Genomic DNA, 72,089 nt, shown 5'->3' on the forward strand with positions numbered 1-72,089 from the left:
CCAGTTGCGTAGATCCATGCTCATACTGCTGATCACTGCATTGTCTGGTCCAGACTCGATTGTTTACAGACAGCCGCCATATAGCTGGAATATTGCTGAGTGCGACTTAAAACTAAAACTCACTCATTCACTCATCCGTATAGTCCATTTTTCAAATACATCTGACTTTGTGACACATAGCTGTAGGCGTGACACACAGCAAAGAAAGTCCCTGTCTGTCCTTTCAAAGGAAATATATCATCAATAAAAAAAACCCTATTCGTCAAAAACTCACTACCCTTGAAGATTCAGGTTAGAACTGACACATGCTGAGGAGATGAAGGGATCGCGTGGTCAGGCTTGTCATCGTATCCCAGACCTGTAGATCAATGATCATAATGTCAATCACTGGATTGTCCGAACTCGATCATTTATCGAACGTTCTCATCAAACTACACAACATACAGCTCAAGGGTAAATTGAAGACAGACAGGTCTCCCTTCCTTTTGCAGTGGGTAAACTGAAGATAGGCAAGTTCCCCTATTGACTGCAAGGGTAAACTGAAGACAGGCAGATAACCATTCTGCCTGCAAGGGTCAACTGAGGGTTTCCCTTCTTTCCGCAAGGGTAAACTGAAGACACACAGGTCTCCCTTCTGTCCGCAAGGGTAAACTGAAGACAGGCAGGTTTCCTTTCTGCCTGCAAAGGGTAAACTGAAGACAGAGATGTCTCCCTTCTGTATGCAAGGGTAAACTGAAGACAGGCAGGTTTCCCTTCTGTCCGCAAGGGTAAACTGAAGATAGACAGGTTTCCCTTCTGTCTGCAAGGGTAAACTGAAGACAGCCAGGTTTCCCTTCTGTCCGCAAGGGTAAATTGAAGACAGGCATGTTTCCCTATTGACTGCAAGGGTTAACTGAAGACAGAGAGGTCTCCAGGCAGGTTTCCCTCTGTCTGCAAGGGTAAGAAGATCAACTGAAGACAGGCAGGTTTCCCTATTGACTGCAAGGGTAAACTGAAGACAGACAGGTCTCCCTTCTGTGTGCAAGGGTAAGCTGAAGACAGGCAGGTTTCCCTTCTGTCCTCGCAAACTAAGGGATGCAAACTGAAGTTTTCAACTGAAGATAGGCAGGTTTCCCTTCTGAAGATAAACTGAAGACAGGCAGGTTTCCCTTCTGTCTGCAAGGGTAAACTGAAGACAGGCATATTTCCCTTCTGTCTGCAAGGGTAAACTGAAGACAGACAGGTTTCCCTTCTGTCTGCAAGGGTAAACTGAAGACAGACAGGTCTCCCTTCTGTCCGCAAGCAGAAGACAGGCAGGTTTCCCTTCTGTCTGCAAGGGTAAGCTGAAGACAGGCAGGTTTCCCTTCTGTCTGCAAGGGTAAACTGAAGACAGGCAGGTTTCCCTTCTGTCCGCAAGGGTAAACTGAAGACAGGCAGGTTTCCCTTCTGTCTGCAAGGGTAAACTGAAGACAGGCAGGTTTCCCTATTGACTGCAAGGGTAAACTGAAGACAGACAGGTTTCCCTTCTGTCTGCAAGGGTAAACTGAAGACAGACAGGTTTCCTTCTGTCTGCAAGGGTCCCCTAACTGAAGACAGACAGGTTTCCCTTCTATTGACTGCAAGGTAAACTGAAGACAGGCAGGTGTCTGACAGGTTTCCCCTAATGGGCTGCAAAGGGTTAAGACAGGTTAACTGAAGACAGATCTCTGAGTCAACTGAAGACAGGCATATTTCCTATTGACTGCAAGGTTAACTGAAGACAGACAGGTCTTCTGTATGCAAGGGTCAAAAAGGGTCAGCTGAAGACAGGCTTGACTGCAAGGGGTAAGCCTGAATACAGACAGGTCTCCATTCTGTGTCTGCAAGGGTCAACAGGCAGGTTTCCCTTTGTGTCTGCACGGGTAAACTGAAGACAGGGCGGTTTCCTTTCTGTCTGCAAGGGTAAACTGAAGACAGACAGGTCTCCCTATTGACTGCAAGGGTAAACTGAAGACAGACAGGTCTCCCTTCTGTCTGCAAGGGTAAACTGAAGACAGGCCGGTTTCTTTTCTGTCTGCAAGGGTAACTTGAAGACAGGCTAGTTTCGCTTCTGCATGCAAGGGTAAACTGAAGACAGGCATGTTTCCCTATTAGACAGACTGGTTTCTCTATTGACTGCAAGGGTAAACTGAAGACAGACAGGTCTTCCTTCTGTCTGCAAGGGTAAACTGAAGACAGACAGGTTTCCTTTCTGTCTGCAAGGGTAAACTGAAGACAGACAGGTCTCCCTTCTGTGTGCAACGGTCAACTGAAGACAGGCCGGTGTCTTTTCTGTCTGCAAGGGTAAGCTGAAGACAGGCAGGTTTCCCTTCTGTCTGCAAGGGTCAACTGAAGACAGGCAGGTTTCCCTATTGACCGCAGGCTGCAAGGGTCAAGTGAAGACAGGCATGTTTCCCTATTGACCGCAAGGGTAAACTGGAGGCAGGCAGGTTTCCCCATTGACTACACGGGTAAACTGTAGACAGGCAGGTTAATTTCTGTACTGTCTACAAGGGTAAACTGAAGACAGGGAGGTTTTATTTCTGTCAGATTTTTCTACTATATGCAAGGGTAGACTTGAGACAGGCAAGAGGAAGTATGCATGATTTCAAATTAAGTGTCTTTAGCTTTCAAATGGGGAATAGATCTCGTGACATTGTACCAAATTGAGTTTTGTAATGTTCTCTTCTTTAGTAGATTTGGAGTGAAATGGGAAATATACTCAACGCTGTTATTGAAGGGTCGTCTATATGAATGACTGATAGAAATTAAAGCTGCTTTAATCAAATTTAGAGTTGACAGTAACACAAACTTTACTTGTTAGAGGTTACAATCATGATTAATGATTATGGCTTTAGTACTGGGAACAACATTAATCCACAGAAAATAATGAAAAAAAGTAAACAATCAGTGGTAATTATTCCAACAATTGACGATTTCCATGCATGAACACAGATCGTTACAATCGAACATGCGTCACTACAACGTCCCCCAATCCTCCAGGATGATAACGCTCGACCGCACCGTGGACACGTGGTCAACGACTTCATTCAGCAACACTGCATTAGGAGAATATACTGGCCTTCTTGCTCCCCCCGACTTTAATCCCATTGAATATCTATGGGATGAGCTGGGGCGCCGCTTTTTACCGAAGACACCCTGTGCCACATGATCTGGGGACACTGCAGAGAGCTCTGCTCCAAGAGTGGGATGCTATACCCTAAGCCTTCATAATCAATGAACCTGGTAAGGAGTATGAGGTCAAGGTGCACAGCAGGGATCAACAGCAAGGGCCGTTACACCAGATACTGACTGTGTACTGCAACCAGTACTTTTTATTACTGTGTGTGAGACTTGCTTATGAAGGGTACCCTTTAAGCTGTGTTAGTATTAACGCCCTTTACTTGCGCTGAGTATATTAAACTTCAAACAGGCAATTATTATCATTTGCCGCAGACTTGAAGCTACTGGTCTTGATTAAAGGAGAATCCGGACGAAAACAAAACGTCATTAAAACTACTCACTTCGATCTTGAATCAACTTAAATCGACCATTTTGACAACAGTGCACAATTCTCACCCGCGAACGAAATTTCAACCAATCAGAGCGGGGCGTCTCTGTGACGTCATATGAGGAATAGCTATGAGGGCCGATGTAGAATTCATCTACATTTTAGGGGGGTAAATTATCTTGTTTACACGTTTTTATAAACCTGAAATCGTGACAACTGTTGTGGAAAATGAAAGCTATATGTTCTCACAATCTATACAGTCATATAATTTTGTCTCCTGCTTTGCCTAGTTTCCGAGTTACAACTTGTTTTCATAGACGATTCTGTTAAAATCGTGTGGTGTCGCGCGGCCTTATTTGTATAATGACTGATCCAAATTGATCCCATTTCTGTGTTTTTTTACCTCGATATTTAATCATGTCACGTAAAACTATGACGTCTATTACGTATGATATAAAAAATTGACATTTGATTTATTTGAATCGGTAAACTAAACAACCCTATTTTGCCATTGCTAGAAGAATCTGAAATTTTACTTAGGTAAATAGGTACATACAGTTTTAGCACACAGCAAATGCTTATATGTATTTCTTATGCAACAATGAAGTTCTGTTTGTATTCTCAAAACAGTGTCAGCCCATAAGTTTTCACATGCAATTAAAATTGCATGCAATACAGCAATTAATACTCCCTCGTTGTAACCCGTGTTAGGTGGTATAAACCTACACATGTTATTTGTCATCATTCACTTGATGGTCAGTTAATGAATTTATAACAGGTATAATTAGGGGTAACACCACTTATAGATTACCCGACAAATGTTCCCATTTGGCATTTCTTGTGTCTGGAGTAAATATTCAACATTATAAACATCGATCAAAGGATTAACCGATAAGACGCTGATTGATTAATTATTTTTATCTTACACAGCGGATTTGTCAAAAGGTAGTGTTTATGTATGTAGATTTACTAATCTATACTGAATACACTCTGTCGTGTCTGTGTCTGCGTAAAAACAACGTCCTTCCTTCAAAGGATTAACCGCCAATACAGTGATTGATTGCTCATTATTGGCTGACTAAATTACCGTTTTTAAAGAATGGCGGACATTATGCAATCAGTTGCCAGGTGTGCTATCTTGGGTGACCAGTGAGACTATACACCAATGTGACATACCTGAAACGATATATATACTAGACTGTTAAAAGGCACATTACTTGGAACAGCTGCAGATGAATGGCATATCACTCGTTTTTGTGGATATTGATGGATACATTCCTCGAACAAGGTAATAGCCTGACATTGTTCCTATAAATTTAATCTGTTTTAATTTTAATATTTGCATTTTGTTTTTATTCATTTTCGTAGCATTCAACAGAATCGTTGTTTTCGCCGTGAAGTGTAATGAGACATACACTAGGGCGTGTGTGCGAATTGAGACGTACATGATTCACATTGGCAAACTATAAAATGTCTAGATATTACAGTCCTGTTATAAATGCACTATAAGTATCAGCAGATCGTCTGCTTTTTATTTAGTTTCAAAATGCATACAAGTATGATAATAAACTAATTAGGATTATAAGACCAATATAAAGTCGTACATTGACTAGTATCTACATACTGGTGAGTGCACGTTAACCACGTGAATGTAGCAAGAAATTTATCACGCAGTATTGTCACTTCGACCCCCCACCTCGCTTCCGTGGAAGAAATCGTTATGTTATAAGTTGTGTCATGCAAAATGCTTTTGGTTATGATTCAAATACATATTTAACTACGAGTAGAAAGTAGTTTTGATTTTCTAACTTGATGAAAACAAACCATAATCTCATTAATTCTAACAGACTTTAGCCCGTGACTTCACGATTTTCAAAAATGGCGGCGCCCTGTCTCGAACATCCGCCAGTCTCAGTATAAATGCTATTTAGGTTTGTTTTCACCGAGTTACAAAATCAAAACTACTTTCTACTGGTAGTAAAATATGTATTTGATTGATGGTCAATAGGATTTTGCATGATATAGCGTATAACATAACAATTTCTCTCGTGGAAGCGAGGTGGGTGTCAATATAATACTACTTATAATTACAGTATTATTGTTACTTCGACCACAACCTCGCTTCCGAGGAAGAAATCGTTATGTTACAAGTTGTGTCATGGAAAATCTTTATGTCATCAATCATATACATATTTTACACGACCCATTTTGCACGAACTTCGTGGTCCTGTGGAAATCTGTGCATGGCGACACCATCGCCCGACCTCTAGGAGCAATTGACGACAACGCAACGATTTGGCATGTCTTCGATGATGTCGAGAAATCATCAAAATGACGAACTTGCTACACACTTTCTATACTATGGTGGCTGATTAGGGCCATCGCTTTCTCGCCTTAAAATTCGGAGGCGAGAAAGCGAGAAAGCGATATCACGAGACGAGAAAGCGATATCACGAGACGAGAAAGCGATAACACGAGACGAGAAAGCGATAGCACGAGACGAGAAAGCGATAACACGAGACGAGAAAGCGATAGCGCGAGACGAGAAAGCGATAACGCGAGACGAGAAAGCGATAACACGAGACGAGAAAGCGATAGCACGAGACGAGAAAGCGATATCATTGCGCGAGAAAGCGATATCATTGCGCGAGAAAGCGATAGAGCGATAAAGCGAGAAAGCGATAGAGCGAGAAAGCGATATTACCCACAATTCAGTGCTGTCTGCGCATGATCGACTACAAACGGGAGCTCAGTCGCCATCGTAATTTCTGGATAGTATTAAATGGTTTTCAGTAATGTTCTTGCCCACGAATGGCGGTGTATGACTTGACGTTTAGAAAATATCTAACAGAGATGTAGACTTTCCTTTGACATGCAATTTGCACGTATGCAATAGTCATATCGTGAAATAACGGAAACGTTCATTTTGTGATGTGACTGAAGGAATTACATATTTTTTTACATAAGTAACTGGATTCGGGTTGTCTTAACCAACTTAATCCACCAACCAATTGAATTGTTTCTTTGATGGGCATTTTAGATGTTGAGTTGATGAAGAATAATGACAATTATATTGGATATACAACTTCTTTTATTCTGTGGAGGCGACGTTTCGACATAGATTCTAATGTCGTTGTCAAGCAAGTGATACATGAGTAACAAATTGAGAGAATATATTCATGAGTTTTTATTACAGTAGATAGGGAATGAGTTGTTTATATATTAAATGAGGTTGATGTACAACGCTTGTAGAAGAGATTGAGTAAGTTGATTGGAAGCCAGAAGGGTGATATACAAGGTCTGAATTAGAATTTATAGGAGGCCAGGTGGATGTATATACAAAAGATGGGTTTGATGTACATAGTTGAATTAGAACAGATAATGTACACAAAAATATTATTGATTACTTTATCAAGTGATGGTAGGCATTGGGAATGTACTATCCTTCATCTCTGTTGAGAAACGGATCGTATCTTCTTGATGTGTACTGCTTCCAAAAGTTTCCGAATTTTCTAGTCTGACTGGTTCTTTTCTATGGTTTTCTTTGAATTATGATGTTGTGTGAGAAATGTGTCGGAAGTGCCAGATGAACGGGATGGACCTATGACAAATAAAGCATTGTGACGAGTATATTTTCACGGCGATTTCCACCATGAGTGGCCAGCACTAAGACAATCAACCACATCCAAACCATCATCCTAAAATAAAATCACTGAGTGAGTGTGTGAATTGAAATATATGTCGCATAAGAGCAATATTCATGTTTTAGGTTCATTGTTGATGGTTTTGTGACGCTATATTGTACGCCATCAGTTCAATTCCAACTTAATGGAATGGTGAGTTACACTTACATTTCAAACAAATTGGAGCTTGCGTTTCTTTTGCAGCTCAGTTTATTACATATACATCACATTCAGAGAGTTTTGAAGTATGTGACACTATAAATGAGCCGTATGTAGACAATTCAAAAATAATTATCAGTTCTCACTGTTTGGTTATAGGTGGAGGAATTAGAAATGAGGCATGGGAACTTAACCGTTTATGTTTATGTCACTTTATTGTATTTCAGGGTGATCAAAAAATACAGCTGTAGTTTCTCTGAATTAATAAAGACGATGAAATTTATTAACTGAAAGAACTTCACCTACATGAACCCAATTCGCTCCTACCCAAAGATAGAGGAGATGCACGTGACAGCAAAGCACCTCGGTACCTCAATGTAGTAACAGAACCATTCCACAGTCAATGGTGTAATCAAAGCAAATAAAAGGATGCAGTCAAACGTTCGTCTAATCAAAGCTGAAAATAGTACGCAGTTAAACGCTGGTCTAGCCATATATAGTGAACTTCTTTGGATGGCATTTAGAAGTTGGTGCTTACCCAACAACGGGGGAAAGTTATATGGATATACAACTCTTTTATTATAATGTAAGCGACATTTTGGTCCGCCAATTTCAAACCTGTTCTGCTATCAAAACCCATCTTTTTCCGCCATGTTTTCTTCTGACAAAAGTTAGATAATATGTTATACCAACAACTGGTTTCTACAATATATTGTTACCCTCCGCCGCCATTTTGACTGTATGTAATAATTGATGTGTGTGATATGTACTCTTATACCACCACTGGTGGTCTATTGAGAATAAAAAGTAAAGTAAAGGCTACAGCTGGACGTGGTCGCATAGGTTTTGAAAAAGTGATTGGTTACGCGTGTATCCAATTCACCTTTCGTAACATTTTCGTTTCCAGAGGAGGACTTGAAACTCGTTCAATACATGGAACTATCTACCTGTATCATCTTGTTTATAATTTGGTCAGCTCATGTCAAAACGATTCAAATCGAATGAGAGCAATAGGTGACATTCACTTGGATGCAGTCAAATGAGAAAAGGGCGTCAAATCTGCCTGATTTTACGATATATAAATGAACAGATTCAAGAATCTGCATATTTACAGGTGCAGTTGCATGGGCATTTCCGAATAGTACTGAGTCTAATGTATATCCTTTTGGTAAAAGTACATGTTATTTCGAGTTACAGTATATGTTGGACAAGTAAAGAAAAAGTGAAAACTATCCTCATTTTGCTAGTCCACATGAGCATATCGGACTTTCTAAAATGTATCTTTCATATTGTGAGCATTGAGGTCACTGCAGCCAAATAAACCCTCCTCCACATCTACAAAACACTTATCATGTACACACTGGAGTGAGTGGTTCCCGTCCTTCTCTATCCCCAACTAAACTCCTTACAATATATAAAAAATGCCATAGGTGCAAAGACTAGTACCTACTAGATAGAAGTTACTAGAAGAAACCAAATTACTCAATAACTACCAGACTGGGTCTGAAAACAAAATATCAAAACACCAAACAAAAATGGGCACCCTTAAATTCAGAATAAACCCTTTAAAACATCCCTATCCAGCCACACATTACAGTGTAAACTCGATTATCCAGACTAACTCACAATGTCAAGGCCACACACCGCACGTTTCACAACCAAAACATAAACACCGTACTCTGCCTCCCCAGCCCTACTTTTTAACATTTAACCCCTTTTCATCTATTTAGTACACTCCTTATTAGCTTATCAGCAACAGTTGAACTGTTCTGCACAATAAGTCACAATATACTTTACACTACTTACTTAGTTGAACTTATATGCAATCAAGTTCCCAACCCTCTTACGTCCAACTTCTCAACTCCCCATCTAAACTAAATTATCTTCAATATGCAGGTGTTTTATGATATAGTGCTTTATTCCCCAAGTGATAATTATATTACGTTTTTGTTAAACACACCTATCACGTCGGTCGATGACTTGTGGCACTGTCTCAAGTAGAGAGTTGGGATATGGGGACAGACATATAAGTATGTAGACAAGCCATTCTTGTAGAAGTATGGGAGACGATGGCACATACATTTAGAACAATACCTTTTTCATATAATAGTGGAAATATATATGTGTGAAATAGGCACACATAAAAAGACCAGACGAAAGGCACAGGGTGTATGAAATTCCATCACTGATACAATAAAGCCCGACTGGGAGTTCGTTTGGTTGGTTTGTTGTTTAACACCGGACTGAAACACGATGTTACGGGTATATTCTTATCCTTCATCAGGTGAATGAAGAGACTAGAAACTAGGAAGAGAAAGCTAAAGACGTACATTTGAAACAACAGTGCTAAGATAACAAGGGAAGCCAGTACCCAATTAACGCTAAATTGGTAGGGTGGATGGACAAATGGAAGCCAGGGATTGTTAATCCCGGCATGAATAATGAGATAACAATGGTAGCATTTAACAAGGGAAATGACAATAAAGAAATGCAAGCCAGGAATTAATCCAAGCCTAATTAGTGATTAGTGATAAATTAAATGATTGTTATCCTTTATATACAACTAACTGAAAATCCTTCCTCATTTGACGTCACTGCAGTGCTCTGGCGACAGAGTTACGTAACCTGTCTGTGGTTTCGTTGGCGGGCGAGAGTGAAGCAGGCGACTTTTTGGCAACCTTTAAATCGCTCGGTACTAATTAACCGCAAGTTTTTAAAGAATGAATTTGGTGTTCCGCATAAGACTGACAACAAATCTTTCATATGTAATAGTTAAAAGAGTAAAAAAACCAAAGTATATTTGTTCTTTAACTGATTACGGACCGGTTTTCCTCCTAATCGCATGGGTTAACAGAAGATAGTGCGATTTCACTACTGCCTGCAAGGAGAAACTGAACACAGCTAACAGGAATTTGCAAATTCTGGAGAATGTGGGAAATTTTAAAATTCAAGCAGGCAATTGTTATCATTTGCCGTATACTTGGAGCCACTGAACAGGTCTTGATTATTCCCTGGTCAAGCTTGTGTGGACGTGCAGGACATCCTGCAGCGGCACGTGCAGCTCTCTCTCAACGTGCTTGGCAGCGTTCATGTTTGTCTCCTCCGAGTCTGAAGTGACGACCATGACGACATCCTCTACTGGCGTATGTATCGTTCCAAGGCTGTCAGAGCGTTGACGGGAGAACTTTGTTTTCCACAAATAGTCTGAAACAGTTGGAAGATAACAGTTGGAAAATACATTATATCAATCGATTAGTATAGAGAGGCGAGAACTGAGTGAGTGAGTGAGTGAGTTTAGTTTTACGCCGCACTCAGCAATATTCCAGCTATATGGCGGCGGTCTGTAAATAATCTGTAAACATTCCAGGGATCAACAGCATGAGCATCGATCTGCGCAATTGGGAACCGATGACATGTGTCAACCAAGTCAGCGAGCCTGACCACCCGATCCCGTTAGTCGCCTCTTACGACAAGCATAGTCGCCTTTTATGACAAGCATGGGTTGCTGAAGACCGATTCTAACCCGGGACCTTCACAGGTGAGGCGAGAACTGGCGCGACATTGAAAGGCTGGTTGGTTTGTTGTTTAACGCCACACTCAGCAATATTCCAGTTATATGGCGGCGGTCTGTATATAATCGACTCTGGACCAGTCAATCCAGTGATCAACAGCATGAGCATCGATCTACGCAATTGGGATACGATGACATGTATTAACCAAGTCAGCGAGGCTGACCTCCCGATCCCGTTAGTCGCCTTCTTGGTTGTCCAATTCTAACCCGGATCTTGAAGGGTAACATCGAAAACTTAAGTAGCCACAATTGGAACTATTCAGAAACGAGGACCTACCAGCTAGGCTGTTGGTCACATCTGGAGGCTTCTGTACGATGCCATGTTGTGCTATCCGAGTTACTAAATCGATGTAGCAGTTGGTATCGGAAACGGCGATTGTCAGCACATACACACAAGAAAGACGATGTAAGGCAGAAACAATGGCGGCGGATGTTAGATCGGGTGAGATGATGTCTGAAGTACAAGGAAAAGGTTAAGAAACAACAAATTATGTTGATCGAAGATATCGACGGATCAGAAGTTATTGATTTAACGTCATGATACCTTTAGGTGCTAGCGGTACAGTCACATGGTACCACTCCTTCTCAGCCGCTCGAAGTAACCCTTTCCGCAATCCCGTAACCATTGTGGCCTCGCTATCGCCACAACAGTCCACACGAATACATGTTTTGTGTGCAGTGACAGTACCACCCGTCACAGGTCTCGGGTCTGGAAATCAAAATTGGAACCATGAGTCAGTCAAGCTCTACGCCGGTTTTGGTAATATTCTAGCAATATCACGGGGGTCTGAACAATGGCGTCTGATCAGTGATAGTCTAATATTATTCTTCACGTTTGAACTGAATTATGGACACATTATTGTGGGCCACACAATGAGTTGAAGGTGGAGTTCTGTCAGGACATCCTTGTGACTTCAGAGCCGTCGATTTTGGCAGCAATGTCCGAAGTTTCAAAGGGATATTCCGGCACAAGTACTTGTTAATTTCGCGTTTGAAGCCTGCGTTTGAAAATCATTGTTGCTGAGATTAAATGCCAGGCAGTAACATTTCACTTTCTAAAAATACATTTTCCGTTAACTAGTTTCGTAGCTTGGACTTAAAATCCTGGTCAGGATGAATCTTGCGAAACAGATGCGTGTCGTGAGTGAGTATGGTGTTACGTCGTGTTCAGCAATATTTCAGTGATCACGGCGGGGACACCAGAAACGGGTTTCACACATTGAACTTATGTGCGGACTCTTTAACCACAAACCTGCCCAGCGTGTCATAAGAAGCAAATAACGGGATCTGATTACTTTTCAAGCTCGGTATGTCATTGTATGCCAAAATGTATGTTTCTTCTCAGCAGTTAACTGTGCCCCGAACTCGAACATTAATCTTATCTTGACAGGAGTTTGCTAAGGCAGGTCCAGTCCTTCGAAATGAACGTACAGCAATTCAATGACTTTCAGACATTCCAGCATGAAGTGAATAAAGACCATGCTGTTCCAAATTGCTTATGACCTGCGCTTTTGAGCAACATTTGGATTTTTGGCGCCGTACAAAATTGAACTTTATCATTAAATATTATTGTTGTTGATCCCTAATCCCTTTCATGAATACTTTCTGTGTTGTAAATCTCTAATAGATGTATGTAATTCATTGCTAACACACGCTTGGTAGCGGCATAAGAATGTGGGTAGCCTCGTGGTCAAAGCGTTCGCTTGTCACGTCGAAGGCAAGAGTTCGATTCCTGACAAGGATACTATGCGTAAAGTCAATTTCTGGTGTCCCCCGCGGTGATATTGCTGGATTGGTGCTAAAGGCGGTGTGAAACAAAACTCACTAACTCACTGAATAATGAAGTATTCATAAAGCATTTCGTGTGTATTACTTCGCTGAATATGGAAAGGTCTACATACTCCATTTGTCCGTAACTCTCCACAGTAGTAGTCCAGTCTGTGTGGCGTTACATACTTCATTGATGCCCCCATTAATAATCTGGACGAGCGTGTATCCAATCATGACCCTCAACTCGCACATGGTCTGGCCAGGTCTCCGAACCTCTAATACAAATGAATGTCCCAAGTTAGTAGGAATAAGAGGGACCATTGGATGTTTTCATATTGGTACTTGGGTTTTGCACATATACAAATATGTTCCAAGAACGTGTGAATAAAGTCAAATATAATGTTAATAAATATACAATGTAATGACATTACAAACTTATACCACGGATTACAATATGTGTCCGCCTGAGAACCAGAGTGTTCTAAGTCCCCAAACCGTGTTTCGAGATAAATGGCCCTAAATATTTGCATTTAATACTGTACAAACTTACTTCGGTGCATAAATCATCAAAACCTGCATTCAAGTAGAACAATACTACATTTGCTACTTAATAGAGCTTCATCTATTCACACAGAGAGAGAGATAATATAAGAGAGAGTGACAATTTAAAGTGTGACATCCGAGTGTGTGTGTGAGAGAGAGAGAGAGAGAGAGAGAGAGAGAGAGAGAGAGAGAGAGAGACGCACACAGATATATATATAAAGGGGATTTGGCAAGAAGAAATATCTGGACTCATATTTTATATATACATACTCTCCCAAAGAAGAAACGCATCATGAATATAGCAATTTCATGTAGCAATGAATTAAAACGTGTTTCATTTTACAAAAGGTTTTGCTCTGTTTATGAGTCGTATGGTGTTTATGTTTTGAAACATCACAACAAAACGCACCAGCCATAAAATACCCGTTTTTAACAGCATGATTTTCAATTTCGGCGTGTAGGGTCACAGAATACACAATTCACATGCTATGCACGTAAAAGTTGGGGATCAGATAGTTTCAATGATGGGTATAAAAGGTTGATTGCTGTCTGTCGATTATTCACTATATTTGGAATATTGTTGAGGAACGCAAAATGCCACGTCTAAGTGAAGCCAACCGTCATATCGCCTTTGGTTTGCTTGAAGCTGGCCAGTCTCAACGTGCAGTTGCCCGACGCATGAATGTTCACCAAAGCACCATTTCACGGCTCTGGGAGAGATATCGCTGGCAGAATGCGGTAGCAGATGCCCCTCGTAGTGGGCGACCTCGAGCGACCACTGCGGCGCAGGATCGCTACATCCGGGTACATCACCTGCGTCATCGAACAGCTACGGCGACCAGTACCGCTCGACAAATACCCGAATTGAGGAGGCCGTCTGCACAGACCGTCAGGAACAGGTTGAGAGAGGCTGGTTTACGTGCCAGAAGACCTTATTTTGGCCCTGTTCTTCGACAACAACATCGTCGACATCGAGTTCAATGGTGCACCAACGTTCAGGCCTGGAACCTACCGAATTGGCGTAGAATCTGGTTCAGTGATGAATCACGATTTCTATTGGAACGACGCGATGGAAGAATGCGGGTGTACAGACGTCGACGTGAACGTTTCGCCGACGCTTGCGTTCCCCAGATGGACAGATTCGGCCGGGTCAGTGTTATGATGTGGGGAGCGATCACCTGCCGTAGGTGAAGTGATTTGGTGATGATCCAGGGCAACCTGACAGCTCAACGGTACTGTGACGAAATCCTACGCCCACACCTCCTTCCAACCATTGATCGCCAGAGGGAGTTGTTTCAACAGGACAATGCCAGGCCCCACACAGCACGTCACACTAGAGACTTCCTCCAGAACCACAACATCAATGTGCTCCCCTGGCCCTCAAGATCACCGGACTTAAACCCGATCGAACATCTGTGGGATGCCCTGGACAGACGGGTGCGACGCCGTAACCCTCAGCCCCAGACACTTCAGCAACTCGCACAGGCACTACAGGCAGAGTGGGCTGCGATTGGGCAACACGAGATTCTGAGACTTATTCGGCCGATGCCGAGGCGATGCCGTGCAGTTCTGGATGCCCACGGTGGTCACACGAGGTATTGACTTCAGCGCCACCACACGTCTCCATGTGACGCTCAAACTGACTTTCCTCGAGTTGGTGCCAAAGACGGATAAGTCTGCATTCCCAGTGTGCAATTTCGCTATATTTCATTGACTCATAAAGCCTACAAGATGTTTCAAAATAAAAATAAAAGTACAGTTTAAATTCCTATATGCGTTTCTGTTTTGGGAGATATATATATACTGAAATAATATTGAATCAGAACAAGTGTGGATACGTATTTATTATAATGTCAAATACCATACCTCTTTCAAAGAATTCAGCTATAATGGCATCTGTTCTCGGCCAAAAGAAGCGGTAGAAATATGCACGTTGGTCTGAAAATAGTACATACAAATTTCCAGACCATACAATAATCAGTCTCGATTATCTGGACATACTTGGGAAAATAGTGGTAAATAATATATGAATGAAGCACTGACATCAGGGTTTGTTTTGAAAATGGGTAGCATGTCCTTCTCAACCAGTAGTTTGCAGGAAAATTGACATAAAAGAGTTTGTTGCCTAAAGCCATAGCTAAACTCTACTTGGACAAATGCTGCGCCTCCGGTGTCACGTTTAATCAGACAATCTATTACGCACCTTCTGGGGGTGCTTCAAGCCATCTCGTCTTGAGCTTGTGGGTGATTCCATGAGCTAGAAACTGCTACGGGAAAAATGAAACACAAACGATTGAACTATTTCAAGCAGAGTATCTAACTATGAACCTACGCAACCACACGTTTCTCAGAGACATAATGGTTCTATAGATTATCTTTATGTGCAACAAATATACACTCTCTGATCATGAGAACCTTTAATAAATGTACTTTGTAAATGGTCTCTGTACCTGTTTGACATCTAGCCTTGACTCAAGGCTGGTAACTATGAAAATCTCCTTCAAGGATGTCTGTTTGTTATCTTGAGTGAAAAGATCAATGGCATGATGCATAAGTTGTATAACGTCCTTGGCAGGATACTGTAGGGCCCCTGTACCGAACGCTGGCAGTGCAATTGTCTCAAACCCATCCTTGCTTGCCTGGATGAGGCATCGGAAAACCAGAGACACAAGACACTGTGGATAAAGATCTCCATACCAACAAAATCAATTATAACATGGTTCTGTTTAAGTTCGTCTAGATAATCTAGAAGATCTAGAAGGTTCTCTGAAGCAGTAAAATGAACGTCCCCATATCTATTCCATTAAGTGAGTGAATTTGTTTTGGTTCAATTCGCTTGGAATTCCAGCTTTTTGTGGGTGGAAAGCTCGAAGTGATGTTTGTGACTTTTGTAAAATTGGTTGGTTGGTTGTTGTTTAACGCGGCACTGAGCAATATTCCAGCTATATGGGGGTGGTCTGGAAATAATCGAGTCTGGACCAGACAATCCAGTGAGCAACAGTATGGAAAGAAATAACATTTTATACAAAATTGGACATTACATAAATGGAGTTATTTTACCTTCAGAAAGCAGGAAATTGCATCTGAGAACATATAATTTTAAAACATTCACGGGGAGCATGCCAGAGGACCCCTTTAGATCCTTGGCCGCTTCGAGACCTCGAACGTGAATAGTGCCTCTCCTATGAGGTGACATTACTCTGAAAATGTTTTACATTTAAACACTTTGAATGGGTTACCTCGTAACACTTTGAAAGATTGAACGTTTCCATGTGCCCTGTGTAGAATGGAAGACATCCGTGGTAGATCTTTTTACAAGTGTCAAGATTCCCAGAACTAGTGACTGCCAAATCCCCGTACTCTATTCCGTCAGGGTAGATGCGTCTTATGGCCTCCTGTACGTCAGAACCAGCCGCCGCCATCAGGCTCATGGACACACCAAATCCCGAACTCAGATTCAGTTGTCTGTTGGTTGTATTTACTACCACGTCAGCCTACAAGAGTAGAACAGATTTTTCCAGATACAATCTTCGAAAACGACCACACACCTCCCACTTACACCCCCCCTCTCTCTCTCTCTCTCTCTCTCTCTCTCTCTCTCTCTCTCTCTCTCTCTCTCTCTCTCTCTCTCTCTCTCTCTCTCTCTCTCTCTCTCTCTCTCTCTCTCTCTCTCTCTCTCTCTCTCTCTCTCTCTCTCTCACACACACACACACACATATGTAGGCACAAACACATTAGCTGTTCATAACATTCTGTTCCAAGGTAAAAATACAGCCTCTTACCTTTTGGTTTTCTATCCTATTGAAGACGACTGTCACGTTAACTCCTTGCTCTTCTGGAATAAAAATGGACGGATGCAAATTTTGTCTCTCACTAACATCAAAGTCAACTGGTCAGCCTATTATTCCGAGGGGCGGTGGGGTAGTCTAGTAGATAAAGCGTTTGCTCGTCACGCCGAAGACCGGGTTCGATTCCCCATATTGGTACAATGTGTGAAGCCCATTTCTGGTGTCACCCGCCGTGATATTGCTGGAATATTGCTGAAAGCAGCGTAAAACTATACTCACTCACCCTATTACCCCAAGTCTATCTGCTTTAATATATGTTTAAATATACATTAAACTCCGTTTATTATCCGTCAAGGGTATTTGTCACTAGAGCTCAGGGTGGTCAGGCTAGCTGACTTCGTTGACACATGTCATCGTATACCAATTGCGTAGATCGATGCTCATGACATTACTGGATTGTCTGGTCCAGTCTCGATTATTAACAGACCGTCGCCATACAGCTGGAAAAAAAGCTAAGTGGGGCGTTACACAATAAACATAAACTCATATAACGACCTGGGCCCTTATTCTCGAAACGTTCGTAGCCCTAAGAATTCTTAACTTTGATCGTAGCCAATGTGTTAAGAATGGGCTTAAGAAGTTCGTAGGGCTTAAGAAGTTTCGAGAATAGCTAGCCAGTTTCTTGGGTCCCCGCCACTTGCTGTTACTCTTTTAGTCGAAATACGTATAACGAACTACGGTTATAACGAATTAAAATCACTGGTCAGTTTGAGTTCGTTATAACCGTTGTTTATTGCTCTTTTTATTGTGTGTTGTTGTGTAGTAAGGACCAGTTCTCTGCTGACCGGTATCTACATTTTCATTTGGTACCACTGACCTTGGGTGAATTGAATTGCAGATTGTGCTCGTTGACGCCATATTGGTTTCGTAGACAACTGATGCCCGATATGACACCGATACCTTTGTCCAATGGTTTCAGCAGTTTCAGCAAATTTCCTTACATCGACCCCAGTCTCAAAACTGAATGTGGAGCACTTCACTTCATCAACTAGACCACCCATTTTGTTTGCTGCCCACGTAACATCAATCGTATGGCCCTTCACGTCGTAGCCATTTACACGGCCAGATATCGTCACATTCTCGTCCTTTTGAATTTTCTGGATCTCATCCTCTTTGTATAAAGATAGATATCTCAGGCATTCCACATCAACAGGTACAAAGATACTAGTCATATCAACTGCTGAATCTTCCTTCCTTGGAACATCAGCAACTCTTTGGTGTGGTGATGGCTGTTGGGTTTCGTGTGCCATTATTGTTGTATTGGTGAACGAGACATAGGGTGACTGCGTTGTACTAAGGCGTAGGGTGACTGCGTTGTGCTAACTAAAGGCATATAGTGACTGCATTATATGCTGTAGTTTCTCTTAGTTTGCGACAGAGTCATAGTTGAATTTCTTCATTTGGTATTCATCGAAGCCCTATCAACAGGTAAGGGTTGTTCTGAAAAGAATTTATAGGCTTTCACATTTTAAAAAATGGAAATGAATGAAGTGAAATGTCAGTCGGGGTTCACATTACTCTGACGATTATCCAATTACAAAATTGAAAAATACGTTGTTGTACACAGAGATTAGGTACGATTTACAGAGACTGGGTACGATTGACAGAGACTGGGTTCGATTTACAGAGACTGGGTACGATTACTTCTCAATGTTCAACGCAGCGCTCGGCAATTTTGCAGCTATGAAAGGGGCCGTAAAATATCGATGATTTTAAGGTGGGGGTTCACCCATTTTGTTCTGGGGAGGCAGGGGGGTAATCAATTTTGTACATATAACTATTTTAAAAATATGCTACAAAATTATGGGGAGGGAGGGGGGTCATTCATTTTGTACATGACATGCAGGGTGGGGTCACTTTGTACATGCTTCTTCATAAAAAATCATCATCTGCCCCTAAGCCATAAATTATGAACGGTCCCTAACGGGATCGGGTGGTCAGGCTCGCTGACTTGGCTGACACATGTCATCGTATCCCAGTTACGTAGATCGATGCTCATGCTGTTGATCACTGGGTTGTCTGGTCCATTATCGAATATTTACAGACCGCCGCCATATAGCTTGAATATTGCTGAGTGCTGCGTTAAAAACAAACCACCAATCCATACTCCTGTTAGGCGTCAGCCACCAAACACATACTTTTCTATGCAAATTGTGTAAATGGACATGCTTCTACTTTTCGCACATAATGTCATCAAGGATTTTCAAGGGTCCTTATGTCACAGTTATGTCCCCTTGTAGCAAATTTAATCTGTTTCGCCCTATAATAAATCTGTTTCGGCCTATAATCTAGACTGAATATCTCTTGTAACATGATTTATATATACTCTCCCAAAAAGAAACGCATCATGAAAATAGCAATTTCATGTAGCAATGAATTAAAACGTGATTCATTTTACAAAAGGTTTTGCTCTGTTTATGAGTCGTATGGTGTTTATGTTTTGAAACATCACAACAAAACGCACCAGCCATAAAATACCCGTATTTAACAGCATGATTTTCAATTTCGGCGTGTAGTGTCACAGAATACACAATTCACATGCAATGCACGTAAAAGTTGGGGATCAGATAGTCTCAATGATGGGTATAAAAGGTTGATTGCTGTCTGTCGATTATTAACTATATTTGGAATATTGTTGAGGAACGCAAAATGCCACGTCTAAGTGAAGCCAACCGTCATATCGCCATTGGTTTGCTTGAAGCTGGCAAGTCACAACGTGCAGTTGCCCGACGCATGAATGTTCACCAAAGCACCATTTCACGACTCTGGGAGAGATATCGCTGGCAGAATGCGGTAGCAGATGTCCCTCGTAGTGGGCGACTTCGAGCGACCACTGCGGCGTAGGATCGCTACATCCGGGTATATCACCTGCGTCATCGAACAGCTACGGCGACCAGTACCGCTCGACAAATACCCGAATTGAGGAGGCCGTCTGCACAGACCGTCAGGAACAGGTTGAGAGAGGCTGGTTTACGTGCCAGAAGACCTTATTTTGACCCTGTGCTTCGACAACAACATCGTCGACATCGAGTTCAATGGTGCACCAACGTTCAGGCCTGGAACCTACCGAATTGGCGTAGAATCTGGTTCGGTGATGAATCACGATTTCTATTGGAACGACGCGATGGAAGAATGCGGGTGTACAGACGTCGACGTGAACGTTTCGCCGACGCTTGCGTTCCCCAGATGGACAGATTCGGCCGGGTCAGTGTTATGATGTGGGGAGCGATCACCTGCCGTAGGTGAAGTGATTTGGTGATGATCCAGGGCAACCTGACAGCTCAACGGTACTGTGACGAAATCCTACGCCCACACCTCCTTCCAACCATTGATCGCCAGAGGGAGTTGTTTCAACAGGACAATGCCAGGCCCCACACAGCACGTCACACTAGAGGCTTCCTCCAGAACCACAACATCAATGTGCTCCCCTGGCCCTCAAGATCACCGGACTTAAACCCGATCGAACATCTGTGGGATGCCCTGGACAGACGGGTGCGACGCCGTAACCCTCAGCCCCAGACACTTCAGCAACTCGCACAGGCACTACAGGCAGAGTGGGCTGCGATTGGGCAACACGAGATTCTGAGACTTATTCGTTCGATGCCGAGGCGATGCCGTGCAGTTATGGATGCCCACGTTGGTCACACGAGGTATTGACTTCAGCGCCACCACACGTCTCCATGTGACACTCAAACTGACTTTCCTCGAGTTGGTGCCAAAGACGGATAAGTCTGCATTCCCAGTGTGCAATTTCGCTATATTTCATTGACTCATAAAGCCTACAAGATGTTTCAAAATAAACATAAAAGTACAGTTGAAATTCCTATATGCGTTTCTTTTTTGGGAGAGTATATATGGAACTTTCGCTGTAAAATACAGATTCTGTTACTTTCTGGAGGCGATTCACCCCCCGGGAGTGGAGCCCCAACTCTCAGAGTCAGGCACCTATTCGCTAGCTCACGGAGTCAGCGATCTAACCCACTCAGCCAGCGCTGCTTCCATGAAAATGAAGTCTGACAACTGGCAGTCAAGATGACCTACTTTGTGTATGCCTCTGAGAAGTGTAGATTGCCACGGCTCTCTTACTTTGACAAGTTAAATATAGCATGCCATTTTGTAGGTCACATCATTTATGATCATGTAATCAAATGGTCAACTTAGGCAGACAATGATAACGCGCATGGTGAAGAGACAAGGTCTACACTATGAGGCTCAAATACGTAATCTCTGTTGCTGTAAACAACCAAACATCTCAACCACATGAAAAAATTATTTGTTCGTCAGAATAATGCTAAAAAGCAAGAATATGTAAATAAAGTGCTCTTATAATTCGTTCAGTTAAAACATCTCCGACTTATTCAGCTAGATTGTTCATCAGTGTGCTGTTTACCATCAAAAGGTATAACGGGGTCACAGGCTGAACTTTATTCAGCCTTTTACACCCTAGTTGTAGTACCGTGAAGAAGTGAATGCATATTTGGGAGCGTTTCTTTCCGGGACGTTTAAGGCGCGATCGTGATCGTGGGTTCCAATCCCATACCCGTGAACATGGGTGTCACCAAAATCGGAAACCATCTATGACCAGCATGTCAGACTTACACATACCGTGAAATATTTCACTGAGCTATTGTTGAAAAAGGTGGAACTCGCAACATACCAGCAACATTTGGTACCGGGTCTTATATTATTAATGCACGAGGATTGTCAAATAACTTCCCCACACTGATATTCACGAGATTTCTCTCTTTTCAAGTTCATAATATGAATACATGACACGTTTTATGGATAACAATTTCTTTATTCTCTACACGACGTTTCAGGTGAGTGCTGATGAAGGAGAATGAATTAGCTCTGAAACGTCGTGTAAAGAATAAAAAAGATAAAACGCGTCATGCATTCATGTTCGTCCAAATTCTACATGCCTTTCAAAAAACTTCATAATAACGTCCCCAAAACGTGGGGATCGAACAGGTTAAGCTTTATCATATAACTGGACAAAAATAGTTAGGGATATGTGTAAATTTTGAAATTATGAATAATGATCCATTTATTCATTGACACACCAATAAAATATCTGTTTGATTGGCATTTAGAAGTTGGTGACTAATAAGAAAGTAAGATTCTTTATGGATAACAACTTCTTTTATTATATATGATGCGACGTTTCGGTATGGATTCTTATACCGTTGCTTGACAACGGTATAAGAATCCATACCGGTATAAGAATCCATATCTAAACGTCGCATCATATATAATAAAAGAAGTTGTTATCCATGAAGAATCTTACTTTCGTATTACTTTCCGATAAAATATCAGTCACAAAATACCAACATCCCTAACTTATTTTGTCCAGTATATTTTGATGATGTCAAAAGTACAACATCGACTGATATATAAGTTTTTAATTTCATATAGAAGACACGGAGTACTTCTGAACACAGTGGATATTATATCATTTTGTAAGGTGATTCTACAAAAACCTGAAAATTCAGCAAATTGTTCAGATGTGATAAGTAAAATAAGCATGGGTCTTGAAGAAACTTGAAGAATTTGCAGTGATCAACGTGTGAATATATACCTTCTGTTATATACTCACAGCATGTAAAGGTTCACATTGTAGTACTAAGGAGCCTTACGGAATCCAGTGATGAGAACCCGCATGTACGACATTCAGCAGTTGGATCTGATTTAGCCGCGTCCCACTGCGACCAAAAGTTATACAAAAGGACCATTTGAGAAAAACATCGATGATAGGGAACGATACGAAGTTGTGTTATCGTGATGAGACACATTGAGCAACACTTACATATGCTATCATTTTGTGATACGAGAGTTGTGATTAGAACACTATGGACGAGATTGATCATGCAAATATACTGAGTCAAAAAAGAAACTTCACAAAATCTAATTTGAAAAATAATGAATAATTTTTCTCTGATGATACATCCATGTGTCCGAAATGGGATCCCTATCTTTCGACTATAGAAAAACGTTAGCAAAACCCCATCCATTCGTCGTGCAAATTACGTTAGTGCCAAAACAGGTTTTGCACTTGCAGTCGATCACGTGATCTTCGCATCGAAGTTTTCTTCATATGCACGTGTTTGCATTGGCCTCAAGAATTGAAAAAACACTTTTAAACCACAGTTCTAACGGTACTTGAAATGCCACGATTGTCAAATGTGCAACGTGAACAATGTTGGCATGTTGCAAGCGGGAAGATCAGTTATTGACGTCGCAAGAGCAATGGGATGCCGCCGTCGTACTGTGTATGACTTGCGAGGTCGTCTACACCAAACTGGCACCACTTCTGATCGTCCAAAGTCGGGTCGTCCACGTGTGACGTCACGAGCAGAAGACCGTCAAATCGTCCTACGTCACCTACGTGACAGATTTCTGCCGGCTACACGAACCAGGGCTGAGATGTTTAGAGGTCGACTGTCCTCACAGACCATTCGAAATCGGTTGCCGGCTGCCAATCTCCATTCTCGACGTCCTTATCGTGGGCCAATAATGACGCCGTTTCATCAACGTCAACGTCTGCTGTTGGCCCAACGTCACCTCCGATGGACCCAGAGAGACTGGAATCGAGTCGTCTTTAGAGATGAATCCAGGTTTACACTCAGATTCGCGGACGGCAGGCATAGAGTCTAGAAACGACGTCGTGAACGGTATGCCCAATGTTGTGTACAGGAAGTCGACAGATTCGGAGGCGGAAGTTGCATGGTGTGGGGTGCTTTCTGTGGGAACAACCGTTCCCGACTCCTGGTCATCCGTGGAAACCTCACACCTGCTGCTTACCGCGACCAGGTGCTCACCCCTGAACTCGTTCCTTTCATGGCGGCTCATGGCCCAGGTCTACAGTTCCAGCATGATAATGCTCGGCCGCATACCGCGATGTTGACACGAAATTTCCTTCAAAACGCTGGAATCAACGTCATGGACTGGCCATCGAGGTCCCCTGACCTTAATCCAATAGAGCACGTTTGGGATGCACTTGGGAGAAGGCTTCGTGGTCTTAGGAACCAACCTCAGAATTTGCAGGAACTTGGCGCTGCCTTGCAAGAGCAATGGCGCAGAATCCCCAACCACGTGTTCACAAGCATCAGGCAGTCGATGAGGAGACGGTGTTTGGCAGTGGTGAATGTGCGGGGCGGCCATACACGATATTGAACTGAGAAATTTCGCATTTTTATTCTTGTGACTTGACATTCTGTATACCCATGTTTTTGAACGGCGGTGTAGCCTAATGGAACTGATTATGGCACTGTCAGTGTATCGAGTACATCACACAGATCTCAGCAATGAAATAATAACAATTTAACCATCTTACCATCTCTTGTTCTTTTGTAGTGCCCTGAAGAAAGAATGTGAAGTTTCTTTTTTGACTCAGTATACTTATGTCTGGTTCAGTGCACTGGTCGTGCAGGGTTAACACATGCATATAGGGTTGTTCATGTTCCCCTTTATGCATTTGTAACATAGCCAACAAAACATTTTAACGTCATTGCCTTGACACATGGAATATGTCCAAACCTTGGTTGGTTGGTTGGGTTGTTGTTTAACGATGACATGTGTCAACCAAATCAGCGAACCTGACCACCCAATCCCGTTAGTCGCCTTTTGGGTTGTCCAATTCTAACCCGGATCTTTATGGGTAACATCGAAAAGTAGCCAAAATGGGAACTATTCAGAAACGAGGACCTACCAGCTAGTCTGTTGGTCACATCTGGAGGCAAGCCTGGTTTGCTGAAGACCAATTCTAACCCGGATCTTCACAGGTCCCAAACCTTGTCAACTATGTATGTTTGCCCTGGGATGCCCATTTTGTGCCTTTTCTATGCATGGCGAACGTTTGTTAGTTAGTAAACGTTTGCAAAGAATATTTAAAACCCACCACCATAAAATGGTGCCTAGTTTTAACATGAATGTTTGATTTCACGATGGCAACCATATAGACAGTCAAACTCATACCTGTCATTTATTTGCATGTGCTAGGCGTATATGGCAGGCACATAATCAACTGTATGCGTTTACCTCATAAGGCATGAAATCAGTGGCAAGACCACCGTCGCTTTCACAGAGCGCCATAGACCATCATCACCAGACTCAAAGACAACTCGGGACCTGCATCTCCTGAACCTCCCAATCGGTAGGCAAATGTCTGCGTGGAACCTCCTTACGGAAACTACGCGAGGAATCCTTTGTGGGAAGCAGTAATTTGAGGTCTCAGACCATTACGTGACATTGTACTGTAACGACATCCCCGACTTCACAAATCTTCATGGATGGCAAAGACAAGAAGTACTGTTTTCTCAGTCCCAAACCAAGGTGTTTCCAATGAGGCCAAGACGTTAAATCGTGGATGTCGCGAGGTAAAGAATATGTTATTAATTTCTGATTATTCCATTCACGAACCAACGTAACGTCGTTTGTCCACTCCACAATGCCGACCATACTCGATTCAGAAACTAGCACTGTAACTTTCCAGGGCCCCGATCCACAAAGTTTTCGTAACATTACGACCTGTCCTATATAGTTTATTATAGGCTTACGAATGTCGCAGCGCTACGAACGCTCTGTGGATCGGGATCCTGTTCTTCAGTGGCCATCCGGATCACCAGATACGAACCCATCTGAATGTGAGGGACGATCTTGATCGGATTTGTTGCTGGATTTGAAACAAGCTTAACATCCTCAGACAGCTAATGCGGGGTCCATGTCTCGGGTGTGTTAGAGTGTCATTGGTTCTATATACATACTGACCATACACAATAATGAAGCGCTCCGTACTTGACCCTTGTAACTCAGTGACTTTGACCGTTTAATTTTTCAAAGAGCGACACTAACAGTTTTGTATATCTCTGTATGGGCAGCTCTCCCTAACAGGACTGTTGTTGAATTCAGCTCCGCGTCTCTTTTGTATAGGAGTATATGTGTCATCTACTAGATAAGTGGTGGCGATATACTGTGAGTACATAAACTGTGCCACATGTAGGTATGTCGACATGACCTCCTTCTTCCTTCGTTTTAACCTTATGTTAGGTTGACATCACATGACACAGCATGACCGGTCTCAGGAACACTAAACGGCAATATAAAGTGTGACACCTAAACGGCAATATAAAGTGTGACATCCTCGTGTGTGTGTGTGAGAGAGAGAGAGAGAGAGAGAGAGAGAGAGAGAGAGAGGGGAGAGAGAGAGAGAGAGAGAGAGAGAGAGAGAGAGAGAGAGAGAGAGAGAGAGAGAGAGAGAGAGAGAGAGAGAGAGAGATGGATGGAATGTCACAACCCTGGTGAATGTCAAAAGAGGGTGTGTATTGATACTAGGTAGCGCCAGGTGATATCCTGCATATTGTGAGGCAGGCACTCTGACATTATTGTGATAACAACAGACAATATTCATCGAAACATTTCTCGATCTTATAACTATTATGACGTCATACGTTTAGCGGTATTACACTAGTGTAATACTGCCATAAAAATATTACATTGCAGTATCTTACACGGGCGAGTAATAAGTAAAGATATAACAACCCAAGGTGGGAGGAGATAACAATATCATCACGGAGCCAATTACATGGGATTAATGTCCAAATTACATATTGTAATGACAAAACCAAATCCAACTTCTAAATGCCTTTCAAGGTCTTCAAACGATTCATTACATGGACAAAAATGATGAACCAAATATATTTCAACTATATCTGAACACACAGTCGCTGTTATACATTGAAGGGAAGTTTCAAAGTAGCTTAAAAACGTCAAGATAAATGATTATCATTCTTAAGAACTTCCCTCGGACAAAATTCATTTCGTAGCTTATGTATGTATGTATGTATATATATGTATGTATGTATGTATGTGTGTGTGTGTGTGTGCGTGCGTGCGTGCGTGCGTGGTATCTCACAATTTGTATCCCCTATCTAAATACAAGCGTAAAACCCTCTCCACATTCACAAAGGTTGTGCTAACAGAAGTGTCGATTGTACAATTTCAACTATTCACGTGTTTATGAACCACTAATCACAATAGCAGTTTGATCTATAACAATCAACATCAAAAGCTCATTAAAAAAGATACTACTTACTACACTGATAGATCTTTCAACTGACCTAGTTTGGCTACGTTGATTAGGAAGAAGAAGAAAGAAGAAGAAAATTATTTGATTAAAGTATCACTTGCTGTGGTACAAAATACATAGACATATTATGATTCATTAAAAGCAGCACACGGCCAGTTGACCTACGAGACACTAATTACTTGATTGTGCATATAAAATATAAAATAAGGGAGCGATTCCGTTCGGAAACGTATGGAATCCTAGAAGGGACATTGTTGCGTTGTCGACAATGCGTCAATAAGACATTTTAAGTAACAATTTTCTATTCACCCAAAGGGCGACAATGTGACAATACGACAAATAGCCAAAATGTCGCGTTGTCGCATTATCGCACTTAGGTTAATTTTGCCAGTTTTTGCTTGTTTTTTGTAAGGGCGACAATACGACAACGCGACAATGTCCCATCTAGGATTCCATAGAAACCACATGTATAACGTACAGGCGATATGTATATGACCAGAACATGTAGATACAAATGGCGGGCATTGTGGCCTGGAAGCATCACTAAGTGGATTCTGCATTCAACGTTGCTGAATATTTCTCTTCAGAATGTTTGTTCCAAAACACTCGTGTGTATAAATGTACGGGTTCTAATCCGATAAATACGAGTGTATAAAACAATATTTTTTCTGAGTAAATTGTCGTAAAGCACCCACGTGTGACAAACACAGTGTGATATTTTGGCACAATCAAGCGAAGTAATTAATATAAGCCGTGTATTCATATACGTAGAACTACAACAATGCTATAAAACATTTCACAGTAGCATTGTTTTCTGATTATATTGTCGTTAAGCACCCACGTATGTAAGACACCGTGTGTCATTTTGGCACAATCAGGCTGTAGCAGTCCTTTGTGAATGAAACTATTTGTGTATCCATATACGTAAACTACCACAATGGTGTCAAACATGAAAAAGTGTTGTTTTTTACCATCTTGTCTAAAAGGGTCCATGTGTGAAATACACAGTGTGTCATTTTGGCACAATCAAGCTGTATCAGCACAAATGGATTTGTGTATTTATAAAATAAAGTACTGCCACTAAGATTCGGGTTAGAAGTGGTCTTCAGTTACCCATGCGTGTCGTATGGGATCGGGTGGTCAGGCACGCTGACTTAGTTGACATTGTGTCATCGTTTCCCAATTTCGTAGATCGATGCTCATGATGTTGATCACTGGATTGTGTGGTCCAGATTCGATTATTTACAGACCGCCGCCATATAGCTGGAATATTGCTGAGTGCGGCGTTAAACAACATACCAACCAAACCAGCTGCTGCCACAATAACGAACAATGGACCACAATCACAGGATATCATCATTCAGTCGTCCAAACTGGTCCCCTTCCTCCATCCTCACCCCCAACACACTCACCCTAAGTCAAACAATGGTTTGTATTTCCCAAGCGTAGCGACCATGACATAACCATACTAAATATCCTGTAGCATATATTCTATGAGTCCAGAATGTATGGCTATGAACAGGTTTACACTGTCACAAGTAATGATATTATTGAATTGGTGAGACTTGATCCTAACTGTTGCTCTCCTATCTTCCAGGTTAACTGGTGGCAGGAAGGTTTCCCTCTTGTTCGCAAGAATTAACTGATGACAGACAGATTTCCCTCCTATTCGCAAGGATGTGTCCTTCCTATTCACAAGGGAAAACTGATGACAGACAAGTTCCCTCCTATTCGCAAGGGTTAGCTGATGACAGACAAGTTCCCTCCTATTCGCAAGGGTTAACCGATGTCAGATGGGTTTCCCTCCTATCCGCAAGGGTTCGCTGATGACAGACATGTTCCCCTTCTATCCGCAAGGGTTAGCTGGTGACAGACTTGTTTCCCTCCTGTTAGCAAGGGTTAGCTGATGACAGACATGTTTCCCTCCTGTTAGCAAGGGTTAACCGATGTCAGACAGGTTTCCCTTCTATCCCCTTCTATCGTTAACTGACGACAGACAGGTTCCTTTCTCTTTGCAAGGGTTAACTGACGACAGACAGGTTCCTTTCTCTTTGCAAGGGTTAACTGACGACAGACAGGTTCCTTCCTCTTTGCAATGGTAAACAGAAGATAGTACGATTTCATTACTGCCTGCAAGGAGAAACTGAGAACAGATAACAGGAATTTATCTAGGATTTCAATGAGCCTTGGCTTTCCAATTCAGACAATATCGTAATGTGATATTCAAGCAGGCAATTATTATCATTTGACGCAGATCTGGAACCGAAATATCGGCCACTGATCTGATTAATCCCTGGTCAGGTTTGTGTGGACGTGCAGGACATCCTGCAGCGGCACGTGCAGCTCCCTTTCAACGGCCTTGGCAGCGTTCCTGTTTGTCTCCTCCGAGTCTGAAGTGACGACCATGACGGCATCCACTGCTGTGGTATGTATCTCTCTAAGGCTGTGCTGACGCGAGAACGTCACTTTCCAAAAGGAATCTGTAACGATTTAAAAACATAATAGCCAATGTAAAAATGATCAAATGTTTTTACGTGGAAAATGTATTTAAACAGAATATATTGTATATTTAATGAGAGAAATCAGTATGTCGAAACCCATGAAGATTGGAATATTGCTGGAATATTGCTGAGTGCGGCGTTAAACAAGAAACAAACCAACCAGGATGTTGAAAGTAACATATCCTTTAAACTATGAAGCGAAAATATATTTCAGATATAGACTGAAATAAAAAAACAAACAATAATAATATCAAAAACACCTCGGTTTAACCGGAACTATTACCCAGTCAGAAAGTAGTGCTATATCACAGCAACCCCGTCCGTGGGGAGTCCTGAATAGAGTAGGTTTGTCTCATTGCGGATCGAACCCGGGACGCGCAAACTCTTTAAGGTCACATGCAACCGAAAAAACAAACATAATTAAAACACAATTATCACTTATTCATGACATATATTATACATTGCTGATTGTGAAAAAACAAATAAACAGAATTATAAGCGTACAATCACGAATCAAAAGTGCAATATTTTGCACCTGGGTTTACTTCCCTCGAAACGAAGCACCCGGGAGACCAAACCCAGTCAGAGCGCGTGGGTGTGCACTCAAGTGTAACGAAGTCTTTCACTGGCTGGTTCATTTGCCGATACCCCGAGGGCTCATTGTGTGTGTATATAGAGATGATATGTTTGATTGGCATTTTAGAAGTATGGTGAGTAATAAGAAAGTAAGATTCTTTATGAATAACAACTTCTTTTATTGTATATGATGCGACGTTTCGGTATGAATCCATACCGAAACGTCCATACAAACATCGCATCATATACAATAAAAGAAGTTGTTATTCATACAGAATGTATAAAGAGATGTTAGGTTTTGTAAATACATACTCTCTGCATTTACGTTCGATCCAATCAACAAATACTGAGATGGTGAACTACTGCGTGGCTGGAAACTGTCGCTCGTCCAAGTACAAAGCAGGACTTGAAACTGACAATCTGAGTTTGCACCGGTTTCCGTCCGATCCAGTCATCTGAGAAAAATGGATGCAGTTTGTTTGCAACCCACAGACATAATAACAAGTCCTGTGAACAAGTATCACACCTGCCTGTCTGTGTAATTACATAATGTCACAGAGACAGAACTCAGAGGCACGAGCCATAAATCAATGTATTTTGTTTATGGTGTATAGCCTGATAGGTGTTAAGTTCAAATTGCATGTGGTCAGTGATTGAAGTTGTGTATTGCATATTGTCATTAGCAGACACAAAGGTGTCAATAAAATAGACATTCAGTTTTGTCTGTGACAGAGACTGCTTATCACAATCAATATATTTTTCTATGTTTCTATACACATGTATTAAAACATTTCAGTTTTCAAGCTGAGCAATTTTTAACAATGAAATTAGTATTTCTAATGCTACACTTTCTTTCAAACTTGGTTTGCAAATCTGCAACCAAGTATGGGACCAGTGTAAATTTTATTACTGCAGACCCAAGATGCTTGTAATCACAAGAAACATCTTTTGTTCTCGACCACAGCGATAATCCTTGCACGCATCACTTGCTGTGTTTTTACGAGTCGCCTTCCCGGTTCAAGCCGCGCGAACCTAATCACTGCGCATGCGCAATGGGCGCAACGCAGCTGTTGAAACCACTTTTCACCCCAGCGCTGGGGTGAAATTAGTGAATCGTTTGAACTCCGATTTCATCGCGTTATTTTTCAACTTTATAAGTGGAATTTGCATTTTTTGATGTGTTTCTGTAAGTCCATATCGAAAGGTATCAGAATCTGCAAAGTTGTGTTTTGCGTTGCATGTGACCTTTAAACCACCAAGTTATCTCACCTCTCCCAAAAATCTTACCGACAAGGGAAACTTTGCTGACATCCGGGGGCTCCTGCACTATTCCACGTCTAGCGACACTGGTTACTATTCCAATATAGATGGCGTTATCGGGAATGACCACTGTTACGACAAACACACCACAGGAACGCCGGTTGACGGCAAAAGCAATGGCGGCGCCCGCTCGATCAGGTCTTGCCGCGAGGCTGCCTAGATCAAGTAGATTATGACAGAGCGATGGTATGAGCCACAAAAAATGGACAAATCCAGTTAGTTTCTGGTGTTTGAAAACAAGCCAAAACTGTGATAGTTTGTAATGATTGAACACAGATCGTAACTTTATTACTTTTCGAAACTTTACACGTGTGACGTGTCATCTTAATCGAGAACCCCAAAAGATCCTATTTTGATAATCATCTCCTACGGGCAATACAACAACAGTTACTGAATTACATTCCTCACAATTCTGTGTCAGAAAAGAATCTTCACAAAAGAAAATATTTGCATATGAGTTATTCTGATTTGAGTTCGTTGTGGTGGTTACTATTACGCCAATAGTCACATACATATCTCTCTATTTGTGTGTGCTTGTGCGTGTGCGTATGCGTTTGTGTTTGTTTTCTTGGAAAGACGCTATTATGACATGTCTTCGTATTTTTGTCTAGCTTAACGTTACTGTATGCAAGTTTAAATATTTCTGAATTGGGCTGTGCAATATTACTTTTACCTGTAAATAATTGCTGAATTAACTCGGTATATTACAAACATTATTTGCCAACAAAGGCTGGAATTCTACTGACATTGTGATTTACGCTTTAATCAGGATATACATTGGTAAAAATTCTTCAGTGAGTTACGTTACACCATTGTCAGAAATAAGAACAACCCATGATTTGATTAATGAATGTCAGCCTCAACATGCCGCCAATGATGTATCCCAGATGTCTCCTTACCTTCAGCAGGCACCGGCACGGTCACATGGTAACACCCTTTCTTGGCAGCAAGAATTAACCCCCTCTGCAATGCCTCACTCACGCTGGTCTGGCTGTTGTCGCTGCTGTAGGTGTTGATGAGGGTCGTCCCTGGGACAGTGACGGTGTCCGCCACACATCTAACCCTCTTTAAATCCGCAACTGTTTCAGATAAGAACACGTGACATGCATGTGCATTTGTCAAAGTACAGCCTTAACGGGGGCGGTGGGTTAGCCTAGTGGTTAAAGCGTTCGCTCGTCACACCGAAGACCCGGGTTCGATTCCCCACATAGGTATAATATGTGAAGCCCATTTCTAGTGTCCCCCGCCGAGGATATTGCTGGAATATTGCTAAAAGCGGCGTAAAACCATACTCACAATTGAGACCGCCGCCATATACCTGAAATATTGTTGAGTGCGACGTTCGACAACACAAACATGAAACAATACCGCTGACTCCAGTTACAAATATTCCTCTTAAACGTTATATCAGTGACAGAGGGCACGTCTGAGTGACATTTGATCGATAACAAGGGCCATAACTTCGACGCGACATGGGGCCCTTTTTCAGGACCTCCAATAATGCATCTGTGGCGTATGTCAGTACTCGTGACAGCTGCGGGGCGGTGAGGGTAGTCTAGTAGTTAAAGCGTTCGCTCGTCACGCCGAAGGCCCGGGTTCGATTCCCCACATGGGTACAATGTGTGAAGCCCATTTCTAGTGTCCCCCGCCGTGATATTGCTGAAATATTGCTAAAAGAAGCGTAAAACCATACTCTCACTCACACCAGTGTCAACTGGGATCTGGAGTATATTTTTTGCAACGACTATTGCAACCATACTGACACACTCATCAGGCGTATTCGAATTTGAATAATATCAGGCAAAATGAAACTATTAAGTTGTTTAGGGGTGAGATACTCAAACCCAAAAACGGATTTGAACCTCATTCGTATGGTACCAATATGTACGGCCGCTGTTTTCGTTGACCCATTTATTTTAATTTTAAATTTATTTTAATTTATCTTATATACACCCTGTTCTCGACAACAGTTCTCAACTGTGTGTGTCAGTCTATACTTGGAGGAACTGAATGTTCGTTCAAGAGTTGTCTCACTGCAGTAGCGTGACTAACGGGATCGGGTGGTCAGGCTCGCTGACTTGGTTAACACATGTCATCGGTTCCCAGTTGCGCAGATCGATGCTCATGCAGTTGATCACTGGATTGTCTGGTCCAGGCTCGATTATTTACATACCGCGCCATATAGCTGGAATATTGCTGAGTGCGGCGTAAAACTTAACTCACTCACTCACTGCAGTAGCTCACCTTGTCTGCGGCAGCAGTCCCAGTCGTGTCTATTACGGTCAATACTTGTAAGACCTGAATGGCCGTTCGGATCTGAAAGAAAGTTATCACTTCTGTTTAGTTATATGCGGATTGTCACATGTGGCATTAATATTGACAAGTAGGATGAAGTTCGATCAACATACATAAACTATGAGGCGGTTACAGAGGTGGCAAAAGAGTGGTCAGACTCACTGACTAGTTGCGTAGATCGATGCTCATGACGTCAATCACCGTATCGTCTGCTCTAGACTTGATTACTTACAGCCCGGCGTCATATACATATAGCTGGGTGTGGCGTTAAATCAAACATTCTGCACAACAAATGAAACCATAATTTATGTCGGTGTGTGTGTGCGTGTGTGTGTGTGTGTTTGTGGTTGTTGTTGTTGTTGTTGTTTTTTTTTGGGGGGTGTTGTCACTATATCAGGGCATCTATAGTTTTATAGGGGAGTGTTGACTAAACTAACCATTGATTAGTTAATATATCTTTTGAATTTTTTATGGGGTCCGTCTAACTATATGAATTAATAAATACCTGAATCAATAAATAGACGATAAATAAATAAATAAATAAATAAATAAATAAATAAATAAATAAATAAATAATATACATTTATATTTAGTCACGTACTCGTAATATCTTCCGTCCTCCAGATCAAGAGCAGTGCCCCTGTGACGTCACACGCCTCTGCAATACCTCCGTTGATAATCTGGACAAGCGTGTCGGACACCATGATCCTAACCTCACATTTGGTGTCCCGTTTCCGTACCTCTACATCACAAAGGAAGGTCAAGTATTTTACTATATAACACGTTCACACAGGATAACATTTGGTACTACGAACGCTAGTAGGTGGTCACCATTTCGTTCAATCACTGATGTTGCCGCCGATGCTGGGAAACCTCGCTAATCCAGACGGTAGTGACCCTTTGAAATTGTCCCGATGAAGACGTGTCTACATATCCGAATCATGGGTATATAGTAATACTGCAGCGTATGCGAATAGACGTTTCCTGCAGTAATCTATTGAGACAGTGAGTGAGCTTTTAGCAATATTCCAGGAATATCACGGCTGGGCACACCAGAAATGGGCTTCACACATTGTGCCAATGTGGAAATTCGAACCCGGGTCTTCGGCGTGACGAGCGAACGCTTTAACCACTAGGCTACCTCACCGCGCCAGTAATCTATTGCAGTAGCAAGTTCCGGGTGATCGAGGTTATACTGTGCTCAAACGCTCACACATGTATACCCGTATCAGTGGGTGGGTATGATTTGTGGCGCTTCTAGCAATACATACACAAGCCAATTTAAATATAGGATGACTGTTGAAATGAATGTAAGTCAAACAATTAACTCTCATGTTGTAATAATATAACATCTTACCTTCATTTAAAAAGGCAGGTAAACCGAAAATCCCTTTCCGACCGTAACCGTGTGTAAAAAGGTATTAACATTAAGAGCGGGTTCCATCCTGGAAAAGTTATAAATTTAACTGTCAACTTGAGTTATTTCACGTGTCTATGATATCTGGCATAACCAAAATCGTTGTCGTAAGAGGCGACTAACGGGATCGGATGGTCAGGCTCGATGTCTTGGTTGACATGTCATCGTACGTATCCCCATTAGTGGTGTTCCGATTAATTTAAATAATCGAAGATTGGTCGCAGTGACCAAACGACCAAGCAATCGATCACATTTTCTCATAATCGAACATAAACGATTTTGGAACTACTGTTTTAGTCTTTGAAATACTTGACAAAATGGAACATATCGTTGAAGTTGTCAGGGCATGAAAACGTGTTTAATTCTTAGAAAACTCACTTCACTAACTGAAAAAACCATGACTGAATATTTCTTGAAGACTCCGGGAAGTTTATGTTCATGATATATTAGTCATCACTTTAAAGTAGCAAGTTGCATCATGTTATACATATCTGCAATAACAACCTGGATAGGAAAATCTGAAAAATGACGCTAACCAATTTTTGTCGATGATTGTTCGTTGGTAATGAAACAATCATCAATTGTGAGATTTCAACCAATTCCCAACACTAATCCCCAACACTAATCCCCAACACTAATCCCCATGGCGTAGATTGATACTCATGATGTCAAGCAATCATGCTCATGCTGTTGATCACTGGATTGTCTGGTCCAGACTCGATTATTTACAGACCGCCGTCATATAGCTGGAGTATTGCTGAGTGCGGCGTAAAACAACAAACAAATATTTACCGCTGCTGAGGTATACAGGTAATACCATTACTCAAGTGCCTATGATATCTGCTAAAACCATAAAATGGAGTAAAATCGCATAGCCCCGGTTCTTGTCGTCATAAGTATGTTCTAGTTATATGTACAAATCTAATATCATTACAGTTGATAGTAAGAATGGTCTCTGTAACAATCAACTGTTCTATTTGTATACTGGGGGAAACATCGCGATCATATCTGACTCGGAATGATTTCACACATTGAAGGGAATTGAAACCGGGTGATTAGCTAACGCTTTATCCACCTGGCTACCTGGTAGGTGTTTGAATTTGGAAGAACATTCTAAATCTGCACACAAAGATAAAATCATATATGTGCTTACACTGCGATAACTTCGCTGACTTTATTATCCCAGGTCTGTGTGCACTACAACCAAGCTTCCAGCGAGGCGCTAGAAGGCTATAGTCACGTAATCATTCATTTCATCTTACTGGGTACCCATTCACTGCTGGGTGAACAGAGGCAAAGTCATGTAACTTATGTAATACATCCTTTGTTATATGTGCTACCGTATGGGGCAGGACTGAAGCCCTACAAAATCTCAGGATTCAAGCGGACAAAGATGGCCACCCATCCAAGACACTCCGCGCTCAACGTTGCTTAACTACAACTCACATGTGACCTGTGCTCTTTGCCAAACACCACAACACAAAACCACTGAGTGCCTGGCATTCCACGTCGTTTATGGATACTATAATGCCATCTATCACTCTACCCAAAACCTCTGGCACATGCCACGACCTCACCTGTTCTAGGATGAGCCAATTGCCTTGTCTTGAGCTTGTGGGACAGGCGATGAGCGAGAAACAGCTGCAATGAGCGACAAAAGTACTTGTGAAGATATTCTTCATTCAAAACACATTTCACAAACTTTTGAAAGTTTTAACCAAAGTATAATATCTCACCTTAAAACATTCCAAAAGACGGCGACATCCCAGTGGTGAATATTTTTATATGTGTGCTTTTAGCAATATTCCTGCAATATCACGGCGGGGGACACCAGAAATGGGCTTCACACATTGTACCCATGTAGGGAATGGAACCCGGGTCTTCGGCCTGACGAGCGAACGCTTTAACCACTAGGCTACCCCACCGCCCCTAAACATTTGTATGACATAATGTGAACCCTGGAAAGTAAAGTAAGTGAGTGAGTTTAGATTTACGCCGCTCTGAGCAAAATTCCAGCGATATCACGGCGGGGGACACCGGAAATGGCCTTCACACATTGTACCCATGTGGGGAATCGAACCTGAACGCTTTAACCCTTTGGCTACCCCCTCGCTGAAAGTTGAAAGTATAGATTGTGTGTTTACTCTAATTTTACATTTGAACAGCGCAGCTTCTAATAGCACTACTCTCACCTTTTATATAAAAGTAATATCTCCCAGTTGGGGATTGCTTTGAGAGCCTGGGATATTGTTCAGGCAGAATTGTACGATATACAATTTGGACATGGGGGCCAAAGTAAACCTTTTTAAACCACAACAAAACATTTTCAAAAGCAAACAAGAACACTGATCGATTAACATATCTTTTACGAAATGCATATTTTCCAGCATGTTCCGGAAAGAAATATCAGCCAGATTATGACAGGTCAGCACACAAATAAGAGGGCGTGGTTCCACTGTGTTCAGAAACGCGATTTAAATAAAGTACCTGTTTCACTTCCAGCCTTGACTCACGGGAGATAACTATGAAAATCTCTTTCAGTGGCCCTGCTCTCTCGTCTTGGGTGAATAGATCAATAGCGTGATACATGAGCTGTGCAACGTCCTTGGCAGGATACCGTAGGGCCCCTGTACCAAACGCTGGCAGTGCAATTGTCTCAAACCCATCCTTGCTTGCCTGGATGAGGCATCGGAACACAAGAGACACCAGCCACTGTACTGGCAGCAGTAACTCAAAGTGCATCTTTCCAATCGCTGGAACAGAAAAATAATCAAGTATTGGATCTATCATTGCACATGTACCATTTGTTTGTCACCTGATTTCGGCTTCATTTAAATAAAAGTTATTTAATTTTTCATTTCATGCAAAGAAAACCACAATGGACCTGACAACGTTCAACTTCGACATCGGAGATTCAAACACATTCTTGACAAGAAGTATCGCTGTGTATTGTTACTATATGGGCATTATGTTCTTATGAAAGTTGCACTAATCACACAATTTGTGCTAAGTCAGTACATGAATGCATATCAAGCCCCAAGATCCCGATACCCCTGCGTCTGGTTAAAACAACTGAGGGATTTTACTTTTTGTGACAGATGATCACTCCAGGGAAGATTAAGCTAATAAATCCATAAGGATAAGAAAAATATAAGTAACTGGTTACAATGTTATACCTGTTGTAAAAGACATTAACAATGTCATCATTTCTGACATTAATGAAAACATTGAAGAAAGAAGCATAGACATCGTATGTAAGAATTTGATTAACCGAAGTCCACATTTGGAGTAAAAGTACACTGTAGGCATAAAGCTGATTCAAGTGTATTCTATATTCCAACAACTATTTTAGAAGATAATCATTTGTGGGCCATACATGGACACATTTGCAAGTGTACGACTGTTTGTATATTTTCCTTTTGATATATATGTTGTGTCAACAAATCACACATTTTGAAGCAAATGGACATTTAAAGCTTGACATTGTTAATAAATGTAACCAGCTACACACTTTTACATATAGTAACTATATCGCAACACACTATAACGTAGTTAACGTTTTAGGTCCTAATATGGCGCCACTATTGAATGAAGATTACTCCAACGGGGCATTTTCTCACCAAGTTTGCGGTACTGTTGACGGTGAAATTTGGTTTTTCAATGCTAGATAAAACCGTTCATAATTTATTTCTTTTGTTCGAAGTCATATTTTCTTAGCAAAGATAATTGCTTAAAAATGGTTCTATTATAACTATTATGTTTCAGGCTTTTAGTAATATGTCGATCGGTTATCTTTTGAAGGGATTGGATTTTTAGAATGTCGATTAAGAAAGTCTTGAAAAACGTAACGTCATTCGGAGCCTTACATGTATTGAGAGTCGGTCAGTTAGGATAACGATGAAGATGCATACCTCTGTTGTCGTCGTACATATGTTATATCTGGTACAATGCTGTATCACCAATGGTTCTTTAGTATGTACACGATTTCGATTTTACAGCCAAGAAAGGATTGACAAAGGTACAAAAAAGGCGGTGAAGAATGTGCTCGAATGTGCTGTGAGCGGCTCAGTTGAGGGAGAGTCGCTCCTCAGTTACAATCCTTATTTACGTTTATGCGTAACAGGTGCACCTGACCAAGGGTCTCTATCAAGAGATGTTATAACTGATAAAGAAAATAGGTGGCTTTTATATATGAAACAACCGAAAGCGTCTGTGAAACAAGGTAAATATATACGTTCCTGATCTGTCTTCATTTAGGATCCCGTGAAAATCAGGCTTTTGTCTTTCAATGGGTTTTCACACGTGTGAACGCTGTGTTATGCTGACCATGACGTTAAAAGAGGGGTTTTTTTGTCTTTCAGTGGGTTTTCACATAACTGTAAAATCCATGTATTTGTTGCTTTAACACTCACTGTGGCTTATTGTTTGTTTTTTAACAATAACTGTGGTCCATTGTGTGTTTTATTGTTACGCTGACCATAACGTGAACAGAATCATGTCTTGTTCAGGGAGAGAATCACAAAGATGTAGTCGTAACTGCCCCAATATTTGGAAACATAACGTTAACAGGTGATGAAAACAGGGGCTTGTATATACAAAACAATTGACTTTTAAGTGTCCGTGAGACAATGTAATTGATATATATGTTCATGATCTGTCTTCATTTAGGATCTTGTAAACAGCGTTTTTATTTGTCTTTCAGTGGGTTTACACTCCACTGTAAAACCCATTCATTTGGTGTTTTCAAACTCACTGTGGCTTGTTTTGTGTTTCATTGTTAACATAATCATATGTTTTTTTAGGAGAATCCCGAAACCACCACCACATTTAGAAACAGAAAACGTAATTTTGTACTCGATTGACGAACCTGTAAATGACAACAATGCCAGTAGAGCACACAAAAAGCTTGAAATCTCGCAAAATCGTTCTGTATTGAAACTTGGTTAACTTGAAGTAATATAGTCTCAAGGTACCTGTGTGCTGATGAAGTGATTTGAATGTTCCTAATGATTCGCTTTGATTAGCTTCATCATCTTGTCTTTTACATTAGCTGCACATTGCTTCAGCATATTTTGAAAATCAGCGTAAAAATATTACTGGTTAATGATGAAGCCTTTTACGATCAATATGTCGATGTCAAGTTTTATACAGTTCACTAACTTTCTCCTTGCCGTTGAACAAACAAATGCTTATAATACGGACATAAGTACACAGCTTAGTAATGTATTACTTACAAAGTTCAGTGTGCATTGGGGTTTATATTGTATGCTGTATTTCTTTAATATCATGTTTTGGTGGTCGGTGCGTTTGTAAAACATGACTAATCCCCAATGTGCGACGTAATATTGTGATTTTTTAAATATTGTGCTAATTATGAGAAAAACAATGAAAAGGTTCAGTATACACACCAGAGGACGAAAGACGAAACGGTACAGTCGCTGATAAAATATGAATAAGACCAAACCCTTTCCACATCTATAAGAAACCTATGCTGAAAGCAAACTCGATTCCGACTATACATGTATGTTGATCATGTATTTACGAATCAGCATGAAGTAGTAATGATACTGGATATTTGCTAAAAGGATAGCATATCCTGCTATACCGGCGGTATGGGTCATAAACACATGCAGAGGCTAGTCCATCAGGATCCATTTTCCACGCACAAATTCTGACTACCTACTTCGTGCATATAACTAAAACCAGTGGAAAAGGTTGAGCTATAATGTAATTATACTTCTTGTATCAAGGTAATTCGTGTCAACATACGAAAATAACGAAACCGATATGATGATTTCAATCTACATTTCTACAAGCGTTTAAGTGCAGTGGGGATGGGGTTGGGAGGCGAGCTAGCCAGGTGTAATCAACACACGGATGACTTTAGTTCACGTGTACAATCTGTAGAGACCTATGTGAAATTGACGGAGTACTGCTACAATCGGCTGCTATTCACGTTTACAAAACCCGTGAAGATCGATTAGAATTTGTCTTCAGCTACCCATTTTTGTCGTAAGAGACGACCCATCGGGTGGTCAGGCTCGCTGACTTGGTTGACACGTCATCGTATTCCAATTGCGTAAATGCGGTGCTCATGACGTTGATCACTAGATTGTACGGACTCGATTATTTACAGACCACCGTCATGTAGCTGGAATGTTGCTGAGTGCGGCGTAAAACAACAAACAAAACAAACCATTTTCACACTCTGACGGTATTCCCTCAGTGCAGCTTACGCAGGTTTACGGTAATTGACGGAAGAGGAAAACCACCAATTAATGGGGTATCCTTACGACAGCTTTTACAGTAATTAACATAAAAAGGGCATCGATTCATCCTCTGAACCCTGAAGAAGTGAATTATCTATTTCAGTAAAAGAACAACATCCAGGTGCCAAGGAAAAGAAAGTAGATGTGCTGTATCATTTTGAAGCTGAGAATGGAACACTGGTGGTATTATGGTATCATGTTGCAATGTTAATTGGAGACACACCGTCGGCAAAGGTAACGTTCAATACATCAGTCTTGATACCTGACGCGGAGACTGTGTGTTTCAACAAGGGTAACAACAAGCTGTACATCATCTATAATCGTCCGAGAATTCAAGAGCTGTTTTCAAGGGATGGTATACAAGGCACCGATGTTCTTCAAACAAGAATAAATGGGACCCTATGTGGTAATATATTTTTCATCAGCCATCACAATTGATCATTCTGCTATGGTGACGACTTGTTTTTAAGAACGAACTGGAAGAACACGGAAGCAGCCTCAAATGTTCAAATGTTCAAATGTATTGTTCTGTGGACGTATAGGTTGTTCTCCCAAGATTTGCTGAAACTAAATTGTTCCGTTAATATATACAAATATACGGTTAAACACCATTGTATCAAAAGGACCAACGAAAATACTTCGTCATCTGAGCTTAGACATTATGCAAAAAGTGATGAATGAGGAACAAATACACAGGGACTAAGTTCGAGACAATCATTTCTTCATCTCATCAAAGTTTGACAGTGGTGTTAAGCGGTTATTAGCATGTCTTAACTTAAAGTAGTGTGCCACAAATTGTCCTTCTAATCAAACATTAAAAACTTTCTATGACTAAACCTTCTAGAAGTACATGAATATGTACTTTTGCTATTTGTGTCGAAACTGACGGACATTACTCGACAATAATTGTTATATGATAAATACAATGATCAAGAAAACAATTTTTTAAGTTATGTTAATAATCTCTAAAACCTCATATTTTTCTGAAAACCGTCAATGGGGTACTGTTGCGGATCTTAAATATTTCTATTACCACAAGTGAAATAGGAACGTGGAAAATTATGTACCACATTTTTATTGAATCTGCAGTAGTTGTTACAAAAATTCGACTATTTTGTCATGTGTACAGTTTTGGAGCCAGAAAGACACAAACATCTATTACCCGACTATGACAAAATTCAAAATTACTTGACGTGTCGAGGCCATTTAGCATAATAATGTAAAAGGCAACATGTCAAATATTTACATTGTTATGATGAGTGAGTGAGATATTGCTGCTTTTAGCAATATTATAGCAATGGGCATCAAACATTGTATCCATGTGGGGAATTGAACCCGGGTCTGTAGCGTGAGAAGCGAAAGTTTTAACCACTAGGCTACCCCACCGCCCCCCTCTTATGATGAATAAATCCATGATTAGCTGAACGTTTTTTTCCACGATATTCCTGCTTCCTCCCAAGAAAACCATATTCTATTTGCAATATATATATATATTTGTGTGTTGTTTTACGCCATGAACAGCAATGGTCCACCAACAAGACTTCGATCTGAAAATAATCAAGTCAGGATCAGACAAACCAGTGACTGATATCATGAGCACTGGAATAACACGATACGATAATATGTTGACAATATACTTGGGGACAATATACTTGACAACCCGATCTTATGGTTGCTGAAGATCAATTCTAACCCGGATTCTCATGGGAAGGACAGGTTGAACATACACGCCAATTCATGAATACTATCATGATTGTATTTTAGACTTTTTATGTAACTCTTATACTAGTTTGATCCCAAAAACGTTCATTTTGCAACGGTATCTGTAAATTTCTAAACCTTGACGCTGTTTCTCCACATGTTCCTATTATCAGTTGTACCGAGATAGTTCCGCAGGCATTTATAAGTTAGTTTAATTCAGTAATCATTGAGCATTGAGTTCAGAAATGTACTTGACTTCTAAATTTCAAATCCCTTTATCAAGTGATGTTTCTAATCTCTTTCATCCGTACACAGGTGCCATCTTTGTCACATGTTTAATCTTGTCTTTTTAAATATTATTCCAGGAAGAGCTAAATTTCTGCGCATTGATCAGCAAAGACGGAAATTCTTCTTCGTAACGGACAAGGGTATCTGTGTTTGGGGCCCCACATCTCCACAAAAACTGATAATAGAACACGAAAATCCTAGGCGGATACAGCTGGACACTCACAAAATGTAAGTTGTGATGAAAACATATGTACGCTTGGTTGCTGATGCATGATATAGTCATTCAGTTATTGCAATCGTAATAAATATATGCTTAAATTCCTTTGTAAAATGTCCTATTTACTTGAAAGAAATTATGAACATGTGATTATGATCAAATATGTACCAGTTGTTTGCCAAAAGTGAGTGTGTCTGCACATCGATCTTACCTGATGCCATACATTTGTAAATACCATACACATAATATACAGTAATGAGCAGAAAAAATGCGACTTTTCACAGACGTAGTTTCAAAATTTATTTACTGATAAATTCAGTTATATTTTTCATACATCCACTCTGGATACTGAAGTTTACATTTATGCAAGTAAATAGTCTGTTAGTCCACCGTTTCTCTCGATGCACTGCTGGATACGGCGTCCCATGCTGTCAATCAAATTGTCTATGTAGTCCTGGGGTAGGTCCACCCATATTTGACTGATGAGATTAGACCACTCGAAGACACTCTTCGGTTGCAACTTTTCTAATTTGTCCTTCATAATCTACCACACATTTTCAATTGGGTGCGATACGTCATCTGTCATTTGCCCCAAGAGTAGCACGACGTCCCGATCCAGCCTGTCGCTCTGTTCCTAACCCTGCGTCAAATTTCTTCAAATTTCGGTAAACAGAGGCCCGATGCAGTCCCGTCAGTTTCACAAGTCTAGTTACGGATGTAATACCTGCTTCATAATATGCCAAGAGTCGATTTCTGTTGTTTTGTAACGTCATGGCAAAGCTTCGGTATCTTCTGCTAGCAACGAGGTCACGTGATCAAGCCATCCCTGAACCCAAGGGTCATAAATCCATACCAACGAGGCAAGCTACTGGCGGCTAGAAACAATGTATTTCGGCTTTTTTGATAGTAGGATCGTGTCTACAGAATAAAGTTTTTTGTCCCATTTTTCTGCTCGTTACTATATATCATTATTGTGAATGGTTTACTAGGGCCTTGATCGTTAACGTCTTTGAGTGTTATTCGTTGTAATAAAGAAGTTGTGTTTTCCTTAGAACTGTTCTTCTACCTTGTTTGTGAGACGGGTGTAATGCAAGCCTTTCAGAACGTTTTTCGTTATTATGTTTTCTTCTATTAATCACATGCATGTAATACTACAACAATGACAGTCCAATGTGTTAGATACCGCATCTTTAGACATCCAAGTGACCGTATCGCTAGCTAGGATTTCGGCAACAAAGACGCAAATGAACTAGTCTGTCATATTTTTGCTCATTTTGTCAATGAATGTTACATACTTCAATCTCATACTTCATTAAATGACTTGAAAATGAAACAATGGACGTATAAGTAAGCTCTGACAACATTTGTTGGAGAAATATATTTTTGAGTTAATAGATACTATTATACAGTCAAACACCGTTGTGTCAAAAATCGAAGGTGACCTACGCGAATACTTCGAGTTAAAGACGAGTCAGACAAAAAACGCGAGGAATAAAGAAGAGTGACTGAGTTTAGTAGTAGTCTGTAAATAATCGAATCTGGACCAGATAATCCAGTGATCTACAGCATGAGCATCGATCAACGCAATTGGGATACCAAGTCAGCGAGCCTGACGTTAGTCGCCAAGCATATGGGTTACTGAAGATCAATTCTAACTTGGATCGTCACGGGTCGAATAAAGAAGAAATACAAAGGGACTTAGCATATTGTACTGAATAATCACACACATGTACTACTACAACTACGACAGTGAGGTGCAAGACAACACAGCTTTACTCATAAAAGTGACCGTATCACTTCCGAGGACAAATATGAAACTGGAATAGTTTTGGTATTTATATATTTTCTCAATGAAAGTTACATATGTAAACATTCTAGTTGACTCCAAGATGTGACTATGTAACAGAGATAGAGGTCTGGCCACAAGAAACTCTCGGCAGAAACATTTGTGGCTCCATAGAAGCGAGGAATATTAGTGTTGTAATTGTCGCTTTGTTATAAACTTGCTTCTAATCAATTCAGGCAAACAATGAGCCTTTGTTTCTTTTACCCGTAAAACAATTCCGCCAGCTTTTGCTTCAACTTATGAACGATCAAACATTTGACTAAAGCTAACTCATTAGTGTATATTGTATTTTTAGGGATATCTACTTCATAGTCGGGACCAAAAAAAAGGTGGTGATGTCCACTTACCAAGGAACCTCTCCAACATCAGTGTGTGCATCAAGAGACATTATGGGACTTGCTGTTGACCGTAGAGGTAAACTGCCAACCAATGGCGTATCCTTTCAACATCTTTACCATTACACATTCAATTTTCTAATCTAGCTCTGCATTTATGCTTGAAGTTAGTCATTGTGAATGAGGGGTTAGAGCCTTTGTTTGTCCTGCACTTGTCCGGGTTCGATGTCCATATATTTTTGTACTAACCCATTCCTTCACTTTTATGTTTTTTAGAGATTGTGTTAAATCGGCCTATTATCAAGAACTGCTATTATTTAGATTTAGACAAATCGAGAAGTGTAACTGAAAACCAGCGATTATAGCAGTGATATTTCGCCATTCCTGAAAACATATGGATGCATGCTGAACGAAAGAAAGAAAGAAACTGTATCATATTGAAGTATTATTATCGACAAATAACTTTCATAACATAAATGCAGATGAACTAATAGCGTGTCTCAGGTTCTCTCGAGAACCCGGAAGGCAAATAAGAAAACTATAAAATTATCTTAATCCATCCACAGTAATGACAGTATCCAGTGAGACTAACACATTGCTTAAGTTTGATGATGGTGTGATACAGTTATATCATGAAACTACAACGGAGATACTTCTAAATTGTTACATTTGTCTATTCCAGGCGGAGCTAGTGTCTTATACACGTGCAGTCTTCGTTACGGTATAAGAACAAGATGCACTTCTCTGATTCTTGGAGGTCAAAAACAGTTGCAGGAATGTATGTCAATGACGGCATGGAAGGGGTATCTCTTCATGGTCAACGGAAAGGGGTATGTAATGTTGCCAATCAAAGGTTTGTCCTCGCTTAAGGCTATTAACTGATTAAGACTGATGTTCCGGTAAATACAAAGAAAAAGTATGGTTCTCTCTTGAGTAGCGAACTTAACTCAGGATGATCAAAACGATGCTGCGAAGCCAAGATCCCACAAACCCACATATCAATGTTTACTTTATACCTAATTATCGTGGTGGACAGACTTTGTGGGCACAAGTACATGGTCAACTGGGAATTATGTTAGGTTGGTTGCCCATCACCCTCAACCAACAATCTCATCAGCAGCACAAAAACGCCTGTAATCATTTCCCCAAATTACTTTCAGATTGATGGACTTTGTGTCTTTGGATAAGAAGGTTCGCCTGAAAACGAATCACAGCTCTATCGCTGTAGCTAGAAAACCCTGCAATATTCAGGTAAGGCAGCACGATTTCATCACTAAATATTGATTGCCTGTTGATCGGCTGTAATCAACCTTCCCGCGAATGACGTTTAGACTTTCGACTTTCCAGCTGATCATGATCTAAAGTAGTAACCTAATGTCACAAATGTTATATTTGGGATTACACTTTCTCAGTAAAGTACAGATTCTAGTACTTTTGGGGGTTGAGTCCCATCCGGGATTCGAACCCACACCCTCAGAGTCAGGCACCTAATCGCCAGCACACAAAGTCAGACGCCTAGACCGCTCAGCCACCGCGGCTTCCACAAAAATGGAAGTCGGACAACTGGTAGTCTAGACTGCGGACTTTGTGTACCCTCTGATAAGTGTTAATTGGCACAGCTCCCACGGCCGAAAGCTATGAGATACACAATGCCATTTTAGAAAGTGGTCAAATGTAAAAAAAATGTACTAGAATCTGTACTTTACTGAGAAAGTGTAATCCCAAATATAACATTTGTTACATTTGACATTTGATACCCGATGACGTGGATCGTTGATCATTATATCATCCACTGGATTTTCTGGCTCAGATTCGAGTCCTTACATGCCGCTGTCATACAGTGAGTAAGTGAGTGAGTTAAGTGTTACGCCGCACTCAGCAATATTCCAGCTATATGGCGGCGGTCTGTAAATAATCGAGTCTGGACTAGACAATCAAGTGATCAACAGCATGAGCATCGATGCGCGCAAGTGGAAACCGATGGCATGTGTCAACCAAGTCAGCGAGCCTGACCACCCGATCCCGTTAGTCGCCTCTTACGACAAGCATGGGTTACTGGAGATCAATATTCTAACCCGGACCTTCACGGGTCCGATCCGCCGACAAGCAGTCATACAAGTGTAATATTACTGAGTATGGTGTAAAATAACAAAGTATATTAAGATTAACATCTTTTCAGCAACAAATGTGTTCGATTTGATTTAAGGTTGTTTCATTACATGACAGGTCCTTCACGACTGACCCGGTACGGTATATGTGATGCATACAGATAATGTCCCATCAAACCAGGGACCATCTTCACATCTGAGTCTTCACGAAGATGATTGGTACCATTTAGTACAGAAGAGGTCCATAAACCTTGTTAGATGTTAAAAGTTGTATCATGCTTTTTGGGTAAAGCAATAAACTAGTATATGATAAAATATGATCACCTTTTTCATGTCACACCCAGCACTACTGTTGTAGCACTATTGCTGTAATCATACAGTCACACACCGTTGTGTCGAAGTTGAATATACCCAGGTAAATACTTCGAGATATTCAATGTTCGACACAACCGAGAATTAATATATGAAAAATTAAACCACGATTGTACTAAAAAACAACTCTAAGTTCGACACGACTGTGTTTGGGTGTAATTACACTGTCGCGTGTAAAAGTAGCACACAGTCCACTGAACGCACGTTTCTCTCGCTTAATTATTCGGCGAACATAGGCGTTTGTCACTGACCTCTTTGACTTGATTTGACTAAGATTTAGTGTCTCATGCTCCAATGAGGTGAGGGGGCGGCCTTGGTTGAGCCGTGTTCCCGCTAGCCGCACCAAGACGACATCAGTAAAATCATTTATCTTCGGTTTCAAATGAAATCAAATGGACGACAACGTACACCTTGCTGAGGTATTACCTCTTGTTGAGAGGTACTACTAACTCGGCGAATAGCGACACTTTTTCACACACTTTTCGGTAACATGCATCAAATGGTGCATTACAGACCTACAAAAATATCCTGTATCATAAAAATGTCATTTTCTATCGTTTCTTGATGCTCAAACTACATTCACTCTTAACTATGATTATAATCATATAAGTCTACGGGTTATCCTTTTAACGAACTTGTTCATAAATCACGATTTGACATGTGCTTTTAAGACCGTTTAGCCCTGTGTTAATCTGATTCATGATGAATCGGATCGATGTATAATTCATTCATCAGCTCTTCTTTACGCTGAAGACTCGTGAAGTTTCGGGTTAGAATTTATATAGCCCATGTTTGTCTTAAGAGGCGACCGATGGGATCGAGCAATTCATTCCTGACATCCTGAAACTATCCAAAATCGTGGCAGCATTACCACCGTCGAGTCTTAAGCAACTCATAAATCACGATTTGTAAGTAAATTTACATGTTTCAAACTCGAGTAAACTTAGAACGAAATCGGAAATTTCAGCACCCATTGAAATTCAAAGGAATGCATCGAAAATACTGTATGATCATGTATTTACTGGGGTATCTGTTTTGCAATTCATGTTTGGAAATATATGACAATCCGGTCACAGCATACATGAACGCAATGCTTGTGCATACGAAAATGTACGATGAACATATGTTTCAAAGGTATAGATTTGTATGAAATTTATGCCCGAAGTTAGGAAGTACCTTGAAACATACCGTAACGTAAATCCAGTCATAGCATGCATTTCCTACTGTATTTACGTATATTTCAGCGGTGTACTATCCGGTTTTTGGTCTTGTGTTTATGATTATTGTGTTATGAAGTCAAAGAGACATTGTATTATAATTACGTCTTTTAATCAACATTGTCAGTAGTTAACTTCTCAAAACTTGAAAACAGTCAGTAGATATAATAAGGATGGTTCAAATAAGATCATTAAGGAAAATATTTGTATCAGGATAGCAAGAGGTTATGACATTATGGTCAAAACATACACGTGTCCTCTGATGATACAGCAGTGATAAAGATGTCACGAGTGCTGACCAGAGTTGTGTCCCTTTGGGATGCTGGAATCCTTTGGTCGTAAAATCGAATCTCTGAGTTGTAGGATCAGCTCAGTCCAGGACTGAACCGCTCTAGAATGATTTCACTCTATAATCAAATCATTCCACTCAGGATCTTCTCCCCATGAGCAGGATGAACCACCTCCTCCATTCATTACCACCCGACTAAGGGATGGTTGTTGAGATGTACGAGGGAGACGATTTTGGATTTACGCTCATCTGTTTGCTAACATCGACGTTTCCAGAGGCATCGTCTACATTGAACGTTCAACAGCTGTTAACAATCTTCAATCAGTACATCTGTTTTTACTGGGAATATCAATACTTCGGTGAGTTAATATTTTAGATCTGTGATCCAATTGTATTGTATAAAAAATCTGTCATGTCATTCATTGTAACCTTGTTTATTTTCTATTCAATAGATAATTGAATGTCATAGACTTGTCTGTGTTCTATTTTGCTTGTTTAAAGGGGACTCACAAGCCTTAACAGTAATTTCTAAACCGTAACACAAGTATATATTCTATTAGTCATGATTACCCATTTGTCATAATGTTTCTTTTGTTATAATTTGTACTGGATGGCTGAAGGATTTACCCATTTTTTCACTCTCTCTATATCAACCTAGTGACCATTACCGGCATGTCAGTCTGACCCCCCAAAATGTCACTGGGTATATATTTAAAACCTAGGTTTGAGCTTTCTTTTTTAAGGATTTTCTAAGAAGTTTACAGTACGTGTAATGGTGTTTGTGAAATATTTATAGATCTTAAAACAAATCTAACTGAAAAAGACAGCTGAGTTTCATCAAGATATAGTGGGATCCTGCCTTATTGGTGATTTATCCCTTTTCTCTTGACAAATATCTTTTGGCTTTGGCTGTTGTGAGCTATACATTATTCTAAAAAGCCGTATGTTTTTGTTCGAGAAAAAGTCTCTGCACTTAAAAACGATTATGATATACATGTACGCTAATGAGTTTGATGGTATATATGATATTCATACTTGTCATAACTACATTACATCGTCAAGGTTTAGTTAAATGTGTTAAAAACAATTGTTTTGTCAAACTTTCCTCTGGTAACTAGGGGTCTTCGTGAAGGGCAGTCACGGGGTGAGAGTGAGTGAGTTTAGCTTCACGCCGCACTCAGCAATATTCCATCTATATGGCGGCGGCCTGTAAATAATAGAGTCTGGACCAGACAATCAAGTGATCAACAGCATGAGCATCGATCTGCGCAATTGGGAACCGATGACATGTGTCAACCAAGTCAACGAGCTTGAACACCCGATCCCGTTAGTCGCCTCTACCGACAAGCATGGGTTACTGAAGGCTCATTCTACCTTCACGGGTAGGGCAGTCATGGAAAAATATTTTTTACACTGGTAAATTTCGAGAAAAGTTTCAGATAAAGCTTAACGTAATTTCCAAGGTATATGAATTATTGACGGCAAGAGTATATTTCAGACTTCAAAAGATTTAGACGATAGATTTAAGTAAAAGACCCAATTAATCATGTCAGCACGTTAAGATAAAGTAAAAAAGTGATTACGGATGCCCTGTCGTCTTGGAAAAAGACAATAATATTGATTTTAAAGTTTTAGTGATGTTTCATTTTCAGATAGGAAAGCGGCAGTGTGCATTAAAACGAGTGTTTCCATCAAAAAATATATCAGCAATACAATACATATGTACATATATGATTGCGTCGTGAGCAGTTAACCCGAATAAGCAACATCTGGGTCACTGTAATGACATACAACTGATCATAATACTGATCGTGATCAGACATACAAATCCATGTTGACGTTACTGGGGACCTATTCGGACTTAGAATGGGGAACAGATGGCGCCTGAAACGTTCGGGTTCGTATCCCGTTACCGGGTTTGTCTGCACCATACCCGTGTTCGTGGGTATCTCAACCTAGAGTCTTTTTTTAATCAACAGTTCTTTGAACCATGTGAATGACTCTAGCATTAGTTATGCATATTGTAGTTTTGGTTTATCAAAACGAGCAGTTTGACACATATCATATATATCAGTTTCACTGAGCAATGTCACATAAGGTGAGGTGAGGTGAGGTGAGGTGAAATTGGGTTTTACGTCGTGCTTGAGAATATTTCGCTCATATGACGACGTGCGTGCATGTGTATGTGTATGTGCGGCTGCTTGTACTAGCCCAGACTTAAGCTGGTTTTATAGTGCTAGCCCACTGAGATACCATGCCGCAGTAAATCATGAATACCCCACTCAGACACATTATACTGACTCCGAGCTGACCAGTCCTTGTTGTACCCATTAATGCCGAGCGCCAGGCAGGGACCAACAAGTACCATATTTTAACGTCTTATTGGTATGACGCGGTCGGGGATCGAACCCGCGACCTTCCGCACTCCGGGCGGACGCTCGAACCACTAAACTACGGAGGCGGTCATGTCACATAAGACCATATATACCCACGACAGCATGACATGGTATACATAAATTCTTTCGATTGTATGGATGTAATTTTGTAGATAACGTTCCTTCTTATCACTTCTTTACAGCTTTAAACTGACGGCCAAGAGAAACTTTACCACTTTCAAGAAGGATATTCCAAGAACATGAAAACACAAACTTGAAATAAATCAGTGCAAAAGGACATCGTCCAAAGAAGACAATGCCCTATGCCCTAGGTGCTACACACAGTGCGGGTTTTTGTATCGCTGTAAATGCACAAAAAAAGAGACAAAATTACATGTGAAATCATGTTATTAATGTGACGTCATTGAACTTTTCCGATTTTAGATGTGTGTGCTCATTATACATTAAGGGACCGTTCATAATTAATGGCTAGGGGGTGATGATGATGATTTTAAGGAGAGTCACCCATTTTGTTCTGGGGAGGTAGGGAGGGGGTCAGCAATTGTGTACACATATTTCTAGGGGGGTCAGCAATTTTGTACATAAAATATTGAAAACTTATGCTTAAAAGATATTGGAAGGGGAGGGGGTCGTTGATTTTGTACATGCCATGCAGGGGGTCACTAACTTTGTACATAAATTTTAGGTGGGGGTCATTCACTTTGTACATGCTTCTCCATAAAAATCATCACGCACACACACACACACACACACACACACACACACACACGCACGCACACACGCACACGCACACACACACACACACACCGGCCATAAATTATGAACGGTACCTAACTTGAATGCTTGCTTTTGATACGCGGCGTCAACTGGGACAATCTTTTATCGGCGGCGGAATGACTGTCATAATGTTGGTTTCGTTGAGATTTATAATGCCGTGTGCGAAACATGTCGTAAAGCGCCCTTAAATCTCCAAATCATTATTAAAGAGATTGTGATCTTCCTATTCTTCTCTCTTTTGAACTTAATAGATTTGAAGCTGTGTTAAAGCTACTTTATATTATTATTCCTAAGTTATATAGAAGACGACGTTCGAGACAACGCGACATCTTACTCAAGTGCGCTCTTCTGAAACGAGTTTGAAACTAATTCCAATTAGTAACTTTCTAAAAAACGCATGCATTTCACTACATTGCATTGTGTCCCATGTGACGTCAAATACCATCGGGAACGTTTACTAATCACTTGAAACGATTTTGATACTTCGGTTCATATTAGCGACAGGATGAACGGACAGTGGGACAGATTAGTGGTTAAATCTCGCTCGTACAGCTGAAATTCTTGCCCAATGTTTTCATGGCTGCAACATGTGATGCTGGTGTCTGGATTTCCCGAAGGTGATATGATGGAAATATCTTTGAAAGCGTATGACCACACTCATGCAACAGATTCTGTGCATTGCGATATGAATCGCCAGTAAAACGATTGTGACTTTGTTAATGTATGTACACTGACACACAGTGACCAGCTGTCGACACTGTAAATATAATGGCAATCAATAACTGGTTGTGAGTCAACACAGCACGACGCCCCAAGGGTAAGGCACTTATAATGACACAGGTGTACATATGGACTGAAGCCATACCAGCAAGTCCTGAACTGTTTGACCATTAGGGCTGCACGGTATTACCGGTAAACCGCAATACGAAATTGTAACAATTACGTATCGCGATACGTTTATGGCGTTACGGTATACCGATATATTTGTTCAATTTTAACCCATTCAACATCGCACATAAGACTTCCGCCCGTATACCCCCTAAATTATAATGGTGAGGAAATATATATATATATATATATATATATATATATATGTATATTCAGGTAATATGGGTGGTGGATTGGGATTGGGCGGAAGTCTTTCAAAATGATTGGCAACGGAGCCACTTAAAAATTGTCAAAGAGCAAAGTATGGACGTTTCGAGGAAATCATTAAAATTGAATAAACTAATGATAAAATCAACAGTTTTCATAAAGGTTGTCAAACGTACATCTGAGTTAATATTTAAATCTGTACTTCGTGCGATAATGTTATGTAAGTCAAGTGACGCCTCGGCTTTTGTAACCTCGATCTTCATGCTCGGACACGATGTTTAACGAGAAAACATTTGCATAAAGAATATTTGCCACAGGTCGCCACCTAGCACGATACGTCCAATAATGCCCCTATTCCACACCGACCACGAATCGCCACGAATTGACAAATTTGAGGATTCGTGAGAATTCGTGCTGATTCGTTGAATTGTACAACGTTTCTGCGTCCATTCGTGACGCTCTACGATTCATTTACGATACAGGTACGAATATTCGTGGGATTCGGCTGGAATCGCACGGATATTGTCAAGAATTCACTACGATTTACAAGAATCTATTACGAATACTGCCCGAATATTAGGAATCAGTTACGAATCAGTTAAGAATAGGCCGAATGCACGTACAAATCAGGTACGAATAGATGAATTCGTGACTACTCTTGACAATTCGTGGACGATAGGTATAAAATGGTCGTCACCCTTGTTTGGGTATCAGTTACAGGTGGTGGGTTAGAAGACTAGAATATGGTCAATACAACAGACTGATGCAAGAGCTGAGGATGGAAGATGAGAATGCATTTGCCAACTATGTGAGAATGCCAACCCACATGTTTAATGAGCTCTTCAACAGGATTAACCCAGTCATCCAGAGGAGGAACACCCACATGAGACAAGCCTTAGATGCCGGAATGAAGCTGGCCATGACTCTCAGACACCTGGCTACGGGAGACCGGTAATACACTAACTAGTGTGACTTCCGGTGTGGCTACAGCACAGTGGTATGGATTGTGCAGGAAGTCTGTCTGGCCATCATACAGGAGTTGAAGGATGAAGTCATGCCACTGCCAAGGACCCAGGGGGACTGGAAGGCCATTGCCTAGCAGTTCCAAGACCGGTGGAATGTTCCTCATGCCCTGGGGGCCTTGGGTGGCAAGCACATAGCCATCAGGAAACCACACAACTCAGGCTGTGTGTTCTTAAACTACAAAGGCTTTTTCTCCGTCGTGCTGTTGGCCCTGGTGGATGCAGACTATAAATTCATTTGGATAGACACTGGTCATCAATCCGACGCACAGCTGTTTGGTGCTTCAGAACCGAAAGAGTGCATTGATGACAACACCATAAACTTCCCTGACAGCGATCCCCTGCCCAATGATGACAGAGACACACCCTACTACATCCTGGGGGGATGATGCTTTTCCTCTGAGGACTTTTCTCATGAAACCCTATGGCAGGAGGGGTCTGGACAATGACATGCTGGTGGCCAACTACAGATTATCCAGGGGCAGACGTGTGGTGGACAATGGTTTCGGAATACTGGCCAACAGATGGAGATGCTTCCTGGGCACCCTGGAACAATGACCTGATGTGGTGCGGCTACTGGTTGAGACAGGAGTCATCCTCCACAACTTACTGAGGATCAGATTCCCTGCCATTGGCAATGCAGATGTGGACCGGGAGGATGAGGACCACAACAACATCCCTGGTGCCTGGAGGGCAGACCAACAGGTGGAGGAGATACCCCAGTTCCAGGCACCCAACAGAGACAATCGTGAGGGAAAAGTGATGAGAGACTATCTTAAGGCCTACTTTAACTGTGAAGCAGGTTCAGTTTCGTGGCAAGAAAGATAAGCATAAGTGAATGTTAATTGAATGATAAATGTTGATATTTCATGTTAAAATTATGTTAATAGTGTTTATTAATGCTCATTAGCGCTAATAAAATGTTTATTAAAACAAGAGACCCAAGAGGGCTTGTATTGCTCTAGTGACTACTGGCACAACAGTTCCCTCCTTCACTATGTTAGAATTTCTGCTTTATGTCATGATTTTTTTGGTTTTTGCAATCTTCATATTGCCCCAATCCATCTGTCAAAATTTCTGCTCGGACCACGCAAACAAAAGCAAACATTGTTCTTTGTTATATCTTTTTTCAAGTTTTATTGGTATTATATAGAACTGAAAGATAGAAATGTTTATCTAAGTACATTCATATTATAATCATATCATATCAAACAAAACCATAAACTCTTTGAGAGGCATTTTTAGACATAAACATATCACTAAGAGCACCCAGCTAAAGCACACAGTCTAAGTTGCACACAGCTAAACACACAGTCTAATGAGTGGAGGGTGTGGACCTGTCAAGCTGAGTGGTTGCCGTCGAGGTCTGTGTGACCCGAGTGGCAACTGCTGTTTGGCTGATGTCCATCAGTATCTCAGACAGGTTGAATGACGCTTCCTGCTGATGCTCCGAGGCACCGGAGGACGACCGGGGCTGTTGGCTCTGGGCAGGAGGCACCGGGTTGGTGTAGGTAGCTGTCTGTGATGACCTTTGACGGGGCAGTTCCTGTTGGCTTGGAGACTGGCAGTATCCTGGGAACTGCCTGTCGATCCAGGTTGGCTCCTGTGAGTGCCACACCGACTGAGCTGGAGCCACCGGTCTGGACTACCACTGTGAGGGGTCTGGCTGCCACTGCTGGTACAGTTGAGGTGCTGGTGCTGATCTTCCTGCTTCCAGATCTGCCTTCTTCTCAGCGTTGAACAGAAGGTCAAACATGGCCTTCTGTACATCACGGTAGATTGACTGGGGCAGGTTCTGGAAAGCATGCCCGAGGTACTCCGCGAACTTTAACCTCTCTGGATGGGGGACCTCAGGCACAGCAGGCGCTTGCAGGATCTGTAACAGCTTCTCCTGGCGGTCCTTGCAGGTGTGCAGCTCCTGGTGTAGGGTTTCGGCCCCCATTATTTTTCCTCTGGATCCCCTGGTGCTGGACACGGTCACACTCGTGCTCCCGGGAGTGGTGGTCACTGGATTCTGTGGCTCCTCTTCCTGGAACTCATCACACTGGCTGGTGGTGGCGCCACTCCGGAAGCTCTGGACTGTGCGTTGGGTGACATGTCCGATGTGGGGCATCAGGAACTGGAATCTGGTCTATATCCACTGTTGGCGGTCTGCCTTCTCAACCGATGCCTGCCCACTCTTCTTCCTCCTGAGTTTCTCTATCTGGGTACGGATGCTCTCAAAAATGTAGTAAGTGCCTTCATCTCCTTTCCCATCTCCTGGGCCAGATCTTCCTACGCCTTATTCTTTTTAGAGACACAGAGGTGGTCTAACGGCCTCCTGTTGTAGATGAAGTCATTCCTCTCAAGGAAGAGGGCCACATCCTCTTGTTTGTTCTCTGTGATGTTGGACAAGAACTCTTGTACTGGGAAGAAGCTGCTAGTTCATCATCACCAACATCACCAGCCACTGACTCAGCACCCATTGACTGAGCTGCTGAATCTGCCACATTGTTTTCCACTTCTGGAGCGGGTTCATCTTCCAGTTGAGGGGTAGCTACTCTTGAGGGGGGTTGGGGGTGAGGTGCTGCCTTCTTCTCCCTCTTCCCTGGTTCTCTTGCTTCTCTTCCCTCTCCCCTTGCCCTTACTTACAGCTTTTCTTGACATCTTGCTGATACGTGGATACGTGGCACAATCTTCAGCAGCTAATGACCGGAAGTGAATGTTAAACTCCTTATACACCCAATTTGCTGTCGTAGCTGATTCGTAGGTAGTTCTTACTTGCTTTGTACCTGCTTCGGCGTGTATTTGTCGGAATGCCTACGAATTGATTACGATTTGGTTACGATGCCTAAGAATGCACTACGAATTTGTTACGAATTAACTACGATCATTTTTAATCGGGAGTTCGTGGCCAAACTTTTGAACAGTTCAAAACTTTTGCCACGTATTCCCGATTACTCAAGAACCGCAAGAACTGACTACGACTATATTACAAATTAGTTAAGAACTTCACGAACTGATTACGATTCAACTACGAATACTCAAATTTGTTCATTCGTGGCAGTTCGTGGGATTCGTGGTCTGTGTGGAATAGGGGCATAATTTAGTTCCATAGTTTACGTATATATGGCGATTTGTTGCTTAACACGTTCAGAATAGCATTATTTGTCTAAAAAAATTCGGTTATGAGGAATGTCTCCATTGCTGTGGTATGATTGGCTCACGTGCATGCTTTTTTTACCAATCACGAACCTTATAGCAGACTGTGGCGAAAAAGCGTAACTAGAAACCAATCTTTATCCAATAAAATCGCTTCTTACAACTGCGAAAATACTCCTGGTTACTGTGATATTATTGATGATTAGAGCTTTGGAACAATACCCGCCATCAAATCAATCTTCTAGTTGTTCTTACGGAGCTTCGAAAACGGAGGCATTCCCCAATATTGTGCCATGTTACCGGGTGAAAAGCCACGGTTATTGGCAAATAGGCGACCATACATATTATTTAGTTAATCTTTATATAATAATATTCTGATTACGTAAAACTGAAAATATAAAAGAAATAGGTAAGAGGATATCATGGCATCTTACAAATGGATTAAAAAAGCGGGAGATTACGTCTCCTTCTTGGTTTATATTGACATTGTATGTGTGTAAATTAAAATTTTGTATTACTATACTCACACGCAAAAGAAACGCAAGTCTAGTTTTAAGTATATAGGTACTTTTTTTTAACAGTATAGAATACAAATACCAACAGCGTCAGATATATAGAAATTTGAGCAAGAACAGTTCATTTGCAACAAAAACAGATGACGTCATTACTTTTTGTGACAGCAAAAGAGTTGCGCAGATTCTAGTCAATTGCCATGACGTCATTCAATACCTGGTGTGGCCACCATTAGCATTGATCACTGCAACACATCTCCTGTACATGGAGTGGATCAGGCGATTCGTAAAGGCCATTGGGATCCTCCTGCACACATCCAGAACAGCTGTACGAAGTTCATCAGCAGTTGTAGGCACTGGTCGCCCTTCATTCAGGCGCCTTTGAACCTCATCCCACAAATGCTCGATGGGGTTCAGGTTAGGGCTGAGAGCTGGCCACGGTAGGACACGGATGTTGTGTTGTTAAAGAAAGTTCATGGTAACTCTTGCAACATGTGGACGAGCGTTATCCTGCTGGAAAAGGTGGTTACGATGTTGGAACAACATGGGGTCTGATGACTTGGTCAATGTAACGCTGAGCTGTGACCCCATGTCCTCGACCCTGACCCACATTCTGGAAGCCCATTGGTCCAAGTCTCGCATTAAGTCCAATTCCGGCCCAAATCATAACACTAGGTCCACCCCATGCATCCCTTTCCAAAACATTTCTGTCAGCAAAACAGTCTTCTTGACGTCGCCAAACTCCGACCCTTCCATCTGCATGTGACACACAAAACCGACTCTCATCATAGAATATGACACGTCTCACGTTGACGCCAGTTTTGATGACCCTGTGCCTACTGAAGTCGTGCTTGTCGATGCCGTGGTTGGGGGACAGGACGACGTGCTGGTCGGCGACATCGTAGGTTGTTGGAACGCAGACGTCAGATGACAGTGTCACGGCTGATGCGTCGATTATGCGTTCCTATGGTGTCTCGAGCAGTCTGGCTTGCTGTCAGGAGGGGATCTCGCTGGTGTTGACGTGTAATGTGTCGATCTTGTCGAGGGGTGGTGACCCTAGGTCGGCCGCTTCGGAGAAGGTCATCTGTAGTCTGCGTTGTGTTGTATCGATGCTGGAGTGAGTGAGTGAGTAAGTGAGTTAAGATTTAAAGTCACATCGGCAATATTTCAGACATATCGTGACGAACACAATTTATACAATAAAAAGTGAAATGAGAACATTTGACATTGAAATTGAGTATCGATGATGGAGACGTTAGATCGTGGTTATGTTGACATTAAAGTGACGGGCAACATCTTGGACAGACTCTCCAGCTTCCAACCGTCCGATAGCCTGGTTCCTCTCAAGTTGATTTAAACGTGGCATTGTTGAACAAAGAGTGACTGGCCAAAGATTTTGGCTCAGTTTTATACCCACTGAAGATGGTGACAACTCGTGCATGTTTGATAGCATGAGGAAAGTGTGCTTGATGCCCACATTGCCATTGAAGCGGTGCGTTCTGGCGATTCGTTTTTTTTCTTCTGTTCCCACACTGGCTTTTCAAAACGCAACAGAAAATGTTAACAACACCATCAACCGTCATTATTTACCAACGTTGTAAAATTTTAGGGGTCTGAGTTTAATTCCTCCTTTGAGTAAGAAACTTGCGTTTGTTTTGCGTGTGAGTATATTAGAAATAAATTCATTCAAGTTGAAGTTTGAATAATATGATAAACACACCCTTGGTATTTATCAACCGTTGGATTGGACCTAAAAAAAATTAAATGGTGTATGACATAGCAATAATGTTTCACGAGCTGATAGTTTCCTTGATAAACGTAGTTTTGATTAGAATGTGCACTTCAAGATCGTGTCACATCAATTAAATTTTTCATGAGTACTACAGATGTGTACAGTAAATTCTACAATTCTATAAAAATTATTTGAAATTCAACATCCTTTGCTGTTTAAAGAAGTTAAAGTATATAAATAGTATGGTTGGATCGATGGAGGACATGGTGTAAGCTGAAATGAGAAATCATACATTTAGCTGCGTTAACTTTCCTTTGGACAGCAGTTACACTTAAAAGAAAGACTTGTTGAAAGTTTTTTTCATAGTAAAGCGTAGGAGGAGAGGGTGGCTTCGTCGTTACACCCCTTTCCCTGTATATAGTAATAGGGCTGCTTCAGAACTGTACACCTATATGTCTTTCTAACGCTGATTCTAAGCGAGACACGCCCCTATGATACTCTGTACATTCCAGCTCATTCGACATTTACTAGTTAAGCAATTTATGTAAATAGAAGAGACAAAACACTTTCCATATTCATCAGAAATCTCTGCTAAAAGCAGAGTCGATTGTAAAATTGTGACTTTACCATGAGTATTTATTTGTTTAAACAGTATTACAACTGTACGATGTTGTTTGTAAGCAATCGAGTCTGGGCCAGACAACCATGCGAATACTTAGTGTGTTCGCGAAAAGGTGAGCGTATCCTGCCCCGCCGGTGGCACCCGTCATAAGCATATGCTAAATCTAATGAATTTTTCACCAGAAAATAATCGGGAACGTGTGATAAAAGCCAAAATAGGAAACTGCATCGGACATCAATTTTGTCAATGATGCATCAAATTTGGAAATTTCCTTCACATGTCTACCATAAAACTTCTTGAAAGATTTACCGAGGTCTTGAATTTTGTAACCTTGATCAAACAACTTCTGAGTAACGAAAGTGATATTCTACATTACTGTTTATTTATTAACATGCCTGCACATCTGAGTCAGTAGCTGTTCATGATAACTTGAAACAAGATGACTATTTTCTACTTATCTTGACATGACTACGGCTGTAGACATCAAGATGGTAATGTATGATGTTTTTGACAATGGGTGGTTATGATCAGGAACAAAAAATCAATTCTACCTATGGTTGTTCTCAATACTTGCCAATATATTTTCAGCAGTGAGCTTGCTTTGAACCTTGGTGGACGATAGTTGGTAGATGATAGATGATAGATTGCATCTACTAAGATAGAACTGATCTTTAAAACACGGATGCAATGACTATAAGGATATTAACGTCAAACCCAGTTTCAAAACTACATACTTCATACCACTGTTTAGTCTTCCTTGTCCTCTGTCAGGATATATTTATTTTTAAAAATAGAAACTGCCTATAGATATGAATTCTTTTGACTGAGTATATTATTTCATTGATTATGTATGGCATGTTAAGTGGTATGTGCTTGTATTTCTACTTGTATAGCGTAGTGACATCAACTATGTATAATATTTATAATGTCTGTTTACATATAGTCATAAATATGTACCGGATGGTAGGGTAGCCTAGTGGTTAAAGCGTTCGCTTGTCACGCCGAAGACCGAGTTCCATTCCCCACATGGGTACAATATGTGAAGCCCATATCTGGTGTCCACCGTCGTGACATTGCTTGAATATTGATACAAGCGATGGAAACTAAAACACAGTAAGTCAACATAAACATGTACAGTTGCTGTATAGAACTGAAAGGTCGTTCAGAGAGCAGGGCCTGTTCAGTAATCCATGTTTTTGTCGAAATATGTTATTGTCACCGGTTTTAACAATGTAGAAAGGATCGCAACTCAGATATATACCTGGTTAGGATCTGCGGGTTTTTTTCTGTGATTGGTTATAGTTAAACAGCATGTCAGTGAACATGACAAGTAGTGTCCTCATTGTACCCATGCGAGAAATCGAACCGGGTCATCGGCGTGACGAGCGACCACTTAAACCATTTAATACTACACTTCTGCGAGTGTAGGGGTGTGTTAAGGATTTTCGTAATGTATGTAATATATAATGTGTGTTGAATCATATTCATTCAAAGACAATTGACATGCAAGGCTTCACATTTTACTTTCTACATAAGAAAATACAATAAAGACAATATGAACTTGCTATTATTATACTGAAAGGCCAAAGAAACGTCGTAATATTGGAAATGACATGGAGTATTTGAACCTATATTTTTTTAAATATACACCGGAAGTCAAGTTTGAGGAAAACATTAATCGTGGTCGTATAGCCTGTTTTGGCCAATAAAGTATTGTTTGAGATTGAGGTTAGAAATCTTTTTGTTTGTGGAAAGGGAACTGATAAGTGTAAGTTGGCATGGCTCCCACGACTGAAAGCACATGTAACATGTGTTACATTTGACCACTTTCTAAAATGACATTGTTTATTCATAGCTTTTGGCCGTATAGTAGGAACCGTGCCAATTTAACGAAATTAGCGGATCTCGTATTTGGAAATGATCAAATTATGAATATAGGGATAAGTATTTAAAGCTGTCATACGTATTGAAATACTTTACTCATTAACCCCATCCTGTTTGAATATATATTGAAATAATGCGGAAGTCTCCACCGAACCTAAATCAGCTGATACCCTTGCAACGATCTCGTTGCCATCGTTTGTGCAACTATCTAGACACACTGAACTAAATCACTCCGTGGTCAGCATTCCCTGTTACCCTTACCAGTAGAGAGGCGGTTTACTCTTTACATCATGAGCTGGATGCTGATTTGAGGTTGTAACCGTATTGTCTGTAATTCTCATGGAATATCCAAAGGAAGAATAAGTGTATTTCCAACCAGCTGAACTGTGTGATCTTGAGCGTTATTAAGTATTGTCCTTCAGAAGAAGTCTTCCAACATATATACATGTATTTGTATATTCACACTGTTTAAAAAGTTAGAAGAGACACTTTTGTTTGGCGGGTACCAGCAAACAGCCTGTTTGTATAAAGTATACCATATAACACGTCACAATTTAATTCTGGACTCACAAAAGTCCAGAAACTCTCCGCACTGTGGACACTTTCTGACAAGGGATTCGACAAAATTAAACATGCAGTCGTTATGAATATATGCTAAGGATTAACAAATGAAAAAAAGAAGTTTCTGCTCGCCCATGGGCGAGAATGTTTAGTTTCAAATTGTAAATGAATAAGTGTATAATTATAAGCATTCATGACACAAATTCAATTCATTTTGACTTAATTCGGCTAATTTAGAGCGATATTGAAAATTCTCGCCCATGGGCGAAAAACATTTTGGCCCATGAGCGAGAATATTTACTTTTACTCAAAACACATGTTTTTCCATGTTTTGGGAGTTGTAAATGAATGAGTGTATGTTTATAAGCATCATGACACAAATTTCAACTCATTTTGACTTATTTCGGCAAAAGTAGAGCGATATTAAAAAATCTCGCCCATGGGCCAAAATGTTGGAGAGTTTCTGGATTTTTGTGAGTCCAGAATTAAATTGTGACGTGTTATATTTAATTCGTCCATAAAAGTACCCGCATATTTTGCAAAATGTTTCTGACGAAATAGTTCTTCACCATGTAGTCTGCTATGATTGACAATGTTTCAAATAAGCTGAGATCAAATTTACCCAGGGGCAACTAGCAATAAAATATTCCCCCTACGTGTACTTAGAAACCTTTCTACACATATCTGAAAATTTAATGGAGATGGTTTACGTCTTACGTTGAGATAAAGTTTGAAATAGTAAAATGAGTTGCATTGTCAATTAGATGCAAAACCAGAACTATTCCAAACTTCAGGAAATCAGCTTTTTCGTGCAGTGATATCTTTTTGTAGGGATTAGATTTCAGTTTGTCCAGTAAGATAATCTTGAAACATAACGATTCCAAACTTCAGAAATAACGACATTCTGACTGAGTCTTACATGGACTGAGAGTCGTTCAGTTAGGAGAATGATGAAGCTACATATCTCTGCAGGCGTCGTATATCTTTTATTTCTCATACCATGCTGTATCAGCTGTGGATCTTTAGCATGTACACAATTTCGATTTTTCAGCCAAGAAAGAATTGAAAAAGGTACAAAAAAGACGGTGAAAAGTGTGCTTGAATGTGCTGCCACCAGCTCAGTTGAGGGAGAGTCGCTCTTCAGCTACAATCCATATTTACGTCTATGCGTAACAGGTGCACCTGACAAAGGGTCGCTCTCAAACGGTGTCATAACTGATGAAGAAAATAGGTGGCTATTATATTTGAAACAACCGAAAGCGTCTGTGAAACAAGGTAAATATATACTTTCCTGACCTGTTTTTCATTTAGGATTTCACTCACTCACTGATTTAGGATTTCGTGAAAAGATTTCTCCAATGCACATCCTTTTTGTTTTGACACTCACCATGATTTACTGTTTTTACATACTAACTGTGGCCAACTGTGTGTTTCATTGTTACGATGACCATGACTTTAAAAGAATCAGGTCTGTTTAGTGAGAGAATCACAAAGCTTTTTGAGTAGTAAATGCCCCCAATATTTGGAAACAAAACGCCCGATTTCCAGGGAACCAATCTCCTCCGATTCCAAGCCTTTTACTCAGCAGGAAGTAAGATCTCTCGTCATGTCGTCCAACAAGACCACCTGTCTCAACGATCCTATACCAACTTCTCTTCTGATTGAGCACCTAAATCTGCTTCTGCCGACATTAACGGAAATCATCAACAAGAGTCTGTCATCTGGGATCTTTCCACATATGCTAAAAGATGCTGTTATCATGCCACTAGTTAAAAATGCAAAACTTGACAAAAATGACTTTAAAAACTACCGCCCCGTTTCTAATCTGACTTTTCTCTCCAAACTTATCGAGAGAGCAGCTACCAAGAGGTTGATGGATCACTTGTCAAGCAACAGCATCTTAGACGAGTACCAATCAGCTTACCGTCCACACCACTCTACCGAAACTCTCCTTCTAAGAGTGGTAAATGACCTAAGATGCCTGGTTGATAGAGGTGACGTGGCAATTCTGACACTCTTAGATCTGAGTGCGGCATTTGACACTGTGGACCACAAGATTCTTCTCCATACTCTTGAACATCACTCTGGAATCGGCGGACAAGCACTGGCCTGGTTCTCTTCATACCTGTCTGCTAGACACCAGTCAGTCACAGTGTCGGGCAGCATCTCACAGAAGATTACTCTGTCATGTGGAGTTCCACAGGGATCTGTTCTAGGCCCAGAACTCTTCCTGATTTACATCAACCAACTCTCTCTGATCAGTGACAAATTTTTAATACCACACTTTTCCTATGCAGATGACAACCAACTCCTGACAAAGTTCAGACCAAATAATGCCCAATCAACGTTGAAAGAGATTGAGAATTGTACTCTGGATATCAAGACATGGATGACTGAATGACACTAAAACAGAGGTTCTCCTTGTTGGGAAACCAAAGAGCTTGGAGAAATTTAACATCGATAGTGTGAAGATTGGTTCAGCTAACATCACACCGTCAGCTTTGATAAAAGATCTTGGTGCTTATATTGATTCGGGCCTGTCTCTAGATTCGCATGTGGATAAGTTGTGTCATACCTGCTATTACCACCTCAGACTCATTGGGACGATTAGGAAGCACATCACAATGGAAAGTGCCCACACTCTTGTGAGATGCCTTGTAACATCCAGATTGGATTACTGTAATATCCTTCTATACGGACTCACCAACGGACATCTCAATAAACTACAAAAGTCCAAAATACAGCAGCACGTATTATATCCCTTACCACTAAACGAGACCATATCACCCCTGTCCTCTAATCATTACACTGGCTTCCAATCAAGTTCCGGATTGACTTCAAACTTCTTTGCATTGTGTATAAATGTTTGCATAATCAAGCTCCTTCATATCTCTCTGAACTTCTCACTGTGTACTCCCCTACCAGAACTCTCAGATCTCAAGACCAATGTCTTCTCTCCGTTCCCAAAGTTCTCCTTTCTTCTTTTGGCAAGAGGTCTTTCCAGTACGCTGGTCCTACTCTGTGGAATTCTCTCCCTCTCCACATAAAGCAGTCTCCCACATTGGAAACTTTCAAAATTAAGTTGAAGACTTTCTTTTTTTCCAAAGCCTATCCCTAAAATCAATCTTTCTGTCATCAATTTCAATGTATACTTATTTTGCTATTTTATCCTCTGTATGCATTGTATGTATGCTTTTATGTAGCGCCTTGAGCATGTATCAGTGGGTGGAAAATGGCGCGCTAAAAAATATCCATTATTATTATTATTATTAATATATTTTCCCAGATTGGCAAACCTGTATATGACAGCTTTGACAGTAAAGCACACAAAAATCATTACACTGGCTTCCAATCAAGTTCCGGATTGACTTCAAACTTCTTTGCATTGTGTATAAATGTTTGCATAATCAAGCTCCTTCATATCTCTGAACTTCTCACTGTGTACTCCCCTACCAGAACTCTCAGATCTCAAGACCAATGTCTTCTCTCCGTTCCCAAAGTTCTCCTTTCTTCTTTTGGCAAGAGGTCTTTCCAGTACGCTGGTCCTACTCTGTGGAATTCTCTCCCTCTCCACATAAAGCAGTCTCCCACATTGGAAACTTTCAAAATTAAGTTGAAGACTTTCTTTTTTTCCAAAGCCTATCCCTAAAATCAATCTTTCTGTCATCAATTTCAATGTATACTTATTTTGCTATTTTATCCTCTGTATGCATTGTATGTATGCTTTTATGTAGCGCCTTGAGCATGTATCAGTGGGTGGAAAATGGCGCGCTAAAAATATCCATTATTATTATTATTATTAATAATATGTTTTCCCAGATTGGCAAACCTGTATATGACAGCTTTGACAGTAAAGCACACAAAAATTAAAGTTCATTTGTTCTATTATAAAACTCGGTTAACTTGACAAATAAACTTGACAAATGATAAATAAACTCATGTTAAGTGGGTGTTGATGAATTGGTTCGTGTCATAACCCCCATCATGTGCCTTGATTCAAATCATTATCTTGTCTTTCATGCTGACTCCATTTTATTCCATTTCTGGTGTCCCCCACCGTGATATCACTGTAATATTTTAAAAGCGGTGTAAACCCAACTCAGGCACTCACTGAACCCTGAAGAAGTGAATGATCTGTTGCAGTAAAAGAACAACAACCTCCAGCTCTCAAGGAAGGGGAAGTGATTGTGCTGTATCATGTTATTGCTGAGAATGGGACACTGGTAGTATTTTGGCATCATATTGCAATGTTGAACCGAGACACACCGTCGGCAGAGGTAACGTTCCGGACATCAGTTTTGATACCGGACGCGGAGACAGTGTGTGTCAACAAGGGTAACAACAAGCTGTACATCATCTATAACCGTCCGAGAATTCAAGAGTTGTTTTCAAGGGAGGGTATACAAGGCATCGATGTTCTGGAAACAAGAATAAACAGGACCATATGTGGTATTGTGGTATTTTATCAGCCATCAGAATCATGCTGATGTAGACTGACAATTTATTTTTCATGAGAGCCGAAATTTGTATTGAAAAAAGCTAATTCCATAAAAGAAACTCGAAAGCAGTCTGAGTTCTAAAATGTTGTTCAGGTTGACGTGTAGTATATTGTGGCAATGTTTATTATAAAGAGTCAGTGAGTATCGTTTTACGCCGCTTTTAGCAATATTCCAGCAATATCACGGCAGGGGACACCAGAAATGGCTTCACATATTGTACCCATGTTGGGAATCGAACCCGCGTCTCTGGCGAGCCGAACGAACGATTTAATCACTTGGCTTCCCCACCGCCCCTTGTAAATATATAGTCGTGTTGATAAATATTACTATTGTACAGTCATCATGAATGTGTTGAAGTTGAAGGGGCATTCAGGTTATCAAATTTTCTATAAAACCGAAAAGTGACAAATGAGGAAGAAATACGGAGGGACCAAGTATTTGCATCGAAAGATCCGTTCTAGAATTGGTCTTCAGTATCCCATGATTGTCGTAAGGGATGACCAACGGGACCCGGTGGTCAGGTTCGCTTACTTGATTGGCATATATCATCGTATCCCAATTGCGTGGATTGATGTTCAGTCTGTTGATCACTGGACTGTCTGGTCCGGACTCGATTATTTACAGAACGCCGCCATGTAGTTAAAATATTGTTGAGTGCGGCGTAAAACAACAAACACAGCTAAGATAGAAGTTTTTGAGAATCGGATATTTTTATACATTATTTCAGGAAAAGCTAAACGTCTTCACATCGACCATCGTAGACAGGAATTCTTCTTCTTAACAGACAAAGGTATTTGTGTTTGGGACCACGCATTTCCTCAAAAACTTATAATTGAGCGCACACAGCCTTGGATACTGAATACTCCCAAAACGTAAGTTGTGATGGGCTTATATACAGACTAAGTTGCTGACACTGGGTAGAGTCATTCAGGCTCTTTTTGTAATCCTAAGGCATGTTTGCTTAAATTCCTTTGTACAATTCAAACTATAAGATCATAGCCATGTGTTTATGATCAACCATGTTAAACGTTACATATCGAATTATTTTGAATGTTTTGCTGGGCATTGATCATTGTTCGAAGCTGAAGAAACCTGATCACTGATCTAACAGGTTTAAGCAAGAGGCGTATGGCACCTGTCGATTTCCTTCATATTGAGTGAGTGAGTTTATATTTAACGTCACATCGGCAATATTTCAGCCATATCGTGACGAGAACATTTGATATTGAAATAAAATATATGTATATCATAAAACACCTGCCGACGAAGGACAGTAAAGCAACTAGAGTATCACAGATATACATGTAAAACTAGTAATTGAATCTAAAACATTTTAACTATAGGGGACAACACAATATAAAATGGGCTATAGATCGCCACCAACTGAAGGTAGATCACCATGCTAGGAGCCATTGGGACTTACATTACTTTTGCTACCTGCATGAATCCTAGCTGGATTTTACACCATCCCTTCAGCCGCTGGCGATTGTAGGAACATTTAGCCAACAGTTAAAAATAACAAGAATACTACGTTTAAAATGTGATAATTCATATTTTACTTTGAAAGTTTTGGGACTTACGTACCCTCTCAGGAGGACAATAATTTTACGCTACTTCAACCCCTTTTGAGGGTACAGCCACTAACAATCTCAGTGACTACTTTAAATTACCAATAATAAAATATTTATCCATTTACAAATCAGTTAACAAATCTAATTCTTTTAAAAATTCAACTATTAAATGATAATTAACATTATAAAAAGATCCTTCAATGTTTTGACATTAAAATACTTATCCCTTGTGATGGAATATTCAACACAGTCAAGCAGGACATGCTTGACCGTGATTCTTTCATCACAAGGGATACAAAACGGAGGATCCTCATCTTCCAATAGGTACTCATGAGTATATCTTGTGTGGCCAATACGACATCGTCGCATGATGACCTCTTCAAATCTGGACTGACAACCCAAGTAGGTATAACCAATATAAGGTTTTATTGCATGTAGTTTATTAAAACCTACTTGGTTGTCCCACTTCTTCTGCATCAGATCACGGATGTAAGTTCTAATGCCAGCTTTATAATCAGAATATGGAATAAGAAGTGGTGTCACAGATTCGTTGAGTGCTGCCTTGGCAGCACGATCAGCCATTGTGTTCCCAGAAATGCCAACGTGGCTGGGTAACCAACAGAAGACGATGTCGCATTGGCCAGTAGCAAGATCATTATATAATTCGATTATTTCAATTAAAAGTGGATGTTTGCAAGAGAGATTTTTAATAGCCTGAAGGCAAGAAAGAGAGTCAGAAAATATTATATATTGTTTACGTTTGGGATGTCTTTGAATATATTTAAGAGCTGTTAAAATGGCGTTTGCTTCTGCTGTAAATATAGAGCTGTTATCAGGTATTCTAGAAGATATTGTTCTGGATCCAATGACAGTGGCACATGCCACTGCGCCACCATCCTTGGACCCATCTGTAAATAAGGATTTGTATGTATTATAATTATTCTTTAATTGATTATATTCTTGTTTATACTGTAATTCGTTAGTTTCGGATTTTTTAAACTTTGTCAGTGTTAGGTCAACTTGTGGCCTCACTAATTGCCAAGGAGGAGAAGAAAGAAGACGGGAAGGAGATATATTCTCCAACTCAATGCCAGCAGCAGAAATATATTGTTGGATTCGTATCCCAAGAGGTGGAACAAATGAAGGTTTTTATTATACAAATCCTCATAAAGAGGATTAAAAGATTTCCTTCATAAAGATATTTTTCCACGAAGTAGTGAACTTACTAAACTACGCTGATTAATGGAATGAAAAACTACACTGATTAATGAACTGAAATTTACTGAGAAGCCATTTTTACTGAGAAGCCATTTACAAAAGCCACAGAAACAATTGAAACTACTGACTATACCACAAGAAAACGATATTCCATCGTTATCTACATCTTTTCCGAACTATGGGATTGCAACCGTCATCCATTAACAACACATGGATATAGGCTGCAGAGGTACAGATAAGCTGTGTATCTGCGTAAATTCCTATTGAGTCTATTGTGTACAAGTACGCTTGATTTTTTGTAAATACTCAATAAATTTGATCTTACATGCGTACACACAAAAATGTCAAATCTTTGCTTGCGTACCGGTGTGGATAGAAAAATAAGTGAAGTATATTGAGAGGCTCTATTTCAACACATGAACATGGCAACTTGCAGTTTTTCCTCTCGATTCTCATATTATAGATTAAATATATAACAAACACGTAAACCAACGTTTAAACTTTATAATAAGTTTGCAATCATTGGAAAATGGCAAAATACCCCACTGAGTTTTAAGTGAGGTTGGTACAATTTATTTGTTTACTCAAAGAAAAAATAGGATACCCAATTGAGATGAACGCAAGCGAGTACATAACTCAGTGACCCAAAACGTTATCTGTACTCTGTTGCTGTACTCTGTGAGGTTGGTACAATTTATTTGTTTACTCAAAGAAAAAATAGGATACCCAATTGAGATGAACACAAGCGAGTACATAACTCAGTGACTCAAAACGTTATCTGTAACTCTGGAGGCTTACGACATCACTAGACGCTTCGCTTGTTTGTTAGACGGGCCTATTGTTTTGAAATAACCATGTGATACTACAACTGCGAGAGTGAGGTTCAACACAACGCATCCAAGGGGCCGTGACGCTTACCTGGGATTGGACAACAAATATGTAATCACTTTCTATATGACATTGTACAAGCATGCAAACAGAACAGCTTCATCTCACATTTTTTTTAAATTTTTCCAATGAACGTTACACATTTCGTGTCTAAATCAAACACATGACAAACATTATATTTTATTATCTTGCCTCACACATAAATGTCGTTTTCTGATTGGCTGAGCGCTCTTCTATCATTTTCAATGTACCCC

General features: G+C 40.7%; 2 protein-coding genes across 5 annotated transcripts; both read right to left on the bottom strand.

Moving 5' to 3' along the window:
- Nucleotides 1–10,132: 10,132 nt before the first annotated feature.
- On the bottom strand, nt 10,133–22,777 carry LOC124279498. 4 transcript variants are annotated; one of them, XM_046715326.1, is made up of 11 exons: nt 22,679–22,777; nt 17,900–18,522; nt 17,017–17,069; nt 16,474–16,728; nt 15,685–15,909; nt 15,438–15,501; nt 15,101–15,172; nt 12,823–12,966; nt 11,466–11,630; nt 11,199–11,375; nt 10,133–10,554 (listed from the first exon to the last, which is right to left on the bottom strand). In XM_046715326.1, exons 2-11 carry the CDS (start codon nt 18,330–18,332, stop codon nt 10,355–10,357), a joined length of 1,788 nt encoding a protein of 595 aa, XP_046571282.1. In that variant the 5' UTR covers nt 18,333–18,522; nt 22,679–22,777; the 3' UTR covers nt 10,133–10,354. The 4 variants fall into 4 exon arrangements, with proteins under 4 accessions (XP_046571282.1, XP_046571284.1, XP_046571283.1 ...); XM_046715328.1 differs by having other exon boundaries at nt 15,685–15,873; nt 22,661–22,777; XM_046715327.1 differs by having other exon boundaries at nt 15,438–15,498; nt 22,661–22,777.
- A 6,084-nt stretch (nt 22,778–28,861) lies between these two features.
- Nucleotides 28,862–37,975, bottom strand: LOC124279500. The gene is made up of 8 exons (XM_046715329.1): nt 37,763–37,975; nt 36,853–36,916; nt 35,216–35,303; nt 34,460–34,600; nt 33,808–33,879; nt 32,463–32,642; nt 31,531–31,719; nt 28,862–29,646 (listed from the first exon to the last, which is right to left on the bottom strand). The coding sequence occupies exons 4-8, from the start codon at nt 34,560–34,562 to the stop codon at nt 29,453–29,455; spliced, it is 738 nt and encodes a 245-aa protein (XP_046571285.1). The 5' UTR covers nt 34,563–34,600; nt 35,216–35,303; nt 36,853–36,916; nt 37,763–37,975; the 3' UTR covers nt 28,862–29,452.
- Between the last annotated feature and the right edge of the window lie 34,114 nt (nt 37,976–72,089).

This window comes from Haliotis rubra, unplaced genomic scaffold, assembly GCF_003918875.1.
Source record: "Haliotis rubra isolate DU_JTF1 unplaced genomic scaffold, ASM391887v1 Scf250, whole genome shotgun sequence".
Classification (NCBI taxonomy): domain Eukaryota; kingdom Metazoa; phylum Mollusca; class Gastropoda; order Lepetellida; family Haliotidae; genus Haliotis; species Haliotis rubra.

Coding starts and splice junctions, on each gene's coding strand:
- LOC124279498 (XM_046715326.1), bottom strand. CDS start 18,332: ATGGCACACGAAACCCAACAGCCATCACCACACCAAAGAGTTGCTGAT. Junction 15,502..15,684: donor CAAGGCTAGATGTCAAACAG/GTACAGAGACCA, acceptor TTTTTCCCGTAG/CAGTTTCTAGCTCATGGAAT. Junction 11,631..12,822: donor GAGAGTTACGGACAAATGGA/GTATGTAGACCT, acceptor TTTGATTTCCAG/ACCCGAGACCTGTGACGGGT.
- LOC124279500 (XM_046715329.1), bottom strand. CDS start 34,562: ATGGTGTCCGACACGCTTGTCCAGATTATCAACGGAGGTATTGCAGAG. Junction 33,880..34,459: donor GAGGACGGAAGATATTACGA/GTACGTGACTAA, acceptor ACTTTCTTTCAG/ATCCGAACGGCCATTCAGGT. Junction 31,720..32,462: donor CGTGCCGGTGCCTGCTGAAG/GTAAGGAGACAT, acceptor TACTTGATCTAG/GCAGCCTCGCGGCAAGACCT.